Source organism: Humulus lupulus, chromosome 8 (assembly GCF_963169125.1).
Source record: "Humulus lupulus chromosome 8, drHumLupu1.1, whole genome shotgun sequence".
Lineage (NCBI taxonomy): Eukaryota > Viridiplantae > Streptophyta > Magnoliopsida > Rosales > Cannabaceae > Humulus > Humulus lupulus.
The window spans coordinates 170,749,920-170,822,008 of NC_084800.1; the positions used below are offsets into that span (position 1 = coordinate 170,749,920).

Below are 72,089 nucleotides of genomic sequence, written 5' to 3' on the forward strand. Positions count from 1 at the left end.
CCGATCTTGAGTAATTCTTCCAACTATATCTTGAGCTCCTTCAATTCCAATGGCATCATTTTGTATGGTCCCCGAGATACTTGTGTTGTCCCTGGCATAAGGTGTATCACGAACTCAATCTCCCTGTGCGGTGGTAACCCTGGAAATTCTTCTGGAAAGATGTCAAAGAATTCAGCGACTACTCCTATTTCTTCAGGCTTCCTCTCTATTAGTGTCATGGACCATGCTAACTAGGTGCCCTAAACGCCCATCCTGTAATATATCTCTTTAATTCATCGCTGAGATGATAGGAGTTGTGGGTTTCTTGCATGTGCCCCTGAACTCAAAAATTCCTCCACCTTTCATTGTAAAGACTACCTTCTTGCGCTTACAATTTCTAGACGCTCCATATTTTGAAAGAAAGACCATTCCCAAAATTACATCAAAATAAGATAATTCTAATACAATTAGATCTACAAACAATGCCCTCCCGTCTATTCATAAAGGTACCGCTATAACCCAGCTTCTAGAAATTGCAACCTAAGGTAAAATGGTTCCAAATACCACATTAAAAAATTCACAAGGTGCATTTGAAATATTTACAGTTTTACTGGCAATAAATGAATGAGATGCATCCAAATCAAATAATACTTTACATATGGAATTAGCCATAGGAATCTGACCTGTTACGACAGAATGCCTTGCTTCAACTTTTGTTTGAGTCATAGCAAAAACTTTTGTTAGAATATGCATGTCATCTTTCTTTGATTCTTCCTTGTTTCTAGCCTGTTCCCACAATGGACATTTTCATTTTATGAGCCCTTCCTTTCCACATCTGTAACATGCTCTGACCAAGCACCCACCAACGTGGCATATGGTACACTTTGGACACTCGGGAATGGTTCTACCAACACCTCCACCAAGACGGTGCTCGTTGTCAAGTTTTGGTTATTTATTGTGTTTGGACTGTCCAACTTGTTCATGCCCCATCTTCTCATTATCATTAGAGGTGGCTACCCCACTCTTCTTGGCATCTATTCTAGCAACATTGTCCTTCCAGTTTCCCTCTTCACTTTTTTCTGTACTAAGAGCCAATTCTAGTACCTCAACATATGTAAACCTCTCAAACCTCTCATAAAAATATTCATCTCCCGAGCTATCGACAGTTTCAAACCTCTCACAAAAAAATCTTCCTACATCTTGTTAGTAATTACTAGGTACTGAGTGAATTTCACCAACTGGTCAACTTCTACGCAGATTCTGTGACTGTGAGATTTCCCTGAAGAAGTTTTGTAAAATCATCCATCTTCACTACTAAGACTGCAGAGTTATAATACTTGTTGGTTAGAACTTGCTTAAACTCATTTCAGTCCATGGTTTGAGATTGTCGCACCACTTCCGACCATATACAGGAGTCTTTCCTCAACATATCAGAGGTAAAAACAACTTGTTCATTCCCTTGAACCCCCATCATGTGCAGTATCCTTTCCATGCCTCTGATCCAATCTTTTGCCTCCACTGGATCGATACTCCCCGCATATACACGTGGGTGTTCTTCTAGAGTCTTTTCAACACGGGTTCGATTCTCTCTCTGTAGTAGGGACCAACACTATGGCTAGTGGTTGTCTAATTATTGGCTCTGTTGTCCCTGCTAGTCGTGCAGCTTAATGCTTCAGGTAGTTTGTAATGCCCCAAATTTCCTAATAAGGTTTAGAACCTTGATTAGGAGGCTGGGAGGGCCATAACAGATTTATTATGTTATTAAATGATAATATGCATGTTTAGGTTTATTAAATATGCATGTGAACCCATTTTGGATTAATTGGGTGATTTTCATATTTTGCCCATTTCGGGCATATTTGGCAAATATGATATGTGTGTGGTGCTTCAATATTATTTAGTTATGCTAGGGTTACTCATCACAAGACGGTCCTAGGAGGTAAGCTAGTGGGAAAGTCCCAACGGGATTTTTCCTTGACTCGGAGAGAGTCAAGGGGGTATTTAGCACATTACCGGGTTATTAGGCAATGGGAATAAGTATTTGATGATAAATTGGGAGTTAGTAAGATCAAGGGGAAATTCTGGAGGTTTTGACTATTTTGTCCCTTGGGACATTTTTGGGACCCCGAGCGTTAGGATTTATTTGAGGCTACTTAAGCTTGAAGTAACCTTTTAAGAAATAAAAAGAATGTTAAGTAAGTTCTCTCTCCCTCAAAGTTTCATTTTTTTCTCTCGATCACATTTTTGAAAGAAACTTGAGTTTTAGGACTCGACTTTAAGCGAGGATCGAGGCATAGCGATCCTAGGGAAGATTAGAAGCTTATTAGCAGGAGGATTTAGTGGAAAACAACTTAATCGGAGGTTATCCAAGTTTTAAGTTTTTAAGCTTGAGTTGGATTTTGTGTTTTGATGAGTTTTTGAATGATTTGAGACTTGGATTTTATTGGTTTTCGCTAATGGTCATGTTTGGGAAGTTTGATTTTTGAGTTTGGAGATGTTGTGATAGGTTTTTGGAAGGTAGTAAAATGGAAAAATTGGAAGAAAAAAAATGGCCGGTTCATGGTTGGCCTACGGCCCTGTTTTTGGGCACCGCGACCTAGGCTTGATGAAGCATGTGGAGGTTTCTGTTTGGCCTGAGGATCGCGGTGCTTGATGCCACTTTTGGCCAAAATGAAGTTTTGATTATGGGAATTCAAACCTTAGACTTCAAGATTGTTCCTACTGCCTGGTTTAGTGACAATCGATGTCCGGGAGGTTAGGTCTTGGTTCGGGAACCTTTTATTTCTCATTTTGATGAGGTTTTGTATTATGGCTGTGACTAGGTTTTCACTAGAGTCTTGGAATCAGGATCGTGCTTGTGGCTTGTTTATTGGTAACTTGTGCTTGGACCAAAGGTAAGAAAACTACACCCCATATGTGACATGCATGGTTATTGTTGAGGCATCTCGAGTGTATAAATGTCATGCATGTGATGCATGAGAAACATGTGATTAGGGCATGCCATGAATGTTGAATATCAGATTGATCAGAGCATGAGTCTCTGTGTTTGTGAATGATCATAATTATCCTAGTAATTGTTAAGTAAGCATGTTGAATGCCCTACATTTGGATATTTGACATATGATATATGCTTGGTAGCAATGCTTACTTGTGCGTGGCACTGACTCATTAGTCAGAGTTCGCAATGGTGTCAGTATTAACTGTGAAGCTGTGACTCATTAGTCGATTTCGGCAGTAGTACTGAGCGCTGGTCACATGGTATTGACTCATAAGTCAAGAACGGTCTTAGCGTGTTGAACGCAAGCCGACAAAAATTAGATCTAATCGACATCTGCATTGAATGACTCAAATGAGCATTAATGCCAAACCGGCTTCAAGTTCGATGAAAAATAAAAGTGCTTGTCTAGCCAAAGGCTAGCCATTTAGAGCCAGGGCCAGCGAGCCCCAGTGACTGTTTAGTCACATGGCTATGTGTGTCGAGCCCCGTAGTGATTACCCATCAGTCACTCATTTGTTTAAGATAGTGACTTATCCATCAATCACTCATTTGTTTAAGTTAGTTTCTTACCCATCAGTCACTCATCTGTTTAAGCTATTGACTTACCCATCAGTCACTCATTCATTTAAACTAGTGACTTACCCACCAGTCACTCATCTGATTAGAGCCATTGCCAGAAAGACCAGGTGACTGTTTCGTCACATGGCTATGGGTATTAAGCCTCGTAGTGACTTGCTTGTCATTCACTCAGTATGGTTTAACAGAACCTCAAGGTGATTTTCACTCATCTGTTCAGGGCTATAAGCTCTGTATGATTATAATGATCACCATTTGCATGGCTGTGGGTGCTGAGACCCATGGTGACTTGCTTGTTAGTCACTCATTATGGTTAACGAAACCACCAATGTTAAATCACTCATCTGATTAGGATTGACTTGATAGTCATCCAATCAGGATGGCAGGATTTCTTATCCTAGATTCCCCAACATTATCTAAATTTATTTGCATACTTAAATAAATCTATATTTTCCAGGCATGCCAAATATAATTTGATATCATGATATGACTGTTCATGAGCATATCGAGTTTTCTTGCTAGGCTTCAGCTCACGGGTTCTATGTGGTGAGGGTAAAGGCAAAAGAAAGTTCGACCATCCTTGATTTGGAGAGCTTTGGTGACGATGTGTACATATGTGGCTGTTCGACCGCCACGGCCGAGGGTTGAAAGAGGAACTAGGGTTAAACCCTGTTTCGTCGCTTAGATCGGCTGGTTGTAAATATTTTCTTGTAATGAACCTTTCAATTATATTTTGGGATCCCAATGTATACAGTAAACGTTTTAGTGAAACATTATATCTTAACAAAAAAAAAATTAAACTTAAACCGATAATCATACTTAGTTACACGATTATGGCCAAATGACTCGGTTAGCGAGTTTAGCACTATTTAAAATGTGCATCGTAACGGTCCCTGGAGTTTAGGTCATTACAATTATGTATTAGAACGAGCCAAGGTTTATGGGTTCCTGAAGACAAGCTCGGATGTACACTGATCACTGAAGATAGCTTCACTCAGGGAATGGTAACTATTTTTGTAGTTATGTGCTTAACTGCTTAAATAGAATGTAAATGCTTTACCTGCACATTGTATTAGGGAGCATAAGATTTTGATAGAGCTTGGCTCTTGACTGTTTGATTACATGCTCCGTGAATATATATATATATATATATGAATGTGATCATATGATTACCTGCTCCATGAACATATATAATTGTGATATTTGCATGATGGAGCTGGAGGCATGTTGTGAATGTTGGAAAAGGAGGGATTATGATTGATGTATGAATTCCATAGGCATGTTTTTAGCATTACAGTGGGTTGTGATTGTAATGTGGTATGCTTGATCCGGTTCGGAAAGCTCTTGATATGCTCATCATGATTAATGGATCAAGTTATTGACTGCAGATTCAATCATCATGTTTATATCCAAGGCAGATAATGAGGCCTGGTGGTGGTTATACCGAGGCTGGGAGTTTCAGTCAAGGGTTGAGTTTGTTATCTGCCCCTTAGAATTTTCAACAAATGTTTACAGATTTGCAATCAAGATTGCAGAGACTAAGCAATCTATTGGGGAGCACCTCTTCCTTTGTTGGGCCAGGAGTGGCACCCGTTTTGGCTCAGCCTAGGGTTGAGAGTAGGTGGGAATTTCTCTCTGGAAGATTCCTTGAATATTACCCTCCAGTCTTTTAGGGAGGCCTAGATCCATTCAGAGCTGAGCAATGGATGAGCATGATCAGTTCCATTCTCGATAGTATGGGGCTGGTAGGTCACGATAGGGTGATCTGTGCTACATATGTATTGGGAGATGATGCCCAGACATGGTGGGAAGTAGTATCCCAGACACGAGATACAACTGTGATGGATTGGAAAGAATTTAGGCAGCTCTATCAATGAAAAGTATTACTGTGATGCAACCAAGACTGCTGAGATGAATGAGTTTCTGAATCTCGTTCAGGGAAAAGCATCAGTAACTGAGTATGTTAACAAATTTGATGGGTTGGCCAATTTTTCTTTTGATATGGTACTCACAAATGTAGCTCAGGAGGACAGGTTTATTCAAGGGTTGAATTCCATAATAGCTCAGGGCATTAGAGTTGCCCCAGTGCATGAAATCTCTACCTATGCTCAGGTGGTAGGGTAGGCTCTTACTGTTGAGAGCATAAGAAATGAGAAGGAGAGTGCGGGAGAGCACGGAGTTCACGCAGTGATGCCTCCATTTATTGGAGAAAGCAAGAAGGAAAGCTGGAAGACTTATCCAGTATGCACTCGGTGCAAAAGGCGTCATCTAGGAGAATGCCGAGCAAAGACATGTTTCTTATGTGACATGGTTGGGCATTTCAAGAAGGATTGCCCAAGGCTAAGAAAGGATGAGCAAAAGGGGATGGACAGCTCAACTCCAGCTCGAGTGGTCGTTCCGATGCAGTCAGGGACTGAGACTGAGACTAGTTCCTCAAGGGTGGCAAGTCAGCTTTCTAGTTCTGATTTTTGAGTTTTGGTGAATGGTTTTGTGCCATGCTGTTTCATTATTTGTTGCATCTAGAGAACCATAAAGTTGTTATGAAAATTGCATGGTTATGTTATGATGGGAAAGTGATATTGTATTGGTGACTTAAGAGATGAGTTGGATTACGATGAAAGGACCCATCAGTGGTTTTGATAAAGTTGGTTATGACTGGCTTGGTATGATCCTGATATGGATTTGTTAAGTAAGTATGGGGCAATGCTACACTGCAAGGAAAGGATAGTAGAACTTGGGCTTGAGAGCGGGAATCCTTGTGGCAGTTGGCACTGTTCATGGATTTGGTATGCTTATGACGTCTGTATTGAGAGCTAGGGTTTTATTGCAGGGAGATGCATAGAACTCCTAGCTAGTGTGGTGGATACCACTTAGATTATGCCAGTGGGATCAAGACAGAATGGATTAGTCTGTGGGTTTCTGGATGTACTTCCAGGGGACTTGCCAGGGTTTCCTTTATGTGAAAATATAGAATGGCGATTGGATTAGTGCCAGGAATGTTATAAAATTTAGGGCACTGTATGGTTCAACAGAGTTGTAAGAATTAAAGGTTCAGTTATTGAGTAAGATGGAATTCTCAAAAGTGGATCTTTGACCTAGTTAGTACCAGCTGAAGATCAGGGAAAAGGATAAACAAAAGATTGTTTGTATCAGGTAAGGGCACTGGGAGGCTGAGTTATGATTTGAGAGGGTAATTAACGTTGAGTTGTCTTGATGAATTAGATGGACAAAGCATTCAAATGATTATTTGAATGTGATTTGTGATCGTCTTGGACGATGGTATTGTGATGTATTTCTTACGGATATTTGCCAAGGTCAAGGGGCACCTCGGTAGGCAAGAGTTTCCTTGGTTGGGCAGAATATTATATGTGCGTTGGAAAAGAGTTTTGAGTCTTCTTACAAATCAGTCAGTTAGTAGATGGTTATGGCACTTCAGTGGCAGGGATAAGTGATTGCCTATGCAACATGTTGGTTAAAGGTTCTAACTAGAACTAGAGTAGAGTTTCTAGTGGGCCAGGTGGCCAGCTATATGCTTGAGATTACTATCTCAGAGAGGATCAAGTAGAAAAGACAATTAAGTGAACCACAGATAAGAAAATTGAGGAGAAAGTCTTAGCTGGATTAGCTAAGGGTTATACAGTGTCAGGTATGAATTTATTGAAGTGCAGGGATCTAACTTGGGATCCGATGGACACTGAGATTAATTGTGAGATTCTGGATGTGTTGAGTCTAGTTTTTATCATGTTTTGGTGATGTTTTAGTAGTCTTTTATTTCGTTTTTCTTTCATTTAGTGCGGGTTTATGCTTTGTTTGTCTGTCTTTGTGAATATCAGGAAGAATTGAGCACGTGGAAGAAAATGTCAAAGAAAGGGAAGAAATAACCAAGTTTTTCATCATATTTCGAGAAAGAATGGTTCTCAACATAATTTGGAAGTGTTGGTGAATTTTTGGGATGAAAACTTGAAAAATTGAGAAATCCCTTAAGAGCCACGGCATGAGCAAAGTAGAGCCGCGGCTAGGTGGGAAACAGAACCAATGTTTTTAAGGAAATCCTCGGGCCGGGACATGGCTAGAGAGGGTCGCGGCATAGATGGGCATTTTGCCCAGAACTCGTCGACGCGGGCCGCGGCATGGAGAGGATCTTTTGCCCAGGAAATTGGACACGGCCGCGGCATAGTGTATGTAGAGCCGCGGCCCGCCTCTTTAAAATTTGAGTCCTAGGTTTTAATATGGCGAAAAAGAGAAGAGAAAAGAGAGACGTACGGATTGTGGATTAATGCTGGTTTTGAAGGCTGAAGACCTTGAGTATTTTTACATGTTTTTCTTCTTCTTCCTGATGTTATCTTTAATTTTTGTTGTGATTAGCATTATGATTATGAACTAATTTTCTGTTTAGGATGTTTAATTGAATCACTTGAATCCCTGTTATGAACTAATGCAATTTCAATTTTCTTCTTCTTCAATCTTCTTCAATTCCATATAACCTGTTTTTATAGATTGATTATTGATTGGCCATCTATAGTCAAATACATATGTTTTTAAGTCAAAATCTGAGAAGTGAGATTTAAATCTGTTGTGGTTATATTGGACATAATTCTAATTTAGAACGAAAGTATCTGAATTAATTGTGTAACTGTTTATTAAGTTATCGAGATTAATGCTACCTGTGTGGTTCAATTTACCATAGAAATATAGGAAATTGTCACCTAGGTTGAGTTTATAATTCATAGTATGATTATAGGCTGCTGTATCAACTTGTTAATTGAATTAGGTAAAAAGAAGAAGAATTCACACTTTGCATTAGGGAATAATAGGGAGGATAGTTGATGAGATTAAATATCCTAATTGTTTCTTCAGTGATTAAATTAAAAGTTTTACTATTAGTTGTTATTCCATTTAATTTTCAATTATTGTTTCTGCACTTTATAGTTTCTTTTGCTGTGTTTACAAAAATCAAGAGTTTCAATTCATCAAATAGAACAAGAAATTAATTGACTGGTAATTGATAAAACAGTCCTTGAGGATGATACTTGGTTTTACCATTTTATTACGAATTGCGACTGTGTGCACTTGCATAGCAAAAATATCGCAATAAGTTTTTGGCGCCGTTGCTGGGGACTGAAAATAATTATCAATATCAGTCTAATTAATTTTTATTCTAATTTGATTTTAATTTCTCTTGTTTCTAATCTGTTTAGTTGCTTAATTTGTCTATCTCAGGTGAATTTTGGTATATGCGTGGCAGAAGAGGAAAAGACACACTTGTTCCTCTGAATCCTGAGATTGAAAAGTCTTGCAAGCAAATCAGAAAGATCAAGAGGGAGGCCCAGAAATCTGTGAAGATGGCACATAATGAAGGGGATGGCAGGAATGTTCTAATTCCTGGAATTGTACAAGGGGGTCAGGCTCAGAACAATGCTGAGAGGAGCCTGAGAGATTATGTGCTACCCACTCTGACGGGAGTACAAAATAGTATACGCCCACCAGCTATAGAGGCTAACAACTTTGAAATCAAGCCCGCTATTCTACAAATGGTGCAGTCCTTTGTGCAATTCAATGGGTTGCCTTCTAAAGATCCTCACACCCATTTGTCCAATTTTCTGGAGTTGTGTGGAACCTTTAGATATAATGGGGTGAGTGATGACGCAATCAAGCTTAGGCTTTTCCCATTTTTTCTGAGGGACAGAGCTAAAAGTTGGCTGAACTCGCTGCAGCCAAATTCTATTGTCACTTGGCAAGATCTAGCTCAGAAATTTTTGTCTAAATTCTTCCCTCCGTCCAAAGCTGCTAAATTGAGGGGAGAGATAAATAACTTTTGCCAGAATGACGGAGATTCCTTGTATGAAGCTTGGGAACGGTTTAAGGAACTCTTGAGAAGATGTCCTCATCACGGCATTGAACAGTGGATGCTAGTACAAAATTTTTACAATGGTTTATGTCCTACAACCAGAACCATTATTGATGCTGCAGCGGGTGGCACTTTTATGAGCAAGAGTGCAACTGGTGCTTATGAGCTGCTGGAGGACATGGCTACAAACAACCATCAGTGGTCTAAGGAAAGATCATCAGGAGTCAGAAAGGTGGCTGGGGTGCATGAGCTGGATGCAATCACTGCTCTAACAGCACAAGTCGCCTCCTTGACGAAACAGTTACAATAGAGCACTGTATCTGCGAATGCGATTCAGATGGCAGTGAGGTGTGAAATGTGTGGTGGTGCTCATTCTGTCGATCAGTGCCCTATCTGTATGAATAATAGCACCCCAATGGATCATGCTCAAGTTCAAGCGGTGGGAAACTTTCAAAGGCCACTCAATAATCCATTCTCCAATACTTACAATCCTGGGTGGCGAAATCATCCCAATTTTTCGTGGAAGAATAATCAAGGCCAACAACCTCAGTTTCAGGGCCAATTTCATAATAACATGCCTCAGCCACCTATGCATCAAGCTTCGTCATCACAATAGCCTAGGCCTCAACAATCAATGCCTCAACCTGAGAGGCCTAATGAACTGCAAGCTGCCTTGTTGACTCTCACTAATACTCAGACTCAATTTATGACTGAGACCAGATCCTCTATTCGAAACCTTGAGACACAAGTTGGGTAGTTGGCCAATATGCTCAATACAGACCCCAGGGAAATTTGCCCAATAATACTGAAGTCAACCCTAAGGAGCAAGTTCAGGCAATTACTCTGAGGAGTGGGAAGCAGATTCAGCAGCCTAGACCTCCACAGGCAGTGGTTCAGAATAAAGAGATGGGTGAACACTCTGATTCAGAAAGGGTTACTGAAGACCACCAGCTTCCAGAACAGAGTCTGCCAGTTGTTGTTGAGCAGCCAGTTCGAGTTCCATACCCTCAGAGGCTTAGAAAGACTACACTTGATAAACAGTTTTCTAAGTTTCTAAAGGTGTTTAAAAAGCTGCACATAAACATTCCTTTTACTGAGGCCTTGGAGCAGATGCCCAGCTATGTTAAATTCATGAAGGAGATTCTGTCAAAGAAAAGGAGGATGGAGGACTATGAGACTGTAGCACTCACTGAAGAGTGCAGTGCGATATTACAGAGAAAGCTACCCCAAAAGCTGAGAGATCCGGGGAGCTTCACCATACCGTGCACCATTGGAAAATTTGAATGCAAACATGCTTTATGTGATCTGGGGGCGAGTATCAACCTGATGCCCTTGTCTGTGTTTAGAAGACTTGGTTTGGGAGAGGCAAAACCAACTGTCACTTTACAGCTCGTAGATCGATCGTTGACACATCCACGAGGTATTATTGAGGATGTTCTTGTGAAGGTGGATAAGTTCATATTTCCAGCTGACTTTATCATTCTGGACATGGAGGAGGACACAGATGTCCCAATTATTCTCAGTAGGCCATTTCTAGCCACATGCCAAGCTCTTATTGATGTTCACAAAGGAGAGCTTAAGCTTAGAGTTCAAGGAGATGAGGTGGTCTTTAATGTCTTCAAGTCTATGAAGTATCCGGTGGCTAGTGACAGTTGCTTTAGTGTGGATGTGATAGTGAAGGCAGTCTCCAAGAGAAGGATGAGCAGTGATGCCTTAGAGGCAGTATTATTGGGTGATGAGGTCGATGATGATGATGATGCTGAGATCAGAGATTGTGTAAACTGGATCAACTCTTTCTTGCCATATTGGAAGATGTTTCAAGAACTAGCAGATGCGACTGATAAACTGCTAACATCCATTCAGCAGCCACCGCAGTTGGAATTAAAGGTCCTCCCAGATCATTTGCGATATGCTTATTTGGGAGACAATGAAACTTTACTTTTCATTGTGTCAGCTGACCTGTCAAAGATAGAATTCGAGAAACTGTTGAGGGTTCTAAGGGAGCATAAATTGACCATTGGGTGGACCTTGGTAGATATTAGAGGAATAAGCCCATCGTAAGTGAGGCATAAAATCTTATTGGAGGAGAATAGCAAGCCATCCATAGAGGCCCAGCGAAGACTCAATCCAACCATGAAGGAAGTAGTACTGGAGCAAATTCTTAAATGGTTGGATGTTGGGGTGATCTACCCAATTTCTGATAGCGCATGGGTGAATCCTGTGCAAGTGGTACCTAAAAAGGGTGGAATGACTGTGGTGAAAAATGAGAACAATGAACTCATTCCAACAAGAACTGTAACGGGGTGGCGGATTTGTATAGACTACCGCAAGCTCAATAAGGCAACAAGGAAGGATCATTTTCCTTTGCCTTTCCTTGATCAGATGCTTGACAGTTTGGCAGGCCATAGCTACTACTGTTTCTTGGATGGGTATTCTGGGTATCATCAGATCACTATTGCACCAGAGGATCAAGAGAAAACAACCTTTACATGTCCTTATGGCACATTTGCTTTCAGGAGAATGCCATTTGGACTATGCAATGCCCCTGCAACATTTCAACGATGCATGATGGCCATTTATTCAGACATGGTAGACCGATGTATTGAGATATTCATGGATGATTTTTCTGTTTTTGGATCATCATTTGACCTCTGTTTGGGTAACTTGGAGAACGTGCTGCGTCGTTTTGAGAAGGCAAATCTGGTGCTGAATTGGGAGAAATGCCATTTTATGGTGAAAGAGGGGATTGTTCTTGGCCATAAAATTTCGAGTGAGGGAATTGAGGTAGATAGAGCAAAAATTTCTACCATTGAAAAGCTGCCTCCACCAGTTTCAGTCAAAGGCGTTAGAAGTTTTCTTGGTCACGCTGGGTTCTATCGAAGATTCATAAAAGATTTATCTAAAGTGTCCAAGCCCCTCTCAAATCTGCTTATGAATGGAGATGTCTTTGATTTTAATGACGAATGTTTGAGGGCTTTCAATTTCTTGATAGAAAAGCTTATTTCTGCTCAATTTGTGATAGCTCCAAATTGGGAATTACCTTTTGAGTTGATGTGTGATGCCAGTGACTACGCAGTGGGGGCAGTTTTGGGACAGCGGATTGACAAGGTATTCAGGTCTATTTATTATGCTAGTCAGACTCTAAATGATGCTCAACTGAATTATGCTACTACAGAAAAAGAGTTGCTAGCTATTGTGTTTGCTTGTGACAAATTTAGACCGTATCTGATTGGTAACAAAGTGATTGTCTACATTGATCACTCTGCCATTAAATACTTGATGTCAAAGAAAGATGCCAAGCCCCGCCTGATTAGATGGATTCTTTTGCTTCAAGAATTTGACATGGAGATTCGTGACAAGAAGGGCAGCGAGAATGTGGTAGCTGATCATCTCTCTAAACTTGAGTTGGAGGAGACTGAAAATAAGAAAGCAGTGTAAATCAATGATCACTTTCCTGATGAGTAGTTGTTTGGGGTGAGTGAGACTTTAGCTGTCCCTTGGTTTGCTGACATAGTGAACTTCTTGGTTGCCAAGATTGTGCCTCCTAAAATGTCAAAGCAGCAATTAAAGAAATTCTTTTCTGAAGTGAAACACTACTATTGGGAGGAACCTATTCTCTATAGGCACTGTGTTGATCAGATTATCAGAAGGTGTGTTCCTGAAGAAGAGATGCAGTCCATTCTTAATCACTGTCATACTCAACAATGCGGAGGGCACTTTGGAGCATCAAGAACGGTGGCTAAGGTATTACAAAGTGGTTTCTATTGGCCTTCATTATTCAAGGATGCCAATGTTTTTATCAAGGCTTGTGATAGATGTCAGCGAACTGGTAATATCTCGAGGAGAAATGAAATGCCTTTACAGGGGATTCTTGAAGTGGAACTGTTTGATGTATGGGGCATCGATTTCATGGGGCCCTTTCCACCTTCTTACAACAATGAATATATTCTACTGGCAGTCGATTATGTATCTAAATGGGTGGAGGCTGCAGCAACAAGAGCCAATGACGGTAAAACTGTGCTTAATTTTCTTCATAAACATATTTTTACTAGATTTGGCACTCCCCGAGCTCTTATTAGTGATGAAGGGAAACACTTTGTGAATAAGCAACTTGATGCATTGCTGGCTCGTTATGGAGTATATCACCGAAAACCCTTGCCTTACCATCCTCAATCAAATGGGCAAGTTGAAGTTTCAAACAGAGAAATCAAAAGCATCCTTGAGAAGACCGTTGACAGTTCGAGGAAAGATTGGTCGAAAAAGTTAGATGATGCGATTTGGGCTTACAGAACTGCATTCAAAACACCAATAGGCATGTATCCTTACAGGTTGGTGTTTGGTAAAGCATGTCATCTACCAGTAGAATTGGAACATAGGGCATTCTGGGCTATGAAAAAGTTGAATTTTGATTGGAGTGCCGCTAGTGAACGAAGGCTATTGCAACTGAATGAACTTGACGAGTTCAGAAATGAGGCTTATGAGAACGCCAGGATTTATAAAGAGAGAACAAAGGCTTGGCATGACAAGAACTTAATCAGGAAAGAGTTCCAACCAGGGCAACAGGTACTTCTTTTTAATTCAAGACTGCCACTGTTTCCTGGCAAATTGAAGTCAAGATGGTCAGGGCCATTCACTGTTGTTCAAGTTTTTCCATATGGTTCTGTAGAAGTTCGGGGCAACTCAGGTGATTCCTTTAAAGTCAATGGTCAGAGATTGAAGCCCTACTTGGGTGGTAGTTTTTGATCAAGCGAAGTCTATCCTCCTTCTGAAGCCTCTCTGAAGAGGGGTTCAGCGTCCGGCTAAATGACGTTAACGACAGCGCTTGTAGGAGGCACCATATGTTTTACTTGTTATTTATTTTACTTTTGTATTTGTAGACAATGGATATTTGATTTATTTTTGGACTTTTAGAATCGTGAAAAACGTGAAAAATAAAAAAAAATTAAATATAAAAAAAATAGAAAATCCTTAAGGGTCGCGGCATAGCCATATGATGCCGCGGCATTGGGGGTTCCAGAGGCCCGCGAATTTTGAAGTCTAGGGGCGGGCCGCGGCATTGCAACCCAGTTTTCCCCAGAAAATGGAGACGGGCCGCGGCATAGGTACCATGATGCCGCGACATTCTAGGCTGGAAATTTGATGCGGGCTGCGGCAATGTCAAAGTAATGCCGTGGTCCGAGTCAGAAATTTGGGGTCAAAAGCCCTAAATTGGCCACATTCTCAGTCATTTTCACTTTCAGAATTTTCCCTCCTACTCAAACCTCCTTTTCTCTCTCAATTCTTAAGACTTCCATCAACCAAAGAGAAAAAAAGAAGAAGTTTTGTGCCATTCAAGTAAGTGTCTCATATCTATTCTAGTGTTTTTGATTGGAGAATAGATTACATTGTGGTCATGTGGATTGTCCTATGCTTTTCTTGTGAGACATTTAAGGGGTTTATCAATTTTTTTTCTGGGAATTAGTGGTTGGGCTGTTGATTTTGTTAATCAGAAAGTTTTGGGGGAGTGAAACAAAGGGGAAGTTGTACTCAAGTTCTTGAAAACCAATTTGGGGGTTTAGCTTGTTCTTGTTTTGAAAGACACAATGGGTCCTAAGAGAAATCCTCCGAGAGGTACCTCCTCAAAGAAAGCCTCCTCATCTCGCACTCAACCACCACCAACACCACCTCTCCCGGCTGATTATGACATGCAATTATTTGTCAATAAGGAAGTCGCTGACTTGTTTAAAAAGATTCATAAGAAATCTGTGGTAAGGGAAAGGGGATTTGAGCTTCATGAGGCAACCGTGGTACAAAACCCTGCCTATGATATCATCAGAGCTGAAATATTGCGACGTAATTGGGGTTTCTTTGGCAACTCTACCTATGTGGGACCAGCCAACTGCTCTTAGATGTATGAATTCTTTGCCAACTTCCCATATCTTGATGCAGAACATAACAATTTTATCAGGGGTAAATTGGTGCCTACAACATCTTATACATTTAACCAATTACTGGACCTCCCTTCATTGTCTGCACAAGAGGATGAACATTGGCAGTTGGCCCATTTTGATGAGCTAAACTATGATGTTGTGGCTGCAGTTCTGAGTGTGGAAGGTGCACGTTTCAACTATCATAATGGAAAGCCCAAAGAAATGAACAGGTGGCAGCTCAATCCAATTGTGAAGGCATGGATTTATTTTATGAGTTCACATTTATTGTCGACCTCTCATCTTTCTACTGTTGATAGAGAGCGCTGTTTGTTGGTTTGTTCTATGATGACCAAAATGAAGGTTGATGTGGGCCGAATAATTCGCTATAGCATTCGCAACATCAGCAGATTCAATACTACAGCTGGTGTTGCCCATGGTACTTTCCTCTCGACCTTATGCAACACTTATGAGGTGCCAGTCTACCCAAGCGATCTAGTCCCAAGGCCAATGGGGGCAATCAATCAGACTATGTTTACGGCATTCCCTTCGGCCTCTCTTACGCCACCTGCCTCTAGCCAGCAAAATAAGCGTAGCCGGGCTGATGAACCAGTGGACATTGATCCAGCTGAGGAGGAGGAAGCAGATGCAGCAGGTCCCAGTAACCCACCTTTGAATTTGGCAATTGGTGGACCTATTGATGAGCACACGCAGCGCACGCATGATCGATTGGATTACCTTATTCAGCAAAATCAATACTTAATCCAATCGCATCATGCGCAAAATCAGCATTATAATGACTTCCTGGTGCAACAAAATGAGTATGGGCGGAGGAGTTGAATGCTTTAGTAACGAGGTGGACTATGAGCTCTGCTGATGAGAATTACTTCACTCCCCCGCCACAGTACTCTCCATACCAGTGCCCGCCTCCACCACCTCCTCCGCCATACTGATGTGGCGACAGGTAAGTTCTCTTCCCTTGTTCTTTTCCTTATCACATTGAGGACAATGTGCATCTTAAGTTTGGGGGGGAGGTTATTTTGTTTCATTTTTGTTTTGTGCGTTGTTTAGTTTAGTTTTAGTCTGTTGTGTTATTTTCTGTGTTGTTTAGTGTAACTGTTAAACCATCATTCGTGTATGTTGTTGCTTTGTCTTTGCTCGTGAAAAGGAAATTGAATTCAACTATGTGCTTGGTTCAATTGTTTTAGAGTTTAATTTAAAAGTTTTGTGGGAAATTTTTAATATGTTTTGAAAATGCAACATTTTGGATTTTATTATATGAGTTTGACTAGGGTTGGTGGAATAACAATTTGAATTTGATAGAACTTGCATTATTTGGCCTTTGAGGCGAAATCCTTGATGACATGTGTTTAGAAAAGTGATTTAAGCAATTTTATTGGATCGATTGTGCCTTTCAAGCAAGCTCTCAGGAGACAAAGACCCAAAATCTTAAACCAATAAATCTTAAATCACATGGTAAAACTAACATGCTATACAATTTCCAACCAACATACAAGACAATGAGTATCTATCCTAATAACCACCAATTTAGTGCCAAATATTCAATACTGTCGACTTCCCCAAATATCAGATTTATCCAGATAATGAGATTTCAGGCAACATTGCACCCATGGTGGATATCTAGCATCTTCCTCCACTTGCTTTCCATCATCATTTGTAGCCACTCCAAGCAATGCATTTCGCTTCTTCGTCAGTACATCAATGGCAGGTTGATCACCAAAAAACTTGTTCTGCCACAAGTTGAAAATAATACAATCAATTGAAGATAACAATGGTAAGGGTGTAAAATAAGAGTAATGCAGGTGACATTTTACATAATAATAATAAAATTTCACAACCAGCCATATGACTTCAAATGACAGGTTCTATTTCGAAAAGGAAATATATATATATATGCAACATTATGTGGTGCAAGATTTTGGTATGAAACATGTGTCCCTAGCAAATTCCAGAAAATAAATAAATAAAATAACATAGAATGCAGTGTGACAAAGAGAAGAATTAGTTTTTTTAATGGCAAAATCATTTTTCAATGCACTAGAAGTTCCAAATTTTATTTTGTCAGTCTGCTGGAGGAGATCATAATGCAGTTAAACATGATAACATGAATTAGAAATACAGAATAACCTTACACAGGAGTCAGGAAATACCAAAAAGCCATTCAGAGAGGTTCCCATTTGGACAAAGCTCATAAATAAGAAAGCCATCATCTTTCCTTACACAGTAACCAAGCAAAGCTACAAAGTTCGGGTGTCTTATATGTGCTGAGCTAGTAAGTTCCCTGAAAAATGTTTCAACATCTTCATCATTAATGATGTGCTTAATTGCTACAGGTTGCTTATTTGACAGTATCCCTTTGTAGACCTTTCCTGATTTAAAAATAACACTTGTTAGGATTGCTATGGTGGATGGTCCAAAAAACAGCTTATATAAGGTGATATGGACAGTATCCCTTTGTAGACCTTTCCTGATTTAAAAATAACACTTTTTTTGTGTTATACTACACTTTGGTATAACACATTTTTTGTGTTATACTACACTTTAGTATAACACATGTGTTATATTAGCTTAGAGAAACATAATCTTTTTTTACTTACACAAAACTAGGAAAACAAATATGAAAGTTGAAGCCAAATAAGGTAACATAAATAGATTTGTATTAATTACTCAAATGTAATTACAATATTTAGTCTACTAGTCTAGGCTTAAGAAATCATATTACAACATAATTTATGCCCAATTTAGATTCCTTTATCACTAAATAAAAAACAAGAAATGTATACAAAAATTAGTGAAATACATTCTTCCATTCTAAAGGCCTCAACTACAAATGTTGTCAAGAATTGCTCCAAAGAAATCATCTCAATATACCTGCACATTGTAAAAAAAAAAGTCCTTTTATTATTAAGAACAAAAGTTCTTGCCACCACAACAACAAACTTACAGTCTTTTCTGAAATGATACATTGAAAACTTCAAAAGAAGATAATGGAAAACTAAGATAAATACTTATCTATTTTAGTTCAATAAAATAAGAGAGCTATCAAGAAAGAGCTAGGGAATTTTCAGATGAACAATAAAATAAGAGAGAATCAGTAGAGAATTGCTCTATGGTGATGAGTCTGATGACTCAAAACAGTCAGTTGGGACTGTAGATACTATACTGCTATATATAAACTATCATATTTAATGATATTCTTTTATTCTTATATATAATTATATATATAAATAACTATCATAACTGGTTTCTCTGCCAAATCTAGCTAGCTCATGTTTAGAAATCATTTACATAAGAAACTATACATGACCCTGAAATTTTCATAGTATTAAAACAAAAGTGACCTTCCAATTTGAAATTCAAGTTATAAATGCTAACCCAAATGCTGAAAAACAAAATCATATTTACAAATAAAATGAAGAGAAATAGATCAATGGTGCTGAGAGAAACATGTATTTTGGTGATTCAAGCTTATAGACAAAATAATGATGGCCACATACCAGTAGTATATACAGTAGAAGAAGCCAATACAACATGCCAACTCATATATACATATATTGCAAGGGAACAATACTGTGGAATCAGTAATAGAAGAAATTGAAGAAACAACATGAAAGAAGAACTTCGAAAGATCATCAGAAAATCAACAAAAAAATGCAATACTTTATGTGCTGTCATTTCAGTTTAAGCACAGGGGCACTATCACGGTTGATACTATCAGATGATTCATTTTGGTGTTATGTGCTATCATTTCAGTATAATCAGTTAGTAATGCCACTGATTCAGAGACTGCAGTATAGTCTAAGGAAAAGTATAATACATCAATAACTTTTTAAATAAAGTAGTTGAAAATAATAAATAGCTTCTGTTGACGGTGAAATCTCGTCAACGAAATTAGATCGGAAAACTCAAAGGTAAGTCAGGTGATGTTTATATAAGAACTGAGAATAAACTTTAAGGAAAAATAAACACAGATAAATGATGGAGCAAGTCTTGGTATATTTCTCAATAGCCTCTGCTTACAATGAATTTTCCAACCCCCTCTCATGTGGGAGAGGGGTCCTTTTTATAGTAGGCTCTGATGGCCTGGGATACATGGTGGTCCAGGAGACCAAATGGTACATAAGTACTCTGTTAGGAGAGTGGTTTCAGAAGCTGAGGTCTTGCATCCAGTACAGGGGCAGGCGTCAGGAGGATGTCTCCACTACCTGTCCGTACCCATGTCAGTGGAGTGGGGACAGACATAGTGGCGCAGGTGGTTGTGGTGTCGACTCTAACTCCTGGCCGTAGACGTACGGGCCATAACTCTTATTCCAGCATTCCCACGCCCCCACTGGTACGGGTGTCCGTACTTCAACATACAGGGTCTTAAGGGTCGTACCCATTACTAGATTGTACATGAATGTTCCATTCGACTCGTACCCGGATCTCTAAGCATTTAGGTCTTCAAGGCATAGGGAATGGGACACTTGGTGCATGCAGTGGTCGTGACGTGCGGCGAGGCTCTCGGGTCCTTGGCATGGAATGCCTGTAGCACCCCGAGGTCACTCATGAGCATGGGTGATGGGCATGTGGCCTCAGCAGATGTCTGAGGGTGCAAGGCGAGACGCCTTCCTCGCGAGCCCCTTGTGGACACGGTTCCCTTGGCGTGTCGTCCCACTCGTGTGGCCACCTGGTGGCATGGCTCCCATGCCACTCAGACTTTGAAGTCCATGGCATGGCTCCTATTCCTTCGCGAGACCTCCTTGGAAGGCCTGTTGATGGCGTGGCGTGCGTAGGATGCGGGTCCTCGCATGGTGCTAGGCACGCGCGGGACACGTGGCCTCGCCAGGTGCTGGCGCGTGTGAGGGGGTGGCCTCGCCTGGTGCTGGCGCGCGCGAAGGGGTAGCCTCGCTTGATGCTGGCGCGCGCGAGGGGGTGGCCTCGTCTGGTGCTGGGTGCGCTCGAGGCAGGGGGCCTCGCCTGGTGCTGGCGCGCGCGAGGGGGTGGTCTCGCCTGCTGCTGGCGCGCGCGAAGGGGTGGCCTCGCCTGCTGCTGGCGCGCGCGAGGGGCTGGCCTCGCCTGGTGCTGGGCGCGCGCGAGGCAGGGGTCCTCGCCTGGTGCTGGCGCGCGCGACGGGGTGGCCTCGCCTATTGCTGGGCGTGCGCGAGGCAGGGGGCCTCGCCTGGTGCTAGCACGCACGAGGGGGTGGCCTCGCCTGGTGCTGGCGCGCGCGAAGGGGTGGCCTCGCCTGATGCTGGCGCGCGCGAGGGGGTGGCCTCGCCTGGTGCTGGTGCGCGCGAGGGGGTGGCCTCGCCTGGTGCTGGGCGCGCGCGAGGCAGGGGGCCTCGCCTGGTGCTGGCGTGCGCGAGGGGGTGGCCTCGCCTGGTACTGGGCGCGCGCGAGGCAGGGGGCCTCGCCTGGTCCTGGCGCATGCGAGGGGGTGGCCTCGCCTGGTGCTGGCGCGCGCCAAGGGGTGGCCTCGCCTGATGCTGGCGCGCGCGAGGGAGTGGCCTCGCCTGGTGCTGGTGCGCACGAGGGGGTGGCCTCGCCTGATGCTGGTGCGTGCAAGGCCATCAAGGCTGCCACACGAGAGGCAACAGTGGCTCGGGGTCATCCCAACCCATCCATATTTTTGGGCGTTTATGGGGCCTAAGCATACACTTTGAGTCCTTTATGGGCATGGAATATTGAGCATCCACAAAGGCCACACTTCATGGCTCACTAAGTGACGCTTCCCTTTGGACAATCTCTCAGTTTCACAAGACTTATAGGTCTGAGCCTGATAATGTGACTAAGTGACCTTTAGCCTTGTATTTTCACCATGTACTAGGGATTTTTTTTCTTGGTGGATTTTTGGCATCCACAGCTTCTGTAACATATAACCCCCCTGTGGAGCCTTCCAAAGCAAGAGTATCAATACAGTGCCGGATAGAATCACATATGTTTGCCAAAACCCAAGAAGCAGTTATTCGCACCTGAAACAACAAACGTACAGGAAAATATTACTCCCTTATGAACAAATTAGAGAGCCGGGTTATTATAAAAACTGAAAGTAAAAGAGAAATACCAATATTGAGGGGTCGCGGGTATTAATCTCCACTGCGTGGAAACAATTTGTTCAGGATCTCTACACTATACCATTTAAGTTTCTAGTAATTCTTCTGTCTATATTTCGAGCTCAAAGAAACATGAAAGCATGAAAAAAATTTAAAATCACCACTGGAAAACTTTAGGAAAACATGAAATGACACCAATGGCTCAACAAGAAGCTGATCTAACTGAAGGCACCTTGTTTTGTTTGGCTGCATTAATCTGCAAAGTCTCTTAGTTATAATGCATAAAATTGTCTGCAAATAATTAATTTCCAAGAGAAACAAGTCAAATACACATAATCAATGCTTACCGCAGCAGAAAGAATGAAATCATGTTTCTCCTTCACAAGAGAGAAGAATACAGAGGAAGTTATGCCCGCAAAACATGTTACTAATGCAGCTCTCACCTTGCAGAACACATAGAGGTGGTTTAGAAGTAACTACAGACACTTAAAAGTCCAAGCTAAATTAATAAACCGAAACTTCAGGGGCTTATAATCAATCTTTAAAAATCCTACCTAAATTAATAAAACTAAACTTCTATCAATTCTTGATAATTAATATTACAAGGGTTGTTAAACAAATTAACACTTTGGAGAGAAAGAAAAAAGAATGATAATGAATTGTCTTTTCTTAGTTACTTTATACTTAATGATATCAGGTCAATGTTAATCAACCATTGCAGAAGCATGTCGCAGAATCAATGGAAAATGCTTGAGCAGATACTACTCAGATCTTCTATTCGCTTCTATTTTATCTTTCATAAACTGTATAACTAACTAACAAAAACACATACCCTAATACACACTCATGCCCTCACTTCACACGAGATAAATAACTACAATTCTAACAGGAAAATGTATTCAGAATTATATAATATCTATTGTAAAAAATAGCTAATTCCACCATTGAAAACCTGATACATCCACACAGGCATACAAATAGTAAATCCAAGATTCCAAATACAGAGTACTTCAAGCAATGCCTAGATTACAAGAGAATAATTTCTGACAACCATAAAGCATTGTATTTCCAAACTAACTAATAGGTTACCTGGAGAGCCTCTAAGCATACTGTGTGATTGTTTACTTTTTCCAAGTAATGAGACCTTATTAACAAAATAAAGACAAACAAAGCAATAACAAATTAAGACAAAGCTATTACTAACAGACTTTTGGATTATCAACACTAATACAATCTAATCTAAAGGAAAATTTTGTTAATTTAAGAGATGAACTCTATCTCTAAACAGAGAGATACACCACAAAATGTAAGAAACCTATCATAACTTAAAAAACTTTCAAAAAGATCACTCATGCAACTAAGAAGTTTATGCTCAGTCTAATATAAATTAAAATACTAAATAAGAGGAACACCTCATGTAGTTAATGACCATTAAACAAATAAGCTCCAAAGCTTTTTCAGAAGTTCAATAATGGTATCATGAATCAATATGCTTTGATTTACAGCAAAAATGAATTTAATACCTATAACCGCTCAGTCAATATTGGGCTAACAATTCAGAGAAAGCAGGATGACTTTTAAGCTGCAAATGGAATTAAAAAACACAGAGATATTATGCTACCTAAAATTTATGAAAAACTAAAAGAAAGTGAACAAGTTCCAGTTAAGATTTTAGTTAAAATGAGCCCTCAAAGAGCTCAATACTTCCAAATTAATTTAGGACAACATGCCTGAACTATTTATCTAAACTAACTATACCAATTTTAAAAGGGAAGCAGCAAACCTTTTTAGACATGGTGCTCATCTTCGGAAGTATTGATACAGATAAACTTCCAGTATCACCAGCAGCTAATTTCTCAATCAAATGCACCATGACTAAACTGGCAGAAACCTGCATATATTTACAATATAAATTAACTTAAAATGCCAATAATCAATAATCACATCAAAGAAGCCATCTAAAACTATATGATCTGCAAACATTTTGTTAGGCATCAGATATTGAATAGAGCTATATAGGATTAGTGTGTTGACTTGTAAATTTACTCAAGTTCTATTGGTTGGCTAGTAAGTGTTATTGTTAGTCTATAAATAGTATAAGAGAATACTTGGAAGGGATATATAGAAGAATTTGGTTACTGTTTAAAGTTTAGAATTTCTACTCTGGGAGTTTTTGCTAGGTTTTCTCAAATTAACCTAGAGTTTGTGCAAGATTTGGTTCTTTTCAGTACAATTTGTATATTCTTAGAATAAAGCTTACAGAATCTTTCAAATAAGCAACCTAGACAGTGTATTAATTAAAATATATTAAATGAGAAACAATGGGTTAGTTGTTCAAATAAAAAACTTAATGATACGGAAAGAAAATGCATTAACTCGAACACGCTAAAACAACGAACGTATGGTGTTGACTTTAAAATGACTAACTAAAATTCACCCCAAACTTCTAGCAAGAAAGAGCCATATATAAGTTTATACCCAAAAGTAGAAAAAAAAAATCCAATATGGATTAGCGCTAGACTTGAACGCTGAAAATGGAGACAGCTAACCTCATTTTGGCATGTTGAAGTTAATATGTTAGATACTGATACAAGGCAGTACTTATAAACTGGAGCAACTGGATCCAAGGCTTTTTTACTTGCCTGAGAAACAAAAACAGGGCAGTACTCATATATTTCAGTTGAGGAAACAAAACTAAGTAGACTAGCAAAAACAGAGGACAAATACAATTTTAAATTAGCAGGGCTTATAGAAAAAGTTTTATTGTTATATTAGCACTGCATTTAAGACTTCCATTGAATGAGATGTTACTTACACTGCCATTTATCATAACATGAAGTTTCTGCTCTGTGCTAGAAGTTCTAAATTGTTCCAGTTCCAACCCAGTTCATATATCTATTCATACAACAGAAGAATCCTTTAGACATTATCCTGTCTAAATCAAACTATGACACAATTAGTAAATCAAAATTCTAGTTATGTTGCTCACAATCAAGAGATGTGATGAAACTTTTAGGTAAAATCACCTATTCAATGATCTCACTACCCAATATTATAACCTTTCCAATAACAGTTTTACACAGATGGATAAGAAAGGAAGAAACATTGCTGCTTTTTATATTTTTATAAAGCAAACCTTTTCTTTTACTTGGAAAACTTGGAAATATCTTAAGAGTAATTAATTTTGTATGAAAATAAACAAAATGCATACCATTGGCACCAAAAATAAGGCAGCATCTGCAACACGAGAAGTTATTACTACATTAGGTTGGTGCTTTTCCAAACATTCAACAATGGGAGCTGCTCCAAGATATGTGCTAATACCCTTCATCAATCACACTAAAAAGGTAAGGTCCAACATCTCAAAAGACCACATAAATTTGACAATACTATAAATTGCTAATGGGTCACAATCTTAATTTACAACAAATAGATATTTCATGAGAGGACACAGTTTTGGGCACAAAAGAAGCATAGCACGAAGGAATGCAACAGCTACATTACAGGGCTATTTTCTATTCTTATAAGAAAGGAGAGGACAAAAATACTAGTTACAAAGACCTCTTACCAATTAGAAATAATATGAGCATCCTATGCAAACATAAGTGCTAAAGTCCAAAGATAAGAAAATTAAGAACCTCATTTCTGAAAGCCTGGCCAATTTGAGCAGCAGCAAAAGGAAGCTTGTTCCCATTGTAATAGTACAAGTCTTTGAAGTTAACAAATATGCCCTGTGCAGTTTTTGGCCGCATGAACCTACAGCAGAGGAGATTTAATTACATATCATTACTAACCAAACAGGAGTCTTAATAAAAAAGAATTGCTAAGAATAAGTAGTACCAAAATGTAACGTGCTTACCCAGGGCTCAAGCCAGATGGGCCTATTGATGTTTGGAACATAAGATTGAATGGATATGGATCAGAAAGTGGATTCTTAGTGTCTGGAGTTGTAATGCCATACTCCTTAAGTTTGGCACCCAGCTCTTCAGCTGAAAGATCATCCTAAATAGCAAGTATGCGCTTCAATTCTGCAGCCTCCTTGGCAGTTATGGAAATGTCTTTTTGAAGCTTTTCACTGCAGAAGTCCTTGAGCAAGTGATCGGCATGATAGCAAGTCCCAGTTTTCTCATCTTTAACCATAAGGTCAGTAAATTTATCAACATAGGGAAGAAAAAATCAATTTACTCTAGCATATAAAAATAGATTTTGCCACTGTAAGAACATTTTAGAAAAGTAAATTACAAATAAAAGAATTTTAACAAGAAATCATAACTAAATCTATTTTAATAGTATTGTAAAGTATTAGAAATAAATTGTAAACTAAAACTTTCCAATCTAAGATACAAATTCCAGAGAACACATCAAAAGAATAAAGATATAATACAATTTTACAAAGAGAAACAAAATACAATATTTACAACAAAGGTTTGAATAAAAAAAAGTACTGAAAAGAATGAAATCCATTCCCAGAAAAGTATCAATGAGAGTAGACGTTAAACAACAATGTGGTACTCAATCCAACAAGTTCCTCAAGAAAACAACAATGTTGAAGCCACCTTGTAGCAAAACTTGCTAAAAATTCAATCACATCATTCAGAAGGTTAAACCATTACCACTACAACCACTGCCATTAACATTCACCTAAACCACCATAAATGCACTTCCAACAGATAATTTATTCTATCCTTTAGAGAACAACAATAATAATAAGAGTAATGATACGTTGACACAAAATATGCAGCAAATGGCCTTTGGAGGCTTATAATGAATGTTGATAATGGTGGGAGCAGAAAGATAAAACCAAACCGGAGACTCGTGTGTAAAACTATCATCATCAGGCCAAAAAAAAAAGTTCATAATCTAAGAAGCAAAGATGGGCCAAAATATATATCGACAAAATCAAATCCAATGTAAACAAGAATGCACTGCAAACAGGTTCAAGTTACTTGATACAAAAGCATCAAAGGCATTGTCAAGTAGTGTTCAAAAACATGCATTATAAAACAGATTAATAATAAAGGTAATCTTTAAATAATTCTTCCTCTAATCTATTAACAGGTGATAAAGAAAATAAAGCATTATAAAACAGAGAATAACAAACTTAGATATTCAAAAGCCCTCAGATCTCATGTAATGACCCACTACTCTAGACTAATTGGACCATTATCGAAACTATACATAAAACTTACATTTTTACAAAAATACCATAATTTATTGAGTAACTTGAAAAATAAGAGTTATTTACAAAGAAACAGAATACTAAGAAGGATTATGGGATCCCATTGTTTTTAAAACAAAACATGATTTAAAATAAAAGACATTACATAATAATGCGGAAAATACACATAAAAACCATAAAAACATAAAAGGAGACTATATCCTCGAATCGAATAACGCTCGGCCCCTTGACTCCATTCATCATCGATACACATCCTCCAAGCGTCACGAATCTTTCCGCCTCTAAACTTATTTTCCTGCACATAAACAGAAAGGAGTGAGCCTAATGCCCAGTAAGGAAAATCTAACACAAAGTCACATACATAATTTCATAAGAAAACATAAAGACTTAACATAATACATATAACATACACTTATTATAATGGCCATTATTACTTGGGGTCCCATAGACTAAACAAGCATATGCCCATGGGATTAGTGGGGTCCTACTCACTAAGTAGGTCATATGCCCATAACCCATTTGGGGTCTTGTTAGTCATATGGGTCATATGCCCAAGCCTACAAACATACACATATATCATAACACTTTTAATAACATAAAACATATAGATAACATAATCACATAACATGTTGATTCTAGCCTATTTCCTTACCAAAGTTACCGAGATTATGGACTGAGTTGGGATTGTTGGAACACTCCTAAAACCATAAGAAAGAGTAAGTCTAAAGGAAGGAGATGAAATGAAAGAGATGGAAAGACTAAACCATAGAAAACATACTTACCGACTTATATGCTTAAAAGCTTGGATTCCCTAACCAAAAGAAGAATAAGGTTAGGGGACTGAGTAGAAGGTTTTGAGAAAGGAAATAAAAATACAGAAAAGAACTAGAGTTTTGGGTTTACCTCAAAGATTGGAAGATCAATCTAACCTTCACCGAAATACTATAGAACTCACTTCCCAAAGTGTTTGATAAGCTTATGATGTTTAAGCTTATAGTTTTTCCCCAAACCAAGTGTTTACACTCTCACACTCACTTAACACTAGCAGCCTCTGAACTTAGAGCAAATGGTGAATAATGGCTGGGTACTAGGTCCTATTTATAGAGTTTGGGAATGAAAATATCTTGATTTTACTTGAATAAAAATAATGGCTTTTTAGGTGAAAATCATTTGAATAATCCTTCAGCAGAGGCTGAAGACTCGTTCAGAAGATGCTGGACTGTTGAAGGAGTTTGAATGGCTGAAAGGAAAAGAATTCAAAAGTATTTGAATTCATGCTGGTGGAGGCGATATATCGCCCCCTATAGGCGATATATCGCCTGGACCTTTGTTCCCGAGGCGACCGTGCATCGATTCGTGTTTTCCGTATCTACGTGCTGCGATATATCGGCATACGCTGAATATTTAAACACGAATTTACACATTTTTAGCTGAGTTTGAATGGAGTAAACAGCCTTGACTAAGCCCTCAACGTGCTCAAAGCTGCTGACTGACCCTATACATTCAAACTTTTACCCTTATTTAATTTAATCCTAAAAAATACTTAATCCTTAATTACCATTCAAAACATGTGCTTAAAATCCTATTGGTTGATGTCTAAACCTTATAATATAATAATATAATCCTTAATATCAGTCACATCAATCAAACCTTAGGTTATACTTAATATTCTTAAACTATAGGTTAAACTTAGAAAATCTATAAGTACTACTATGAGTGTCCAAATAACTCCCGGTCTGAACCAAAAATCCAAAGTAACAATGATAACACTAAACATACTATAATACTACTAAACAATTAGCTAAGTAAAGTTCTTGGACTCTACAATTCTCCCCTACTAAAAAGAATTTCGTCCTCGAAATTTACTTACCAAATAACTCCGGATACCGGCTCTACATGTCCTCTTCCAACTCCCACGTTGCCTCGCGTTCAGAACTATTGCTCCATAGGACTTTGACTATAGGAAAGCTCTTGGACCGCAACTGCTTCATCCCTCTATCTAGGATGCTAATCGGTCGTTCCTCATAACTTAAGTCTTTCTGGAGCGCGATGTTATCGTACTTGAGGACGTGAGATGGGTCTGACACATACTTGCGTAACATCGAGATGTGGAAGACGTTGTGACTATCGGCTAGTGCTGGCGGTAGGGCTAGTCTATACGCAACTGGTCCCACTTTGTCCAATATCTCAAAAGGACCTAAGAATCGGGGACTGAGCTTTCCTTTCTTCCCGAACCACTTGACACCCTTCATAGGAGATATCTTCAGGAAGACTTGATCTCCAACTTGGAACTCCACATCGCGTCGCTTGGTATCTGCATAGCTTTTCTGTCGGCTTTGAGCATCAAGCATACGCTGTCTAATAAGCGTTACTGCTTCTTGAGCTTGCCTAACAGCTTCGGGCCCTAGAAGCTGCCTTTCTCCTACCTTGTCCCAGTGCAACGGTGATCGGCACCTTCTTCCATATAGCAACTCATAAGGTGCCATGTCGATCGTTGACTGGTAGCTGTTGTTGTACGAGAACTCGATCAGCGGTAAGTACTTGTTCCACGATCCTCCGAAGTCAAGTACACATGCGCGTAGCATATCCTCTAAAATCTGAATCGTACGCTCTGACTGCCCATCTGTCTGAGGATGGAAAGCTGTACTAAGACTTAACTTAGTACCCATGGCTTGCTGTAAGCTTCTCCAAAATCTTGACGTAAACACTGATCCTCTATCTGATACTATCGTCTTGGGGATTCCATGCAATCGTACAATCTCTTGGATGTAGATGTCTGCATATTGGTCTGCCGTATAAGAAGTCTTAACAGGCAGAAAATGAGCCGACTTGGTTAGTCTATCTATGACTATCCAAGCAGAACCATGCTGCTTATTTGTCTTTGGCAGACCCGTCACGAAGTTCATGGTTATGTCGTCCCACTTCCATTCTGGTACGCTAAGCGGTTGCAATAAACCTGCAGGCTGTTGATGCTCCGCTTTCACTTAGATACATACTCCGCTATGTCCTTCTTCATCCCTGGCCACCAATAGACTGCCTTGATGTCATGAGTCATTTTGGTAGACCCTGGATGAACCGAGTATGGGGTGTTGTGCGCTTCTTCTAGGATCGTCTTCTTAATACTTTGATCGTCTGGCACGCATACCCGATCCTTATATCTCAATAAACCTTGACTGGACATTGAGAAATCCGTAGTCTTGCCTTCTCTGACTGCATCCATGTGTGTTGCTAGTGTGCTATCATCATGTCTCTGACCATTCCGTATGTCTTCTAGCAGATTCGATTGGATAGACAAGTTAGCCAGCTTGCCTACAACCACTTCTATTCCGGCACTGATAAGCTCCTGCTGTAGTGGCTTTTCTATTCCGGATAAGGCTGCTAAGTTCCCATAACTTTTTCGGCTAAGTGCATCGGCAACTACGTTTGCCTTCCCCGGGTGGTATAGGATTTCGCAGTCATAATCCTTTACTAACTCTAACCACCTGCGCTGCCTCATGTTAAGCTCCTTCTGAGTAAAGAAGTATTTTAAACTTTTGTGGTCCGTATAAATCTCGCACCGTTCTCCGTAAAGATAATGGCGCCAGATTTTTAACGCAAAGACCACCGCTGCCAACTCCATATCGTGAGTTGGATAGCGTTGTTCATACTCCTTTAACTGACGTGAGGCGTAGGCTATCACCTTGTCATTTTTCATCAGTACGCATCCCAGTCCTAACTTTGATGCATCACAGTAGACAACGAACTTGTCGTTGGGTGTTGGGACACTAAGTACTGGAGTTGAGCAAAGCTTATCCTTAAGCAACTGGAAGCTTTCCTCACACTTATCATTCCATTTAAACTTTTGTTGCTTCCGGGTCAAGTTGGTGAGTGGAGTGGCTATTTTAGAAAAGCCCTCTACAAACTTTCTATAGTAACATGCTAGCCCTAAGAAGCTTCTTACTTCCGACGCGTTCTTTGGTCTAGACCAATCCTTCACGGCCTCTACCTTCGATGGATCTACTGCAACTCCGTCTTTCGATATGATGTGCCCGAGGAACGCCACTTGTGAGAGCCAAAACTCGCATTTCTTGAACTTCGCGTAGAGTTGGTGCTCCTTCAATCGCGTCAAAATCATCCTCAAGTGTTCCTCGTGCTCCCCTTCATCCTTGGAGTAAATTAAAATGTCATCGATGAACACAACGACGAATTTATCCAAGTAGTCTTTGAAGACCCTATTCATTAAGTCCATAAATGCGGCTAGCGCGTTAGTAAGACCAAAAGACATAACCAAGAACTCGTAATGTCCATAACGAGTCCTAAAGGCTGTCTTAGGGATATCTTCTCCCTTTACCTTGAGCTGATGATACCCGGACCGTAAATCGATCTTAGAAAATATAGTCGCGCCTCGGAGTTGATCAAACAAATCATCGATCCGAGGTAGCGGGTATTTGTTCTTAATTGTTACTTTATTCAGCTCACGGTAGTCTATGCACATGCGCATACTTCCGTCCTTCTTCTTCACGAATAGTACCGGAGCTCCCCATGGTGAATGGCTTGGCCTAATGAAACCCAAGTCTAGGAGTTCTTGTAGCTGTGTCTTTAACTCCTTGAGTTCCGTAGGTGCCATCCGGTATGGTGCCTTAGAGATAGGCTCGGTGCCCGGTACTAATTCTATCGTGAAGTCTATTTCTCTAGTTGGCGGCAATCCTGGCAAGTCATCGGGAAATACTTCTGGAAATTCTTGTATGACTCGAACATCTCCAACTTTGAGTGATGTCTCCTTCTCCACATTCGTGATGTTGGCTAAGAATGCTTGACATCCTTTCTCCATCATTCTTTGAGCTTTGAGAGATGATACTAACGGTGTGCGTAGTCCTGAAGCTTGTCCCATGAAGCACAGTTTCTGGCCGTCAGGAGTATCGAATGTCACCTTCTTACGTCTGCAGTCGATCGTTGCGCCATGCCGTGCTAGCCAATCCATGCCTAGTATGACGTCGAAGTCTTTGATCACCAGCTCTATCAGGTCTCCTTCTAGTTCCTTGTCCTCAATCTTGATCGGTATGCCTCGTACAATTCGTGATGATAGAACTACTTTGCCCGAAGGCAACTCAGTTACAAACCTAGTTCTAAATCTTTCACTAGGTTTGTCTAGTTTTTCTATCATTCCTAACGAGATATACGAGTATACTGCTACCAATCAAGCGATACTAGAACATATACTATCGAGGATAGGATCTGACCTGTAAATCCTTGTTACTAGCATGGGTTCCTCCTTGGGTCAAGGCAAAGACCTTGGTCTGGAACCATTGTTTAATCCTTCTTCTCCTCACTAACATTAATCTGAATCCTTTCTACTTCTATTGCCGTTTCTAGAACATTGGCATAGGTAGTGGTTCCTAGGTTTGCTAACTTAACCCCTAATTCCATCTTTGGTCTAAGTCCTCTGACGAACTTGGTCAACCTTGTAAAGTCGGTTGGGACCAACTCTGGTGCAAACTTGACTAGTCTGTTGAACTGACGAGCATATTCTTCTATCATTAGCGATGACTGCCGAGGTGTAATAATTCTTGTGGAACAGCTCCACAAATCTTGTCCATATCATGGTGGTGACATCGTTAGTCTGCTGAACTAAGTCCCACCATATTCTGGCATCCTTCCTGAGTAATGACGAGACGCAGGATATGCAGTCCGTATTACTGAGGTTCATGTGGGCTAGGATCGGCTCCACATTCCTTAGCCATTCTTCTGCTTCAAAGGGGTCCGTAGTCCCTTCGAAGTTTGGAGCGTGCTGCTTGCGGAACCTCTCGTACACTGGCTCCATATGCTGTACAGGATAAGGAGCGTAGTTCGTCATAGGCCATCCCGCATACGGACCAACTTGTTGGGGTGCTGGGGCCATTGGCTGTGGCTGCGGCTGCGGCTGCGGCTGTGGCGGAGGCTGAGGCTGAGTCTGCGCCTGTTGATGTTGTTGTTGCAAGAGTTCCTCGACTTGTTGTCGCCGTCTAGTGATTTCCGCGGTGTTGTCAGCTGTCGGTGTCGGCGCGTTGCGGCTAGTAGTTGCACGCACTCCTCTTCTCCGAACTGGTCGTTGGAACAACGTTGGAGGCATTCCCGTTGGTGCGAGCAGATCTTCGGAGAGACATCGTAGCAGAGTTCTAACAGTTAAAAGAAACATGTTAGAACTTTTCCTAATAGGCTCTAAGGCAAAAGCTTATTCTAAACAAACATTTCTCGGACCTATTTATTATGACTTCTTATGAAAAATTATATAGGTCTATATTATTATTAGAGTGAGTTTCTAAACTTAGAAAAACAAGTCATCTTTATTTTCTAAGTGTGTTTCTAATCATCCTATATGACTTAATTCTCAGGCTCGAAACTTATCTTTGTTCCAAAGTTAACCATATTGAGGGAGGGCTGGGATCAGTAAAATCGTTCCCACTACTAAGGCCCCCTAACTCTCAACAAGGAAACCAGGTTCATTGATTCGTATCCACCCTCACCGAACTCAGTCATTATTCATTTTATTTAGTATTTATTATGATTGTGAAAAAAATTCAAACTCACACATGATATTCAAATAGCATGTTTATTCATTTGGAAAAATAATTTCACTTATTACAATCAAAAAATAAAGAAACAAAAACAAACAATGAAAAACTAGCTATTCTAAAAATCGGGATCTTCTACATCCGATCCTTCATCTAGCATATCATTATCTATCTCCTTATAATCATCATTGTCTTGAGCCTCAAAATTTCCTCGGGGAAGATTCAAGAAGATCCTATGTTGTTGCTCATTAGTGAATTGAAACTCTAAATCATAGGTGAACTTAAGTATGAGAGAATAATATCTTAGGGCTGCTTGTAAGTCATCATCATTATTTATATTCTCCCATATTTCTTCTAAAGTTAAAATTGCTGAAGGAAAATCTTTTAAAAGCCTAATTACTAGGACATATTGTTCTGCAGCTCTCATCATAATTTGCCTAGATTCTTGAAGGTGACCTATCTCTGTGTGGAACAAGATCAATCTTCGAGTGATCTTTTCTAGTGTTCCTACGGTGTTTCTTGGCTCCCTTATTCTCTTTAAGGCCTTAATGGCTCGGATATCTTGGTAGGTTAAAGCTCCATTCATTTTTAACTGAAACATAAACACTAAAGTTGTTAGCTATACACATAGACAAAGTAACTTGTAACTTGTAACTTAAACACTTACTTGGCGGTCCGATTCGGAGCTTTGAGCGTGTGTATCGAGGAGAACTTCATGCGAAGGAACCGTTTGCTTTGATACCAACTGTAATGACCCACTACTCTAGACTAATTGGAACATTATCGAAACTATACATAAAACTTACATTTTTACAAAAATACCATAATTTATTGAGTAACTTGAAAAATAAGAGTTATTTACAAAGAAACAGAATACTAAGAAGGATTATGGGATCCCATTGTTTTTAAAACAAAACATGATTTAAAATAAAAGACATTACATAATAATGCGGAAAATACACATAAAAACCATAAAAACATAAAAGGAGACTATATCCTCGAATCGAATAACGCTCGGCCCCTTGACTCCATTCATCATCGATACACATCCTCCAAGCGTCACGAATCTTTCCGCCTCTAAACTTATTTTCCTGCACATAAACAGAAAGGAGTGAGCCTAATGCCCAGTAAGGAAAATCTAACACAAAGTCACATACATAATTTCATAAGAAAACATAAAGACTTAACATAATACATATAACATACACTTATTATAATGGCCATTATTACTTGGGGTCCCATAGACTAAACAAGCATATGCCCATGGGATTAGTGGGGTCCTACTCACTAAGTAGGTCATATGCCCATAACCCATTTGGGGTCTTGTTAGTCATATGGGTCATATGCCCAAGCCTACAAACATACACATATATCATAACACTTTTAATAACATAAAACATATAGATAACATAATCACATAACATGTTGATTCTAGCCTATTTCCTTACCAAAGTTACCGAGATTATGGACTGAGTTGGGATTGTTGGAACACTCCTAAAACCATAAGAAAGAGTAAGTCTAAAGGAAGGAGATGAAATGAAAGAGATGGAAAGACTAAACCATAGAAAACATACTTACCGACTTATATGCTTAAAAGCTTGGATTCCCTAACCAAAAGAAGAATAAGGTTAGGGGACTGAGTAGAAGGTTTTGAGAAAGGAAATAAAAATACAGAAAAGAACTAGAGTTTTGGGTTTACCTCAAAGATTGCAAGATCAATCTAACCTTCACCGAAATACTATAGAACTCACTTCCCAAAGTGTTTGATAAGCTTATGATGTTTAAGCTTATAGTTTTTCCCCAAACCAAGTGTTTACACTCTCACACTCACTTAACACTAGCAGCCTCTGAACTTAGAGCAAATGGTGAATAATGGCTGGGTACTAGGTCCTATTTATAGAGTTTGGGAATGAAAATATCTTGATTTTACTTGAATAAAAATAATGGCTTTTTAGGTGAAAATCATTTGAATAATCCTTCAGCAGAGGCTGAAGACTCGTTCAGAAGATGCTGGACTGTTGAAGGAGTTTGAATGGCTGAAAGGAAAAGAATTCAAAAGTATTTGAATTCATGCTGGTGGAGGCGATATATCGCCCCCTATAGGCGATATATCGCCTGGACCTTTGTTCCCGAGGCGACCGTGCATCGATTCGTGTTTTCCGTATCTACGTGCTGCGATATATCGGCATACGCTGAATATTTAAACACGAATTTACACATTTTTAGCTGAGTTTGAATGGAGTAAACAGCCTTGACTAAGCCCTCAACGTGCTCAAAGCTGCTGACTGACCCTATACATTCAAACTTTTACCCTTATTTAATTTAATCCTCAAAAATACTTAATCCTTAATTACCATTCAAAACATGTGCTTAAAATCCTATTGGTTGATGTCTAAACCTTATAATATAATAATATAATCCTTAATATCAGTCACATCAATCAAACCTTAGGTTATACTTAATATTCTTAAACTATAGGTTAAACTTAGAAAATCTATAAGTACTACTATGAGTGTCCAAATAACTCCCGGCCTGAACCAAAAATCCAAAGTAACAATGATAACACTAAACATACTATAATACTACTAAACAATTAGCTAAGTAAAGTTCTTGGACTCTACATCTCATAAGCTAATATGGTCATTAATAGTGTACATGAGAATTTTCATTATAAGCCTTAAGAGCACTCACAATAGATTTTGTAAAATAGACTTTTTCTGGTGAAAAAGTAGAGAGAGAGAGAGAGAGATCAATATATATGTATGTATGTATGTATAGAGAGAGAGAGAGAGAGAGAGAGACAAGGCTTATAATGCAAAACCATGAAACTGCTTCTGAAAATTAGATCTTCCATCACAGGGCAAATAAGCATGTAAAGAAAGTGAAAACTAACAAAAAAAAATGACAATATCTTCATATTATTACATAAGGCAATAAAATATATATTTTGTAGCTGTAAAAAGAGACCATTTTAATATATAAATGCCCTCAGAGATTAATGCTAGAAATTTCATGAACATTGAAAATTCATTAAGAACCAATCACATCTTCAAGGTTTAAACACCACCACTTCAACCATCACCTTTGGCATTCACCACCACCAACAGCAAACACAGATCATCATCACCACAGCCAACATGAGAAAATAGTAATAAATAAATAAATAAAATAAAATAATGGATCATGGTGAGTACCAAAGATGGTGAGAGCAGAAAAGATGGAGGCTCAAAATGAAATCAATGCACATATCAATACAAAAATAAAAGTTTTCATCATCAGGCACAAAATAATCTAGAAACAAACTAAAGACCATGTATCTACAGATGTACATACAAGGCCTTGAAACAATATGAAAATAGGCATTTGCTACTAGATATAAGGAATCCTTATAGCAGAATAAAAAATGAAAATTACTAATAGAAGGTCATTTTGCAAAGTGACATTAAAAAATGTTATTTTGCCAAACCGCCTTGAATATTATTATATTTTAGTGTGAAACCCCCCAAAAATGGAATACTTACCTGCCAAAAGACAAAGTTTGTACTGATCGTTTGAGAGACAGCTTCATTAGCCCATGTATCTTGATTAAGCTTCAAAATATAATAAAAGTAAGAAATGAACAACAAAATCTATGTTAAATGAACACCAATTTCAGTAAATTTAGAAAAGTCCAATGAAACACGCTACCTACCATATGTGAGCTGAACTCCTTAGTAGACTGCAAGTTTACCAAGAGCCATTTGTCCTGAGAAGAGGCAGTTCCCTTTGCCTGCAGTAGCACAAACAAAGTTTTACGTGAAGAAACATAACATAAACACTTGACATTCTTATCCTCAAAAACTAACAACAGCACCATTTCCAGTCGGATTTGAATAATATCGTTTATAAGAAAAAGAAAATTACAGTAAAACTAAAAAAACCATTAAAAAAAATAAATGGATAAAGAGTACTAGGAATTCTCCAAATGCATAAAAGTCCCAGTAACTCGTGGCTGATGAAGGCAATACTGTTAAAACAAATTTCAATTATAAACCCAAAGAGAAGCCCAAAACTAAACTCTAGCATACAAAACTATTATTAAGAGTCAGACCAGTCTTTAAATATTCTCATATACCTTTCAACCATAGAACCTTAAGAGAAATGCAAAGATCTCACTTCCTCAAAACAACTAGCTTAATTTATGCCTCAATCACTCGTATAAAACACAAGTCTCGTAATAAGATAAGGATTGCACATTGAAAGGATAACCCATGATATACTATCTCCATCCATTCAACAAACTGTAACTCAAGTTCAGGACTTCAAAGAAAGCTAAATAATACAATACATACTTTCTTTATTGAAAATCTAAGACCTATATTTTCTTCATTTGTTAATAAAACAAGAGGATAATTCATTTGTACAAAAAGGCTCTCCCGTTTATATTTGGATAAAAGATATTTCTAGCATGTATAAATATCATCATATCAGTACAGTATTATTTTCAACTAAACACTTGTTTGAGATGGAATTAAAAAGGACAAGGACTGGGATACAAATGAAGTTGAGTCTCCACATTCTTTTAAATACCAAAAATTTCAAAAGGCAAAAAAGCTAATTGCAGGCACTAGTGAAAGGCATAAAAATCCTACCTACTCACTGACTACTACACACCATCATGCAAAGCCCTATTAATATTTTTGTATTGACCCTTATTCATTTTATATATCTTTATGTAATATGCTGTTGTTATCCCCATTTCCTGCATGGGCTCGGGGCTTTCGTCCTGGCCCACTATCAGGGGCCAGGTCAGCACGCGGGCCCGGCCCAAGGCCTCTTGGTATGTAGAGTGCCCAAGGGGAAGGGTATGGACCGGGGATTCATGTTTGGGACCATTGGAGGGGTCTGGAATGTCCCTCCAGGTCCATCCCCCGCGACGATAGTCCGGGCAGCGTACAGGGCGTTCGAATAGCTGCGGCCTGCGCGTCCCGATCCCGGACCCCTGGCACTGTCCGGGCCAAGGGTAAACGAAGCGGGACAAAGGTAAATGGACCTGGATCACCTCACCCCCGGTTGAAGAGGCCAGGCGTCCAGGATCCTGACGCCGCCTCGTTCCACGTGGGCATTGTCCCCCACTTTTCACCTACAGAAAAGGCCACCTCGGGATTGCACGCCGATGTATCAAGACTGCGCAGCCAAGTACTCTGACTGGTCTTGTCTCCTGAATCTGACTCGTGACTCGAGGTGATCAGACCAAAAGCGTCGTTTTGTCGGGCGAGACGTAGTTCTAAGGTCAACCTATTGGGCCTTAGCTGGTTTGGACTCCATGTATTTTGTATCTTTTTGTATTGGGCCTCCGCTAGAAAGGCCACTTATATCCATTTCCCCGATGGGCCTGGGTCGGATTTGGCCCAGATCCGGTATTCCCATACGTCTATAAATATAAGCTACAGAACACTGTAAAAGGGGTCTCCTTTCACGAAAAAGACAGGAACTCTGTCAAAATATAGAGAGAAAACTCCATTGTCAAAAGCTCTCTTAGCTCTAATACAAATGACTCGTGGACTAAGGCTCATTAACGCCCCAACCACGTAAAAATTATGTTTGCATTTTCGAAATCCTTTCTTTTTAAGCTCTCTTATCTTTCATAATTATAGTTGCCGAAAAACTCGGTTAACAGCTGCAACCATTAAAGATTGCAGAGAACAACACTATCGTAACAGATTTAAAGGCTCAGGCACCCAAATAAATTCACATTATGATTAGGACCAACAACAGTTTTCCAAAGATAGTAAAAAAGGAAATCATCAAAATCATCTGTCAACAAACAGTCAAAGTACCACAACTTTTCTGCAAATTAAGGTTAGTAAGAGTACTGAGACTATTCCAGTACAACTTACTGTATCCTTAGTGTCATTCAACTAGTCAACTGTCAAAAACATTTGAATCCAACTATCCAATTTCTACACATTGCACTCTATGAAGCAATAAAACCAACAAAAATAACCAATTGCCTTTTCAAATGATCCCTGAAATATTATATGAAAGGGAGGTCGATATAAGGAGGCCAGATTATCCCGAGCATTATCTGCTCCTGATGCAACACCTTGCTCTGATTCCCAAACCCCAGGGCGTTTCATTTCTTCATCAAAATTACGAAAAGCAATTAATGAGTTTGATTCAGAGGATGGATTTCTCATTCTTGATGCCCTAAATCAAAAGGACATATTCCATAAGTAAAAGTGATTTGCAGTTAGAAATTAAAGTTGTGCATAAAATGAGCATTGCCGATAACTAGGCACATCTACAAGTGGTTGAGGTTACTGAAGGCACCAGACAAAGGTACAGAAATAACTAATGTACAATGCATATCCAATTAAAAGACTCGCCAAACTCTAAAAATTAGCAGATATAATTTGACATGAAACACCAGTCCAAGTCATTTACAAAAGCTTATGTGTAGTATCTCAATTATGAAACACAAAATCAAAAGAAAAAAACAAATCCCTACTAAAACATGAGATAACATAGAAGGCAGTAAATGAACAAAGGTTAAAGTATATATCTAAACACCACAAATTAGTGACTGGACCAATTTCCATCCGCCCGAGATAATTAAAAGTGCTACAGTGTTCAGTTAATGGATAAAAAGAATAAAGACACAGTTCTTGCCAACAATAGATTCCTTAAAATTTCAACAAAGCCTCATGTACAACTAAAATTCATATGCAATTGCATCTCCAGTAGATAGCATTTCCTAAAATCCAAAACGCCAATCAAGCAACTATACAATGGATGACAAATGTAAACAAAATAGTAATAACAATAGACTTAAGCAATTAAACACACACACACACACACACCAAAGAATAAACATAATAAACACTATTTTAGTTCAACTGAAAGAAGAGCTTCTGATATTTGCTATGAAATAATAAATCAAAAGGGGAATAGATAAAAATTATACCCGTACATTAAGGCATCATCATAAAGGGCTTCCCTGATAACAGGTTAAGGAGGGCGTACTTCATCTCCAACAATCGGTGCCAAATTCCTTTCGGCTTCACTGAGTCGAATCATTCTAAACCAGCATAAACAATAATGTAGAACGAGACACATAAAACAAAGAAAAATAAATACATAAAGAAATCGATGCATCTGGCATACCGAGCAGTCTGTTCGGCCAAAGCTTTAATATTTTCTGTAGGCGGAAATTGAGAAGACGATCCTCCCACTACAGTTCCGCCTTCACTGCCTATATAAAAAAGCTGAATAGCCTCCTCAAGCTTCCAACTTGTGGCCTGTTCTCCCAACAAAATTCCGTAAATTATCTCCAAAAGCCCAATTCTCAATCAAAATCTCCCAATTTCAACACAACCAAAATTAAATAAACCAGAAGACCAATGGAGGAAAGTACAAATTGAGAAAGAGAGACAGAGAAACCTGCAAGAACTGCCTGACAGTCTCGGCAGTTTGTCCAACGGCAATCTCCAAGAACGATGAGACCACAATATCTTGAGATTTACTTTGGCTCCATTTTTTTTTCTTCGTCAAGGCTCCAGTAGGAGGTTCGGTCCGAGAGAGGCAATGGTTCGGTCCGAGAGAGGAGGAGGAGGAGGTGATAAGTATAGCAGGAAGATAAAGGAGATAAGGAAAATATGGTGGAAAATGAGAGAGAGAGAGAGAGAGAGAAAGAGATGAAGACTGGTTCGGTCCGAGCTAGAAAGAGATGGTTCGGTCCAAGCTAGGGAAAATGAGACAAAGAGAAAGAGATGGTTGACAGAGAGAAAGAGATGAAGACTTCGGTCTGAGATAGGGAAAATGAGAAAGAGATGAAGACTGAGACAGAGAGAGAAAGAGATGAAGACTTCGGTCCGAGATAGGGAAAATGAGAAGGAAAATTTGCCTCTTTTTTTTTCACTTGCCGCTTTTTGTTTTAACTTGTCGCGTGTGACTTTACTCATTAACTTTATATATACAATAACTCTTTTTAAATAGTATTATAATGATGTGTTATGGTAATGGGTGTTAGGTGTAGTGCAATCAGAATCCATACACCTACATCCATAAAGCAAAGTTTTTATTTCAATTTCCATTTCCATACAGAGTATTTGCACAATTATCCAGTCAAAGAGGAATTATCACCTTTTCTAATGCTATTCTTCTTACTATGCTTTATGTCTTCCCTTTCTTTTATTATGCAAAAACCACAGACCAGCTGAAAAAAAACAATTTGAAAACAATACTTTTGTGTAAAATTTCAAGAGAAACATACCAGAGTTGAGTGTTTGTCCCCCAAGGCATGTGAAAATGGGTCTAATATATCCAACATCTTCAATCCTGCTACCAATAATTGACACCAAAACCGCGAACCTACACATTTCATTTTCAATGTTAACAGGCTCATGTTTTGCAGATGGTGAATCCATTCCCCTAATGTCTTCCCAGCTCTTCACACAAAAATCACAAGAACTCTCCCAGGTTCCTTTAGAACTTGTAAGTTCACAGTTTTCATTTAAACTTCTAACTCTATCTCCCAATTTATTGGTAACATTATCAAGAGAGTAGTCAGAACAACCACCATTCCCACTAACTAGCTTCTCAATCCCACAACCAGAGATGTTTCCGCGAAACCTTGTAAGTAAAACGAGACAACTTCCTTGCTCAGTGGAATTCAGAAATAATTTTCCAGTTTGATTTGCTCTTTGGCCTAATACATAAAGGTACTCACTAAATAACTGGGTTGTACTTTAAGTAATGTAGTAAATTACAGTCCTAGGATAGTAACTGTCATAGTGTAACGCCCTAGATAACCAAGACCGTTACACTGTGTGTTTAAAATCGTGCGGGACTTGCTAATCAAGTCATTTAAACGAAATGTGAATTCAATGTCATCAACAAGTTAGGAATAAAAGATTTTGGTAATAAACAGGCTATTTTCATTTAAAATGACAGTTTAATACATGAAAACTCAAAACAGGGTTTAGACGACTTAGTTACAACAAACTCCAAGAGTTACAAACAATTTTAGCCACTCTAATGGCAAAATATACATTTTAGGTTTCCGTTCCTGTACAATTTTTCGACCGTGGCGGCCGAGCAGCTGACAATGTACACCCCGCCCCCATAGCTCTCCAACTCATGGTTGACTCAGCCTACCCTTGCCTTTACCTGCACCACATAGCACCCGTGAGCCGAGGCCCAGCAAGAAAGAATAATATCATGGCAAGATCAACATCAATAATTAAATATTCCACAATGCATAACCAGGAATTCAGCAATTCATGACATTTATCCAATCAGTGATAACACTCAGCAAGTTAACAGTTTGTCATCCAGACAGTCAACCAACTATATTCATAACACAATATTCACGTTCATAACCAATACATTATCATATCAATCAAATAACATTCAGGGTTGGTGCCCTTAGTCGCACCCTCTATTTAACACACTGTCTCCAGCTCACTTGAGCCGCCCCCAGTGTAATACTCACTGACTCCGGCCAGCTTAACCGAGCTCAGTGATAAATAAGTTGCCTCAGCTACCAGTGGCCGAGCCGCGCCCTGTGCGCAAATATTGATTCCGACACTCTTAGGCCGGTTACTGCATGTCCCATGGCATAATAATGCCATCTCATGACATGATATACAAGTGTAGGGAGCTCTTAGCCCCGTCGTGTCCACATGGTTAAACACATTCACATAACAATGCATACAAACATAGGGAACACTTAGTCCCAACTTAGCCACATAATCAGGTGCAGCTTTCTTACCTTTGGCTTTCAAACGAGCTAGCTACAAGCGATGCTCCTTGAGCGTGATCCCTGAGCCCTAGCTTAGCACCTAGTCACAACCAAGATAAAGGATACCATTAACAATCTTAAATGAGCTTCTAAACCAAGTTCTGGTCCTCGGAACATTGAACTTCACCAAATATGGTAAAAGACTCAACCCCGAGCATCCTAGGTTAAATTCCCAAGCCTAAAATCTCAAAATCCCAAAATCCCTTAAGCGTCGCGGCATGGGCCATCCATGCCGCGGCATGGCCCCTGACAGAACCCTCCATGGGCACAAAAACAGGTAAGGGCCTCGGCATTGCTTGGACCATGCCGCGGCCCGCCCTCCTTCCTCAGCATGCGACAACCTCGAAGGGCCGCGGCTCACCAAGAACCATGCCGCAGCCCGACCCTTCGAACCCAGAAAAAACCACCATTTTCAATCTCTAAACCTCACCTAAAGCCATCCTAAAGCCCCCAACTCAAAACCAATTAATAACAACAACATTAGAATGATTTAAACAGCATAACCCAACCAAAAATCCAGCCTAAGACTCACCAATATCCCACTTCCAATTTCTGAAATTTCAAACCCACAGAACTCAAAACCAGCCATGTAAACTCTCAAATTCAACCATCAAACTACAAATTAATCCTTACCTCAGCTGTAGAATCATTTCTAGCATCCAACCAGCCTCAAGCCCTTCAACTCCTCAGGTTCATATCCCTTTGTTCCATCCAAAACTCAAACTTAAAAACTATCTCATTAAAACTCAGAAATTCACATCAAAAAACTTTAAAACTTACCTCATTTGACTGTCTTAACTCTGCTAGTTCTTCAAGCTTCACCAAAGTCCCTAGCCCTAAGCTCCATCCTGAGCTTGCTCTAGAATTCCAGCTCCAAAACCCACAAGGAATGGTGAAGAGATGACCCAGCCGAATGAGAAAGAGTGAGATAACTCTAAGTGTTCTGTTTTTCTTTCTTTCCTTCTTCTTTTCTTTTCCTTAAGTTTCTAAGTTTATCTACAACCTCCACTAACATCATAAAGCAGAATATAGCCTAACCTTAAATAAGCCAAATGACCACCTTGCCCTCCCATTAATAACTAAACCTTAAACATTCTAAGGGCATTTTAGTCATTGCTCCCAATTCCCACTAATTCCTCAAGTGTCTTAAATATTTACCACTTAATTCCCGTCATCTAATTAGTCACCAATTATATTTCTCAATACCAAATCATCTCCAATACATTCTCCAAATTCCCATTTATACCCCTAGGCTCACCCCGAGCCGGGTATAAATCCCCGCCATGACTTTTTCGCTAATCTGCTCACTAGGATCGTCTCAAATCACAGATCACAGATATATCCACATAATAATGTGGTCTCAACATTAGCCTACCAATATACACACAAGTACACAATTACGCTTTCAATGAGCCAAATTACCAAAATACCCTCACAGCAGAGTATATAGCCCCATGCATGCCTTTATCATCATATAATAATATGACCCACATAATCATGCATATAATCATATAATAGCACCGTAAATCAATTATGGCCCTCCCGGCCTCCTAATCAAGGTCCTAAACCTTACTAGGAAATTTGGGTCGTTACAACTATCCCCTCCTTACAGAAATTTTGTCCTCGAAATTTTATCTGTGCTGCCCGGAATATAGATTCTGCATAACTGACTCCAGCTACTTTGGTCATTCCTTGACCTTACCATTCTGGAACGTTACTTTAACCCAAGGTACAATCCTGTTCCTCAAAACCTTTTTCTTTCTATCCCATAACTGAACTGGTCGCTCCACACGGAACAACTCCACCTTATCTGCAGATTTCTATCAATCAATGCATGAGTTTTTTCTTTCCAACCCATGTCCTTAACATGGAGTACAGATACACCGCGCACGGCCAATAGTGCCCAAAACTGTTATCAACTTAAAAGCTATATCACTGATCCTTTCTTGGATCCAAACAGTTTTAATACCCTGGGGTTCAACTAGCTCTTCACCCCTTTATCTCTAGTGATATCCTAAGGAAGATACCATCTTCCACTTGGAACTCCATACTCCTGTTTCCCAATTCAGTAAAACTTTTCCATTTACTTTGAAAAGTGAGTTTCCACGCTCTAACCTTCTAATAATTCCAATGATCCCCTGAACTACCTCCGGTTCCGAATACAACATCCTACTTACCTCAATCCAACAATTGGATGATATGCAGCCCTTATTATGCTCCATCTTAACAAGTGTTCTTCCAATAACTGGACAACTCCCTTTTTCTCTGCTTTACCATTAGTCTAAAAATAATAAAACTCATCAGATTCCAATTATCTGTTCATTATCCTCCTTAATCCTCCCAAGACCTGAGGGCAAAAGAAAGTCCTCATTCAATGACACTAACCCCAAATTCCATGGAGGCTTACCATCCATCTTGCTTAGAGTTCTGAATATCGATCAGCTGTATAGATTATCCCTACCAATTAAAGCATGTTCTCCTCAGACGTTGGTCCATAACGACCCAAATTTTAAAGTGTGTATGCATATGTATACAAATTAAAAAAAATAAGGCTTGCTCTCTAATAAAAAATCAGTTCTATTCATGCTAGACTCAAGAATTACATGCTATAAAGTCTATTGTTTACTTGGTAAATTATTTTATTTTGAAAAATAGACTAATCATAAACTAAGCAAAGTGATAGAAGTCAAAGATAAATTAAAGCATAGTATTTACATCAAGTAATATTTTATAGAAATTGTTCTTTTGTGCTGTTCAGATCAGAAAGCTAATAGCCCAAAAGATAGCATTGTGTTAAACCATCAAAAAACACAGAAGAGAAACAATAAGCTAAGAGATGAACGAAGAGAAAATTCCACTGCCAAACAGAGTATCCGCTATCGCTGAATTCCAAGACCACTAACAATAGAGGTACAAAACTAAAAATTAGCTTATAGGAAAAAAAAAACAAAAATAGAATAGAGCTTCTTCTATTTTTGTAAGCAATTAGTAGATTGAAGCAAACAAGGTTCAAAAATATATCCCCACTTTTTAATTATCTTTCATTCCAATACAAAATAGCAAATTAAACTCATAGACACGCTTCAACCATTATCAAATATAACCATTAGAAATATGTAAGCAATCCAATTCACCAACATGCATTACAGTAGTCATTATGTATAGTAAGTACGCATATGATACCATTAATATGTTTACCAGAAAATCTCTAGTATGCTTTAAAATAAGTTCTACAAGAAAATAATATAATATCAAGATCCTTAAAAGAAACTAGAAGGCAACACAGAGACAGATGAAGTGAACCAGCAACAAATTTTCAGTAGTCCATATAATATATTCAAGAATTTCATTCTCTGCATTTCATGAAATCACCACAAGCATTTAAATTAAAATGTATAAAAATTCAATGGGTAGGACATTAAAAAATCTTTAGGTACAAGAAAACTCGATAAATAATTAACACAGAAAAAAGACCTTACCTTCAGCACATAGTGAGCAATTTCCTTCACTGTCTTATAGTCACCTTTAGACATATAACTTGCAGTCAAAGCCTACAAGTAAACAACTCATAAATCAACAGAAACAAATCATGTGTAGACGCTGACTATGCAGAGAGAAATTTCAACAGATTTAAAACTAAAGTATCCCTCTATTATTGTCAAGTATGAACAAAAAAAAAAACAATAATAATAATAAGCAGAACTTTGCCAAAACTAGTGGTCCAAAACAAGGGCAACTTTAGTAGGATCAAAACATTATATCAAGCAATATAAGTCAAAGAAAGAGATAATACATGTGCAGATGCACCCAGGGCATCAACTAGAAGAAAAATAGCCAACCATACTTGTATGCATATCTGATGAGCAGCCATTGTAGCTGGGCCTTGACGAGCAGCCATTGATGTCCCGAAAGTCATGGTAGTTAGAACAGCAAGAGTTCTTCCAAGAAGAAAACCACCTATAACATCCCAAAATATATGAAAGAATTAAATAAAAATATAACACCTTAGTTATAACAGGCAAAGAAAAAGGTCAACATGTCTAAAACAGAGAAACAGGTAATATTTTTGCTAAAGAAAAGTAAACTAAAAAACAGTTAATACTATATATCAACTGACTGGTTATGCTTCAATCAAATTGTAAGACAAAAAAGCATCTTCATACAAAAGAGGGAAGTTCAATAACATAAGGATTATTTTTATTTTTTAATATTTTAAGAAAAAAATGAAAAACAAAACCAAATTTACCAGATTTTATGTATCCTCCAAATTGTAATGATCCCATCTTTGGAGGCAGTAGTATTGCTCTCTTATTTAGAAACCATAGCATTAAGAAGGAGACAACATATCTGAAATATAAACATTCGAGCAAGATCTTATGTCAAGGGATTATCACAGCAAAAACTAAAGAAAATTTGCAATGATAGTCAAAGAACACGTACTGAGACACAACTGTGCAAATTGCTGCACCAGTTGCACCCATTTGGAAAGAATACATAAGTATGGGAAACAAAATCACAGCTAAAAGATTCCCAATACCTGCATACATAGCACCACATGAACTGACATGAAGAGTGGTTCGACTTTGAAGAAATGGAAAAGAACACAAGGACAACAAATTGAAGACATAATATATGATTTTCAATAGTTCTGTCAAATTGAATGGTTTATGAAATCTAAAATACAAATTACACTAAGTAAAATGAAGCAGCTACTTGATGAAATTTCTGTAATGATTTGCAGAAATTACAAGCAAGCAATTCAAATATACCTGAACAAAAATTAGCTTAGAGAAGTGGGACTTTCCTTCAGCTACTCTTTGATACCCTAAAATTCAAATTCAAATAAAAAAAAACTTACATTAGAACCAAGGTCGGGTCTAATGAGGTAGAATAAATGAGATTAAATCAGACAGTAAACTGAAATGAAAATTGAATTGAATCGAAATAGGAGATGAAACTCACTAGATTCAACGACCATGCGATAGGAGAAATCGAAACCATTCGTTCCAGTAGGCCTTCCATATGTGGATTTTCTTTGCTGCATCTTTTCTTCTTTTTCTCGGCTATGGACAATGGGCTTTAGCTTAAAAAACTTGCAAAATTTTGGACAAATCCCTAAATTATTATTATTATTAAGAAATTTTAAATTACTTCACTATGATCATATAACACAGTTCAAGGAAACGAGGGATAGCGATGAATCATAAACAAAATGTCGTAAGGAAAATGAAAAGAACCTTTCATATTCTCCTCAACGGCGTAAGCTTGGTGGTGGCTCGCGAATGGAAGTCGCACTGGGTCGAAGGCACGCAGAGGTGGGCTAGCACCTGGGGTCACTTGGTTCGGGGGTTGGGTTCACTGGTGCCTGAGATTTGGAGCTTGGCTCGGAGAAAAACGGGTGTGAGGATGGTGGTTAGGTGGTCGGAGCTGAGGATGATGGTGGTTACGGGAGTGCGGCTAGGGCGAAGGGAAGAGAGAGACGAGAAGGAGAAGGGGAAAAAAGGTATCAAATAAAACAAATTTTGATATATTTAATGGGACCGTGTGAATTTTTTTTGGGGTGGTGAAAAATGAGGCGCCAAAAATTAAGTCCCACCTACACCTATATACTTATTTACCTATTATAATACTTTTTAAAAGTATTAAATTTTTGTGTTATGGAAATGGGTTTTTGTTGTAGTGTCATCACAGCCACCTTATATTCCTTCACTGCCACAGCCACAGCCGTCACCCTCACTGCCACAGCCACAGCCACAGCCGCCGTCCTCATAGCCAAATCAAAATGTTGAAGATGAGGACAATTTAAATATTAATCTTAATGATTTTATTTAGTTACTAGTTTATGTATTTGGACTGAATTAATATTGTATTTATTTCTAATGACAATAGCGATATTTGCTAGGTTGATAAATATTAAAACTATTCACATTAATTTTAATGTTAGTTATGTTTAAAATAATTAAATGCTTATTTTGTTAAATTTTATTATGAATTATTTTTAAAAATAATTAAATTTAATAAATATTAATTTATTTCAAATAAATTATAAAATATATTATAAAAAAAATATTAGCGGCGGACCCCGCGACTAATAATAATGAATCTGGCATATGTATCAACGGCGGGCTCTGCCGCTAATAATCATTATTAGCGACAAATAATTTGATGCGGGGCATTAGCGGCAGATGTTGCCCTTATTAACGGCGGAGTCCCCCGCCGCTAATGTGTTCAGTTCTTGTAGTGTATTTTAATATATTGGATATATTAAATATAGGATATCAGTTTTTCAGAACGTAACTTTTCAGGGATAGAAAAATATCTTGAAGTCTTGCTGAGAGAAAGAGAACAGTGATACAAGCATAGGTCACTGTTCTTCACAAACTTAGGTCCAAACTTTATCAGATCTCATGTGTTGAGAATATATGATAAATAGATTTTGCCTATTATTTTGTATAGCCAGCCCACACTCGTTCTTTGTGTGCTGAGAAAATACCAGTTGCTGGTACTGCAATGTTTCAAGTGATGTCTAAACTGAAAAGACTGAAACAGGTGTTAGTGAGTATAAATAGAAAGGGTTTTTCTGATATACAACAGACATAATTTAAGGCAAGTCTTTTATTGAAGGAGCTTCAGGAAAAATTGCAGAAGGACCCGCTCAATGACTGGCTGATTAATCAAGAACAAATGGCTAGAGAAAATTATCTTCATTATCATAAAGCTTACATGCTGTTCTTAGCTCAAAATGCTAAAGCAGTTTGGATGGTTAATGGAGATGAAATTACTCATATTTTTCATGCTTCTCTTAAGGCTACGAGGATACAGAATAGGATTATGTCCATCAAGACTGAGGCAGGAACTTGGGTAGATTCTCCATCTGATATAAAAAAAGCCTTTTTGGATTATTATCAAGGATTGTTGGGGACAGTTATGATGCACAGGAAACAGGTGTCTCGGTCAATCATGAATTTAGGACCAGTGCTAAATGCAGCTCTTATTCAGGCTCTCACAACAACTTTTTCAACTCAGGAGGTTAAGGATGTAATGTTCTCAATACCAAGATTGAAAGCCCCAGGCCCAGATGGATATAGCAGCTACTTTTATCAAGACAATTGGAATATGGTGGGTTCGGAGGTTAGTGCAGCTGTACTATCATTCCTCAATTCGGGTAAATTTCTTAGGGAGATTAATAATGTTATCCAAAAACTGGCATGGATGACGTGGCAAGAGATTCTCGGACACGTGGCTGACACTTGGAGGAACTCTGCTAGGATATCGACCAGAAGACAAATTATAAGCAGTAGGCAGCCTAGTTTTACCTGCGACCAGTCTGGTCGCGGGTTCCGCATGCTACATGATGTTTCTATAAAGATCTTTGTAGATCCCGAAATTGACTCCCACAATCTCTTGAGTATCTGATTATTTAGGAGAGAATATCTGTAACAAATTCATGTAACCCCCCTTGAGCCTATAAATAGAGAAAGATAGCTCAAGGAAGGGACTTTTGGCTTTCGAATTATTTGAGACTAGAGAGATTCTATTTGAGATATTGTCTTGTTCTTCAGAGGTTGATGAAACTCATTGAACCCTAGTTCTTTGATCACTCCCTTTGATTTTATATCAATAACAATCTAAGTGGACGTAGGTTATTACCAGATCCTGGGGCCGAACCACTATAAAATCTTGCGTTCATATTATTTTCGTCATAACGTTTATTTCAACATATCCTTCCACGTCAAGCGTATTTTGACTCCGTGTCAGTTGACCAAAATCTGGGTCAACATTCTGGTGCTTTCATTGAGAGCTTGATATATCAACGTTGAGAAAACCAATGGCGAAAACTACAAGGAAAACTGGACAGGCGGCCGCCGCTGCACCATCAAACCCGCCTCCTCCTCCTCCTGCAAGCGTGGCTGAGGATGAGCCACATTTGGACTTTGAGGAGGAAGAAATGGATGATGCGACGCTAAAAAGCACTCTGGGGGCGTTTCACGAAGAACTGGCCAATCTGAGAGCCAGCCAAGAAAGTGTTGCCGAAATCATGGCGCGGCAGCAACAAGAAATTGAACGGCAGCGCATGGAGTTAAGCGAGAGGCAGGCGGAGATGGACCGTCACCAGAGCGAAGCCATGGCAGCCCTCGAGGCAGCCTTACAATTGGCTAGGAATTAGGCTGCACCTACCTCGCAGCCTGATCAGCCTACGAATGGACCGACACAAAGGGGTCCTAATCGTAGCCCACCTATCCAACCCTCGAGTCCGCAAAGGCCCGAACAGCCTCAGGTGCCCCATGACGATGTCCCACTGGACCCTGAGGCACAGCCTCCATCCCAAGATGGTCGCGGCGATCCCCTGCATCAGAGGCAGAATAGGACTGGGCATCAGCCTCGCAGTCCTAGATGCCATAGGGGCGACGAGCCAAACCTTCCGAACAGAGGACAGCATCCTCCTGGTAACAGGAGGAACTCAGAGTTAGGCTCTGCGGTCTGAGGTCCCCCACGGCATGATAATGCACGGGGACCTAACGACCAACGCAGGCCACCCTCTAACGCTCGGGACGTTTCAGCCCAGGAGGGAAATTGAGGGAACAGTCGATCCCGTCATAGCCAATCGCGATTCAGAGATGGAAATGGTTATGATGAAGCCGATTCTGGCAGAGGAAATGCTGGTCGAAGGAATGAAGAAAGAGGTGAAAACAGGAATCAGCCACCTCAGGATGACCAACCTGGCAGACGGGACGCTGGGGGGCAACCTAGGCAAAATAACGTCTTCAACCAGCTCGGAGCTAGCGAGCAGCGGAGAAGAGATGAGGATTTGACAGATGTACTCAATGATCGCCGTGAGCGACATGGCGAGAACATCCCCCCAACAACAAAGGCCACATCGATTCCTATCGTTGTGCAGGCCCAGATAGATGCCCTCAACTAGGCGGTGAAACAGCTGGTCGGGGGAAGAACATCTTACATCGACCACGACAGGAGGAAAGGCACTCCTTTCGTCCAGAGAATAGCTATGGCAGAGACTCCTAGCAAGTTTAAAAGGCCTACGCTTCCGAACATTGATGGGTACGGTGACCCAGTATCCCACGTCAATAAGTTTGAGATACAAATGGACATTCAGAAAGTGTCCGAAGATGCTCGGTGCAGGATCTTCCCTGCAACACTTTCTGATGCCGCACAGGAGTGGTTTTTCAAGTTCACTCCTGCGAGCATAGTTTCCTGGGAGATGTTCGTAAAGGATTTTTACGGACAGTTCTACGCAGGTCGAGTGCATCTGACCGAGGCAAACCAACTAGTTGAAATACGCCAGCAGGATGGAGAACCACTGAAGGACTACATCCAGCGCTTTATGCGAGCAGCAGTTGGAGCGAAAATGGTGGGGGATGAAGGCAAAATGATGGCCATAACCGCAGGGGTTAGGCGTCGCACCCCTCCCTGGAAAAGCCTCCAAAAAGATGGGGTCAGGACTACCCAGGAATTCTTGGACCGGGCTGATCGTTACATCAAGCTCGAAGATGCCATTGCCGTTGATGGAAAGCATCCAGGCAAGGATAAGAAGGCTGCCCAGCCCGCCAAAGCCGCCAATGGGTCTAAACCTAATGGAAACGGCAAGAGCAACGGGAACGGTAACGGCAATGGCAAGAATGGTGGAAAACGGCCACACAATGAGCCTTCCACCTCCGACAATAAACGAGCCAAGGGTAACCGTTATGAACCTCGGTTCACTAACTACAGTGCCCTAGTTGAGTCTCGGGGAGAGGTTTATAAGGCCACGAGTTCCAGTGTGCCTTATAAGAAGCCTGCCCCTATTCGGAAGGATATTTCGAAAAGAGACACTACCAAGTTCTGTCGTTATCATAACGACTACGGACATGACACAAATGAATGCAACCAGTTGAAAGATGAGATCGAGTTCCTTATTAGACAAGGATACTTGAGAAGATATGTACGGGCCTCGGGAAATTCAGAACGAGAAGCTCCAGGTGGCAACGAGCAAGCGCCCACACACCAATGCTCGCCACCTTTGCAGCCTACCCCCATGACTGGCACATTGTTAACCATTTGTGGAGGCCCGCACCTCGTGGGAAACAGCAGAAAGGCCAGGGAACAATACGCTCGGACTCTGCGCCACGACCAGGACATCGGGATGATGACTGTGGAGGACCACGCGCCAAAAAAGGCTCGATCAGAAGAGGGCGAGATAACCTTCTCTGATAGCGATGCCCAACATGTCCGGTTCCCACATTATGATCTGCTGGTCGTGGATATCCAAATGACCAACATGATGGTGAAGAGGGTGCTGGTCGATATAGGAAGTTCGGTGAATATCCTGTATAAGTCTTCGCTGGAACGCATGAAGTTGTCCGTTAAGGACCTAGAGCCCTGCAACCAGACAATATACGACTTCTCTGGTGAGGGACTTGCCCCCGCAGGATCAATCAGACTACCAATGACGACAGGTACAGCGCCTGCTACCAGGACATTACTTGCTACTTTTATAGTAGTTGATTGTCCTTTGGCATACAATGCCATCATTGGGAGACCTATACTGGTTGATCTACGGGTCATCACCTCTATGTGGCACTTGGCTATGAAATTCCTGACAGACGCGGGGGTAGGACGCGTGTTGGGAAACCAGAGGGAAGCCAGAGAGTGCTACAATGCCTCAGTCACAAAGGCGAAAAAGGGAACATCAAAGAGCACTTTCTCAGATAGGTTGCACATGGCAATTGATCCACATGCCCAATCCAGTGATGAAGTCAGCAAATAGGGTGTTGCCCAAAGTGATGATAAAGATCTAGATCCTCGCTTTGGGGATTTTGAAGAGAACGCTGGACCCGTCGAGGACCTGGAAGAGGTCCAACTCGATGAAAAAGACTCGACCAGAGTCGTGAAGGTCGGGAAAAACCTAGAACAAACCATGAAGCAGGTACTGGTGGAATTTTTGTGGAAGAACCAGGAAGTCTTTGCCTGGTCGCACAAAGACATGGCTGGGATAGACCCTGCAGTTATCAGCCATGTCCTGAACATAGACAAGACTTTTCCACCCGTGCAACAAAAAAGAAGGCTGCTCGATAAGGATCGATTGAGAGCCTTAAAAGAAGAAGTTGAAAGGTTAAAGGAGAATGGGTTCATCAGGGTGGCGTTTTATCCATCGTGGGTCTCCAATCCAGTGTTGGTTCCTAAGCCTAACGGAAAATGGCGAACCTGCGTGGACTTTACAGACCTCAATAAAGCCTGCCCAAAGGATTGCTTCCCACTCCCAAGAATCGACCAGTTGGTCGATGCCACTGCAGGACACGAGATCCTCTCCTTCATGGATGCATATTCGGGCTACAATCAGATTAGCATGCATCCCCCTGACGAGGATCACACCAGCTTTCGGACCGATACGGGCTTATACTGTTATAAAGTAATGCTCTTCGGACTGAAAAATGCAGGTGGGACTTACCAGCGGTTAGTTAAACACATGTTTAGAGATTTGATCGGAGTAAACATGGAGGTATACGTGGACAACATGCTGGTAAAGTCTAAAAAGGCAGAAGGACATGTGAAGGATTTACAAGAATGTTTTGATGTATTGAACAAGTACCAGATGAAACTAAATCCTCTCAAATGTTCCTTCGAAGTTGGATCAGGGAAGTTTTTGGGGTTCATTGTAAATTGAAGAGGAAACGAGGCCAACCCCGACAAGATAAAAGCCCTGATCGACATGAAATCGCCAAAAAAGATCAAGGATGTACAAAGTTTAACCGGGAGGATTGCAGCCCTAAGTAGATTTATTTCGAAATCAACAGACAAATGCATCCCTTTTTTCAATCTACTTAGGGGCAATAAGAAATTTGAATGGACAGGAGACTGTGAGCAAGCTTTCCAGGCCTTGAAAACCCATATGGCACAGCCTCCCATTTTATCAAAGCCAATCGAAGGAGAAACTATGCCCATTTACCTGGCGATCACTGAAGTTACTGCTAGTGCGGTACTAGTACGCGAGGAAGAAGGCGTACAAAAAGCGGTTTACTATGTAAGCAAGAGGCTGATTGGGGCAGAACTGAGATATCCACCCATCGAAAGGTTAGCATATTGCTTAATCCTGGCCTCAAGGAAGCTGCGCCCTTACTTCCAAGCCCATCCTATCACAGTCTTAACCGACCAGCCCCTTCGGCAAGTCCTCCAAAAACCAGAGGCGGCTGGGCGTTTATTAAAATGGGCAGCCGAACTAGGGCAGTTTGACATTACATATTCACCGCGAGCAGAAATGAAAGGGCAAGTCTTGGCCGATCTTATTGCAGAGTTCACGGAACTCCCAGATAGCGAGTAGTGCAAAAAGCCTAGTGCACCTGAACCTCAAGATGAAGTTCCTTCGTGGAAATTATTCACGGATGGGTCATCCAACGAATCTCACGCAAGAGCAGGTGTGATATTGATAACGCCAGAAGGGCATCGATTTCACTGCGCCATTAGGTTCGACTTCACCGTGTCAAATAATGAAGCCGAATATGAATCACTCCTCGCTAGGTTGAGAATGGTGAAAGACATGAGCATAAAGACGCTTGATATTTACAGTGATTCACAGCTAGTAGTGAATCAAGTTCTTGGGGAATATCAGGCACGAGGCCTAAAGATGGTGGCCTACTTGAATAAAACCAAAGACCTGCTAGCCCAGTTCACGAAGTATACCCTCTAGCAAATACCGCGGGATCAAAATTCGAATGCAGATGCCTTAGCCAAACTTGCAAGCGCGAAAGATGCTGATACTTTGAACATTGTGCCAGTAGAAAGGTTGAGTGAGCCAAGCATATGAGCAATAGAAGCAAGTATGGAAATTCGAATGGGAGATACATGGATGGCGCCTTACTTGGAGTATCTGACAAATGGTGCACTACTAACAGATAGAAACAAGGCCAGAACCCTACAAAGGCAGGCTGCTAGATACATACTGGTCGATGGTGTTATGTACCGAAGAGGATACTCCATGCCACTACTCAGGTGCATTACACCAGAAAAAGCTAAGGAGAAAATGAAAGAGGTACATGAAGGCTTCTGCGGGGATCACACTGGGGGGCAAAGTTTGGCAAAAAAGATTCTAAGGAAGGCTACTACTGGCCGACTATGAACGAAGATTCGATGGAGTTTGTACGAAAATGCGATAAATGTAAAAGGTTCTCCAAAATTCCACGAGCAGCCCCAAACGAGTTGAAACAGATGCAGAGTCCATGGCCTTTTGCAGTATGGGGGATAGACTTGATTGGATCCTTGCCAACGGGAAAGGGCGGAGTAAAGTACGCAGTTGTGGCAGTCGACTACTTCACCAAATGGGCCAAAGCTGAACCACTCGCTACCATAACGACCAAGAAAGTTCTTGAATTTGTCATCAAGAACATTGTTTGCCACTATGGTTTGCCTCGGAAGATTTTTTCAGACAACGGAACCCAATTTGACAGTGACTTATTCATCGACTTCTGCGAAAAACACGGGATTATCAAAAGCTTTTCTTCAGTTGCGCATCCATAAGCGAACGGGAAGGTCGAAGCAGTAAATAAAACGCTTAAGGACACCCTGAAGAAAAGGCTTGAAGACTCCAAGGGAGCATGGCCAGAACAACTGCCTGAAGTCCTCTGGTCGTATAGAACTTCTCACCGAACAGCGATAGGTCATACCCCATTTTCCTTAGCCTATGGATATGAGGCCATGTTACCTGTTGAGTTAGATCCCCCCTCGCATTACATACGACCAGGACCGGAACGGCCAACTAATGATGGAGTCCCTAGACTCAATTGATGAAATACGAGAAAAAGCCCAACTCTGAGTTGCTGCGTACCAGCAAAAGGTCGCCTGGTACTTTAACTCGAAAGTAAAAGAAAGGAAATTCAACGTCGGTGACTTGGTGCTACGACGAGTTTTCTTGAACACCCGTGACCCCACTGCTGGAGTACTGGGACCCAATTGGGAAGGACCTTACTAGATTGAAGAAGTCCTTCACCCTGGCACCTACAAACTTGCACGCCTAAACGGAGATCTCGTTCCACGCTCTTGGAATGGAGAAAACCTACGCAAGTATTATCAGTGAACAGTCCTTTTTAAAGGACTGGCTTGTAATAAATTTTACTTTTTAGAAGTTTTGAAAAAAGGGTTAGCCACGTTGTATGGCTAATCGCTTATAAATGTAAGATCATTTTTTAGGATCACTCGTAAAGACATGTTTAGTCCATTTTTAATACGAGATTATAAGGGACTGTGTGCAGCCAGTCATTCTTGCCAACCTTTGTGAATTTATATTTACAAGTATTTGTTCATTACGTGTGTTGTTTTGCTGTATTATAAGTATTACATTTCCTACCGAGCAGAAATGTTCGAACAGGTCGTGGTCAAGGCAAGTGACCAAGGACCTAAAGCTCCTCGATCACTTGGGGAGCATATAAGGTACATCAATAGCAAAGCATACCAAAAGGTATGTAAACACATGAAAAAAATAAGTGAAAGCATGCTAAGGTACTTAGAGTATTTTTCAAAATTTATATTTTGTTAAATCAAACCAAAGTACTATGCTAAGTTCGGTCATACGAACAGATGTTATAGTAAATGAAAAATTATAACATTATAATGCAGCCTTTTACACCGCAAGCATCACCGCTTGGATGTAATTGTTCAAATAAAAGGAAAGTTTGCCGCCCATGCAGCAAATTTAAGAAGGAAAAAATAGTCTTTACATCACGACCCGTGGGTCGTGTAATTAAAGAAAGAAAAAAATAATAAAAAGTTCAAGAAGCATTAGGAGCAGGAGGGTCTTTGTCAACATTTTTGTTGGTCGTATCCTCAACAGCTCCTCCTTCCTCTGTGTCAGCGATGCTTGGGGAAGCAGGGATCCTTGCTCTTTCCTCTTCTTCAGCCAATCGACCAGTGTAGCGGGCCAGCTCAACATTCCTGGCATTTTCTGGAAGGTAGTCAAAGTTGGCACCCTGGTTGTGTTTCCAGAAATCATAAAAACACCGAAACGTCGCATTCTTGTACCTTTCCAGATCTTTGGCATTGGTAAGTTTCAGCTGCTCTATTTGGCTCTCAAGAACAGCTATGGCCTTGTCCTTTGCAAGAAGCTCCTCTTTGAGTCTCTTGCCTTCGCGATATTGGACTCGGCTGGAATCCTGGTATTCATCCCTCTACTTCTTCATGGCTGCCTTGGAAGCCTCAGCCTCTGCCAGCTTTGCCACCGCAGCATCCTTCTGCTGGGTGACCACCTCCAGCTCCCCCACATGCCTGGCTTCTGCAGCCTGAAGCTCCTCAGCGGCTTTCACCTGGTACCTCTCGATGGCTTTTGCCCGAGCCTGGTCGATGGTAGCTTGGGCGCGGGTACGAGCAGCAGTTGCAGTCAGCAAGGCCTGTGGACAAAGGACTAAGTTAAAATCTATTGCAATTTCGTTTAGGGCCTGTGGCAAGGAAGAAAAAATGAAAGCCAAAGAGATAAGAAATGCTTACACTGGCAATTTCGTTTAGGGCCCTGTTCAGAATTCGGTCGACCCCCATATTTTCTGCCTCAGCCATCACGTCCTTGCAGCAGTCATACCTCACGATGTGTGCAAGGCGGTCCTTGGCTGCTCGCAAGGTGCGGTTAGAAAGTTTGGCCCCTGGAGCTTCGGCCGGCTGGGATTTTTCTTTAGCGGCTGCAGGTGGAGGATTCGTCGTAGCAGACGGGGTTTCCTTCTCAACAGGAACCGAAGGCTGGGCAGAAGCTTGCTCAGTTGGCACTTCCTTGGCAGGATCTTCTGTTCGACCCTTCTTGGCAGGAGGTCCTTGGCTTGATTCGCCGTTGTGCCTCCTGGACGTCTTTCGCCGAACCAAAGGGACTTCTACCTCCTCCTCAGTCTGGTACAAATCAAAGACGTTGGGAGCGGCCATATCTGCGTACAAATAAACATATGCAAATGATAAGATAAAGGCGGATAGAAACTCTTGATAAAACAGAAAAGAGGTCACAAAGTTTAATACCCGAGCTACAACTACTGGTCGCTATACTATTGACTCTATTAGTCACACACTCACTATCTGGCACGAAGAATTCTGGCCCTAGATTTGGAGTATACGTAAAGTTGCCCTCCCCGTCAAACAAGTGATAGGGAATTGGCAAGCTATTTAAAAGGGAAATAACTGTACCGTTTTCATCGGAGGATTCACCCAAGTCCACAACAGACTCTGTTGGCTTTTGTTTCCCCTTGCCTTGGGGTGCAGAAGGCCTTTCTGCGGAAGGATTGCCCGTGGGTTCCCTGATTGTAACCCCCGTCGGCCTCCTTTAAGGAGGGGACGCTGGGGGTTGCTGTTCGGGATCCCCCTCGGCCATGGTATCTACTACCATAGGTCCTCTTGTTTCATGGCGAGGAGCCAGGAGGCCGGATAGCCTCAGATTTTCATCAGTGACTAGGGACTCGACGCATTTTTCTGCGTCTGTCATACTGGCCAATGCGGTGGACCTCAACACCATGTCTGGTGTTGGGGTCGGACGTAGCCATGGTCCTGAAAAGGAAAAATGTACTTTAAGAAAAATTCGCTGATGAAAAGTATCTACTAGTAAAAACAGCACTTACCCCCTCGAGTGAAGGCCAGATTGTTGGTGGTCATGTCCGGCGTGAGGAAGTACTCCAAACTGTTCTGCCCCACATTGGATATGTGTGTGGTGTCACTCAGGAACGTCCGGCTCATCTCTTGGTGACAGAGATGGAAGAAGCCCGTCCCATACTGTTGAGGGTTAGACTTGAGGTCAAAAAGGAAATTGACCTCATGGGGGGTAGGTTCTGGCCATTTTTTAAGTTTGTACAGGATATATAGTGCGGCTAGCATTCTATATCCATTCGGAGTAATTTGAAAGGGGGCGACACCAAAATAGTTGGCCACCCCCTGATAAAAAGGATGTAGAGGGAGGATAGCCCCCGCACTATATACACCTCCGGGAAGGTTAGCCCTTTGGTCTGCAGCTGGAATTTTGAGATTAACCCTTGTGAGAGGATACTTCCTGCGGTAGTTGGCAAGCATCCGAGGAGTCACTTGGCTGGTCGGGGAGAGATACCACTCGACATCAGGAAGGTTTTGATGACGAGGGCGGGCCCTGACTTGGATACTAGGGTCTGGGCCGGCATTTTCTCGACCACTGGTCGAAGGAACCCTAGCCTGAAAATCAGGCTGGGCAGGAGAGTTTGGGCTGTCTTTGGAGTCAGGTCTTTTCTTGTCTAAAGACTTAGAACGAGCCATTTGAGGAGGTGATGGACGAGGTCTAGAAGAAGATCGTGAAAATGGGATTTCGTGAACTCGGTCGGTTGGTTGTTCTTCGCCTACGAGCAGCTGGGCAAGAAGATCGTCGTCGATGGGCCGTTCACCTCCCCACAAATCTGGCATTAAAGTCTGCAAACAGAATAATGGGGAGGTGAGGATAGAGAATTTTTAGAATAACGCTGGTCGAGTATAAAAGTTAAGCTTTTATACAGCAACATTCTAACAAAAGGTTAAAATTTTCCACGCGAACAGTTTGAAAAACGGATCAAAAGGTGAAAGTAAAAAGTTTTTGTGAAAACTTTTTCAACTCCTATTAGGGCGGGAAAAAACCTATTTTTTTCAACTGGCATAAAAATCAAACTTTTACTTCGGTTTTACGTCCTAAAAATTATGATCTCGACTATCAAACTAACTCGTAACTTTTTTCACCCACAAGACATTCTACTGACAAGCATCTCAACCAAGAAATAGATGAACTCAACAGTCAACATACAGAAACATGCATTACAAAAATATAAAACATAAAGGTTCCAAGACTTACCAGGAAGAAGGTCGTGGAGGTTGGTAAGAGTTTTCGGAGATCAGGGAATTCTCGGCCTGAGTCTTGAAAACGCAGAAGGATGGTCTCCAGAAGAAAATGGAAGCTCTGGTTTTAGGGTTTCTTGAAAGAGTAATGGCGCGCGTAAAAAGAAAAGGAGAACTTCAGAGATGCTATATATATATTTTTCTGTGGCATTAAAAGGGAGTAATCATCAACTTCCCCTTTTTCGAAGTATGGGGAAACGAGATAGCCGTCGAAATATTACTGGGGAAGCGAAAAGCCGTGATTAGACAAGAGAAGGTGTCTTTTTCCAAGAACACACGGAGGGTTCTGACAGGTATGGCGGGGTCACCGAAGGGTCGTTTCCTCAAAAGTTTATTTATTGCTCGTAATAAATAAACTTGGGGGGCAAATGTTATCCAAAAACTGGCATGGATGACGTGGCAAGAGATTCCCAGACACGTGGCTGACACTTGGAGGAACTCTGCTAGGATATCGACCAGAAGACAAATTATAAGCAGTAGGCAGCCTAGTCTTACCTGCGACCAGTCTGGTCGCGGGTTCCGCATGCTACATGATGTTTCTATAAAGATCTTTGTAGATCCTGAAATTGACTCCCACAATCTCCTGAGTATCCGATTATTTAGGAGAGAATATCTTTAACAAATTCATGTAACCCCCCTTGAGCCTATAAATAGAGAAAGATAGCTCTAGGAAGGGACTTCTGGCTTTCGAATTATTTGAGACTAGAGAGATTCTGTTTGAGATATTGTCTTGTTCTTCAGAGGTTGGTGAAACTCATTGAACCCTAGTTCTTTGATCACTCCCTTTGATCTTATATCAATAACAATCTAAGTGGATGTAGGTTATTACCAGATTCTGGGGCCAAACCACTATAAAATCTTGCGTTCATATTATTTTCGTCATTACGTTTATTTCAACATATCCTTCCACGTCAAGTGTATTTTGACTCCATGTTAGTTGACCAAAATCTGGGTCAACAAATAACACGACCATTACACTCATTCCTAAGCATATTTGCCCAGATACTGTTTGTGATTTCAGACTCATTGCATGTTGTAATGTTATATATAAAACAACACCCAAGATGATATGTTCAAGACTTCAGCAAGTTTTACCTGAATTAATAGCAGAAAATCAAGGGGGGTTTGTAGATATATAGCATATAACATTATGATATGTCAAGATTTAGTTTGGCATTATGGGAGGCAAAGTTGCAGACCAAGTTGTATGATCAAATTGGATTTGAGGAAAGCATATGACACTATAGAATGGGACTTTATTGAAGAGATGCTCACTGCTTTTCAGTTTCCTCATAAATTTATACAGCTCATCATGATTTGTGTTCGAACACCAAGGTTTTCATTGATGATCAATGGCTCACTACATGGCTATTTTGCGGCTAAAAGATGATTGAGACAAGAAGATCCTATGTCTCCCTTGTTATTTGTACTTGGTATGGAATATCTATCCAGGATTATGCTTAAAGTTAGCTCTTCTCCAGGCTATAAATTCCATGATAGATGTGCTAGTTTGAAGCTGAATCATCTATGTTTTGCTGATGACATATTATTATTCAGTCATGGAGAATTCATCTCTATCCTTTGGATGCTTAGGGGGCTCAAGTTATTCTCCTAGACCTCGAGACTCTTTCCAAATAAGACTAAATCTGCAATATATTGTAGTGGTATGTCTGAATCTGAGATTGACAGAGTGGTGACTATCTCTGGTTTCACTCGCTGTTCATTTCCATTCAGGTATCTTGCACTACAAGAAAAAATAGTATTCATAACACTTAAAAACTGCTAACAGGGACTATTGATAGCACTTTTGAAAATGCTAACATAGCCCCTGTTATTAAAAGTCCAGTATTTTCTATAACAATTTTTGAATGTTATGTTCGGTGTTATCTTAAACTATTCAATAACACATTTTTAGGTGCTATAATATTCAAATAATAACATTTAGATAGAGTTTTTGGTTATAAATTTGAAGTTTAATCTTGTACTTTTTTCATAACACTTTTCAACTGTTACATTTGATTGTTTTGATAAGATTTTTAGTTTGTTATATTATATAAACCATAACGATTTTTTACGCTTATAATATGTTTTTAAATCATAACATATAGTAATAAAATTTTAAATTTTATTTTGATAAGTATACTTATATGGTTTTTTTTTTTAATTAAAAGATTTTCATTATTGTATTTTGATAAAAAAAATTCAAAATTAATCATAAAATGTAATTCTCAATAGATTGATAAACCATAAGTATTACATTAAACAATAACTAATTCAAACCATGAATGTGTCTACTTCATGAGATCTTAGTTCTAACTTAAGTTTGAATGCATAACATAATAAAGTTTTATAATCTTGAACAACTTTTACTTCAAAAATAAAAAATAGAAACATTACAAGATACACAAAAGTAAACCATGCGTGAAACTTGCTCCATCCTTCAATTCATCATCCTTTGTGCACTTGCTCCATATCTCTTTTCAACAACCTTATCCATTTCCAAATTTAGTCTAAAGCTCTTCCTCTTTTCATTGAGGAGTTTAACTAATTTTCCTGTAGGTATGTATTTTGGCTTCTTTCCTTTTGTAGATGGAGGTGACATATCTTGTACTTGGCAAACTCTTTGACTAGTTTCTGATCAACCGTTTCTATAATTAGTACGAATTTTGATGAGTTACAAAAATCATATATAACAACATATTATCAATTATCTTAAAAAAAAACTTATAATAAAAGTCAGAAAGAAAGAAATAAACAGTCATTCTTGGCATCAAAGAAATAAAAATTCAAAGTGTCATACTAATAGTAAAAGAGCGGATAAGCATCTCATGGTCCATTTTTGCCACTTTTATCCTCATATTATTTTATAATTACTTTTTCCACTCCATAAAAATATAGAATTTTTACATTACATACGACTGTTTTAGTAGCCACTGCCATCAAAAAATAAATAAATAAAAGACATATGTTGACTAAGAGAATATATATATGTGAGGTAGCTTTACATATCCTATGTACTTCTTTGTAGAATTTTTGGTTCCTATAAGTGTATATCTGACAAGTATAGAATGCCAAATTGCTATACTCCTCTTGAAGAGTTTCTTTATACTTTTAGAGGACCCTGGCATTTCTCAGTTTCTTTAGTGTAATGGTGTGATTTTAACCCATAAGTAGATCACTAGTATTACATCACAATAGCTGTCATAGAAAACTCTTGCTTGGAGAACCTAGAAGCAACATGATTCTTCACTGTACAATATTTGCATATTCAGGTGAGGGTTAAGATAGAAATAGAAGAAAGACTTGGATTTTGGGACAATTGTGAAATTGAGGAAGTACTTTTAAAGGACAACTTTAAATTCTAAGATTTTAGCTGTTTACTTTCTACATGAATGTTTCTACATGAATGGAACTCACTATGTCTATTGGAAAGGATCATTCTACTCTATCTCAGAGCTGGTGTTTTGCACAAAACCAGCAATGAGACAGTCAATCATATATTTATTCATTGCCTTTTTCTGAAAGATTGTGGATAAATGTAAAACTATTTATAGTTGGAGGCTTTTTGGATTACTTTACAGTACTCTGTAAATTTGTTAAGTTTCAATTTTTAGGAGTGGGTAACGAAAATAGAAAGTAGATGTGGGATTCTTCTGTGATGGCTATTTGTTGGTCATTGTGCTTAGAAAGGGACAAGATAAATTTTTTAATATTGAAAAAGAGATTGATATTATTTGGGCTAAAGTAGGCATCTCAGTGATTTGTTTAAAAAGAATTCAGGAATCGTATTTTTGGTTTTTCAAGAGATTGAGCATTTTTTGTTATTTGGATTTCAGTGGACTTTTCATCTCCTTTATATTTTGTCTTTGAAAATAGTAGGGTCTAGTTCTTATTAAACAAAATAAAATAATGTATAAATAATATGTTTTCTAAAGTCTATGGTTTAGCTCATTTCATTTTGTCAAACTTTCTGATTATGTTCATTGTGTTTCTCTCACACATAGATTATGATTAGAAGGCTGAAGATGCTGTTGATTATGAAGGACCAGAGATTCAAGCGGCCACTGAGGAGGACTATCTTTTGCCCAAAAAGGCATACATTTGTATATCAAACACCTTTAGGAATGTGCTATAAATGTAAAGTATTTGTATTTGTGGGTATATGTTTTCAACACAAAGTCCATATATGCATGTATCCAGCAATATGTATTTGAGGAATGAACATGCCTACCTAGGACACAAACACAACATTTATTGATCAACGAAATAGTTGTAGAATGAGGGAGATCATACATTGCTTTTACGATGGTATACATTTCTATATTGGAGCAACAAGCAAAGTATGTGGATGCTTTGGAAATTCTCACTGGGAATTTAGGATCTCTGTTAATGATTAAAGTTGATAAACTACGTATACAGGTACTTTAGAAGATTTATTTGCACTGTTTGATGTTTTTGGCTTGTCACCTACTCATGAACTCGTGAATATTGGTTATTACATTACATCTTATGAAGCATATTACATTAAATCTTTCATGTTTACAGAGGTTTAAGAAAATGGATAATTAATATAGGGTAATAATATTGATCCTCTAATCTTTTATAGGTGTATACAAAAGGGATACTAATCTTTTGAAGTTTATTAGATATACATCAAATAACTAACAGAAAATCAGAAAACATTCCAACCATATTTATTAATCAACCATCAATCATTATCAATTCAAAATATTCAAACACACAAGTTTTCTTCCTTATCTCGCCGCAGCACACAAATTTCTCAAAACCTACTTCAATAATACACACAAGTTCTCAACCTTCCGTTATCACCGCAGCACACAATAATAATAATCTCATAACCTACTTCACTATGGATGAATATCTAAGATATTCAAACTCCTCTAACATTTGCAAAGTATTTTAACAAAAATAAAAGATAACATACCTCTTGCAAACTGCTGCAAATAAAGTTCCCTCCAATTTGAAATCCAATGAAGCCACTAAAATGAAAGCAAAATTGCATACCAATTAATAAACTATCAACATCATTCGAACTTTAATTAGGAGTCATCATTAAAAAAAATTACAACTCTTACAACCAAGAAACTATCCAAACCCACTATAGAGTCCTTGGAAACTAGAGCTCACAAAATAAAAAGAACAACAAAAATCTTAAATACAACGACAAGAGGCAGCAAAAACAGCAGAAAAACTAATAGCAAAATCCAACAATAATGCAACAGTTTGAAATAAAACCAACAAGAAAAAGAAAAGCAGACACAACACACATAGAAAGAACAAAAAACCAAAAACAGTTTGTATTCCAATTTAAAAGGATGAAAAAAATCAGATTTTTTATTAATACAAATAAGGGAAATGATAAATCCATGAAAGTTTGTTCTATCTTGAGCATTTTCTCTACAATAATGAATACCTTGAAAGTGAAAAAATAGCCAAATGAACCAAACCTAGCTGAGATGAAAATATGAGATCCCTTTATAAATGCCTCAGTTCCCCAAAAGGTAACAAAAATAAAAACAGGGTCAAGAAAAATAATAAGAAATCAAAACAGTTATTATGCATAGGTTAAGCACACCATATCACATAAAAAAGCTGATGAAACTGAATTATGATTATAAGAAAACAGAGCTTAAACAAGGCAATGTAACAAGACAGAGCACAAAAATTATTGATTCAAATCAAATTAGATTACTGCTCAAATAAAAAAATAAATACTCAAACCACAATATCAATAGCCTACTCATTTTTATTCTGAAACACACCATATCACATATTATTATTATCATATTTGCAATGATAAAACTAATGAAACGAAATCAATGATTCAGTAATAAACAAAACAGAAAGAGAAATTGAAGGAAAGATGATAAGTAGAGTGAGAATTAGGGTTATAATTGGGAAAAATATGAGTGGAGATCGCAAAAGTGAAGATTCGAAGTACATACCCATGCCGATGAGAGCTTGAGATTGCGAGAGTGATCGCCAGAAATCGAAGAGAGTGACAGGAGAAATGGACGAGAGACACAGAGATGGAGAGAGAGAGAGACAAAATGGAATGTTAGTATTATATTTTTTTGACAAATATATCAAGGTTATTACTAAATAATAAATGTATATTAATATGAGTTAGTTATGTTTTTTAAAACATGCTATTATTTAATGTAATTAAATGGAAAAATTCTTGTAGTGGCTCTTTCCGCTGTGGTTCCAGGTCTAAAGAAGGTACTTACTGCTAGTTTTATGCCAATTAATTCAGCATGATATGACTATATAATCCTATAAGTTTCTTTTTATGGGATCTCAATACTACATTGTATATATGTAAAGCCATTAATATTTCTCAAATTTGTAAATGATGGTAAACTCTTAACAGATGGACAGGACTTCTGTTCTGGGAGATGCCATCAATTATGTAAAACATCTGAAAGAACGAGTAAAGACACTAGAGGAACAACAAGAAATGAAAACCGAAAACCATAAACCAGTCATTTTGATGAAGAAATCTCTGCTATGTACTGTTGAAGATTCTTTGTCTGATAATGACATGGTTATGCAGCCACTGCCTGAAATTGAGGCCAGAGTTTCCAACAAGGATGTTTTGATAAGAATCTATTTTAAAAATAATAAGAAAAAAGTAATCATTCCTTTTAAATCGAAGTCAATAATATTAAGTGAACTGATCTAAAAGCATGTTGCTTCATGCATTTTAATTTCTCATTAAGACCTGGCTAAAAGCAATCAATACAAAATATTATATAACCACTATGTCAAAAAGCCATCAATTGAATATTTATATTAGATGAAATTAACGCATAAATGATCAACTCTTAATATACCTTAATGTAGCAACAAGGAAGGGGTGGCCCTACACGGCCCACTGCTGTGTCATCTGCCTCAGAAAAAGCAGCTCCAGCAAAAGTTTCTGTCAAGCCATATCCTTGGCCAATAGGAGCCCTATTTAAGCATAATCAACCAAAAAAGAAAAGTATGCAATAATAAGCAATAGATACACATGAAATGAAAAATAACACGACCCATTGCAAGAATTTCACAGTGCATAGTTAGTCTAGCATGGAACTAAATATGGAAGTATTAGCATCTAAATGAATTTGGACGAGTGATTGTGTGCATATAAGTATGACATATAACTTCACATGTGGACACACTAATCTAGTAGAGTTTGCAATCCAATAATTTAACCTTTTAATCGTATTAAATAACAAGGTTAAACCTCAAATTCAATTATTGTAAATCTCAAGAATATGAAATAATTACCCCATGCAGATATTGATGAAGCGTTGAGAATCCACAGATAAAGGAGCTCCACCACAGAGCATAAATCTAATATCTCCTCCAAGTACAGAGCGTATTTTCTTAAAGATGATTAAATCCCATAGCATTTTTTCTAGTCCCCAAGCCCCAAACCAGCTTCCTTCTACAAATCTGTTAATCAAGCTTTATGGCTGAGATGGGAAGTTAGGAAGACTGAATTATTTGTAGAACAAATTTTGTGATGCTATAGGCTCTGACCACGAAATGAACTTATAAAGAACTTACAAGACAAAGTCACAAAAAGTAAACTTGGATGCTCTCAAGCAGTCAGTTGGATGCACAATATCAAGCCTCACAATATAATTCAAGATATATATATGTATATATACATGTATATAAGAGGCATTTACAAGAATTTGAACCTCACACCACTCACACAAGCAGTCACTTACAACTTGAGTTAGCCTCAAGTGGCATATATATATATATATAAGGAATAGTTTTCCCTTAGTCCCAGATAGGGGTTAGCCAAGGTAGAAACATCACAGTAAAAACAAAGCAAGTTTTCTCATTTCAGAAAGAATAGGAAATTAAGTGCCAAGGATTACACTGCATATGTAAATTGCTAAAAAAACGTATGTACTAGTTTATGGGATATATTTTTTTATCCAACAGTTGGTAAAGAGGAAGTAAAGGGAAAAGGAGACATAAAGAGTAAAATGGGCAGTTTGGTTGGAGAGAAAAGAGTGAAAGAGACAAGAAAAGTGAGACCTGCAATTTTTCTTTCTCCAGAAAAAGGGTGAGAACTTTTTGAAACAAGTGTAATACAATATTTCTATTTTGCCCTACATACTACAGTTACCCACATACCCCTCTATTACCTATATTCTATTATTTTACCACTTTACCCCTCATTCTAGTTGCTTCTTAGGATGCAGTTTTATACATAAACCATTTAATGAAATGACTAGTGAACAATATAAGAACTCCCCACATGATTTCTATATACTCAACAGAATAAAATTCTACACACTTCCGTCAAAAAGTGTATTTTAGTAACAATGCATGCACAACATTTCTAGTCCCTTGATATGAAGAACCATATCTCATATCATATCTATACATGTATAGTGTATGTGAGAAAAGAGACATATTCTCTGTTTTTGTTTCCAATGCATTAAGCTCTGTTAAAAGGGACTTTGGAAGAGCTACTAAGTTTTGTTTCCAATGCATTAAGCTCTGTTAAAAGAGCATTGAAGCTCCAATCAGGTTCAGGGTCGGCAGCAATTCCCTCAACAGTTTGGGGACAACGAAGTTCCAACTTAACAGCTCCCCTAAACAAATCCAAATTGATCCCACAGATCAGAAACAACCCATGATATCAACAGCCATTTGCTTATACGATTTAAAAATCATAATTTTCAGTCAAAAAGAAAAGTGTCAAATTCGTATCTCTATTCCTAGATGATAATCAAACTATGAATTCCAATAAAAAAAAACTGCATTCTCTCTTTATAAATGTAACTGAATTACAGAAGAAAATTTAACCAAAATATGAACGATAGAAAGAATCAAGCTTGAAACTTACATTGCGTAAAACTTCAATTCGAAAAGCTTCGGTTCCCCCAAATAATAGGGTTTCCGCAATCCACTGTATAGTACCTCCCCTCGTTCGTGGATCAAAACGCAATCACCAACACCGAGTTAGGGTTTTTGGTTTTTGACCGTTGGCAGCAATACCACACTGGACGAAAGAGGTTGTTCAGTGATGGCCAAGCAAACTGTTTTAGTCCCTTCTTGGATTAAAAAGAAAAGAGAGAGAGTACTCACCATGAGACAAGAGCAAAAGCTGGGCCTAGCCTCGCACTGAGAGAGAGCCTCCTTTGCTGGCTTGCGGACGATTTTGTCGCCACTCAATGAATTGGTCAAGAACGAGTATATCGCTGGGAGGTCCGATTTCGATAGCGTCATTACAAGCGAGCTTTCGAATCAGTGATTATCTGATATTAAATTGCAATCTTAAATTAAAAAAATACCTCACATAGACAAACGAGGTTAGAGTGCTCTTGCCTGGGTTTTTGCTTCCAGCAGGAGAAATGCCGTGAAGGAGAAGGAGCAGCAAGACTTGCATGAGGGAGAAGGGGGAGACTGAGCAGCAAAAATTGCGTGAGGGAGAAGGAGCATCAAGAATCGTACAGATCGTGGTGATCCAGCGGCTGAATGGATTAGAGACATAGTGTGAGAGAGAGTAAGAGAAGGAAAGATAGTGGAGTCTGAAAGAGAGGGGCAGAGGAGGCAAATGGGTTAGACAAAATTTTCATTAGGCGCTTCTTTCTTTTTTAATTGGCGCCTAAATTGGCTATGAAAAAAAATTAAACGTGTATTAATAACGTTTTTTAATAAGTGCTATTTTTTACTATAATATATACTCAAAATTGTTGTAGTGTTGGCATCCCTATATGTTCCAAACGCATATCTACTGCTGAGTGTGGGATCATTCTTGAAAAAATGGTAGCTAGGATTAAACAGTGGAGTTCTAGGAATCTATCATACATTGCTAGAGCCACATTGATTAATTCTGTTTTACAGTCAATCGATTCTTATTGGTCTCAAATAATGGTGCTGCCAAAACAGCTATTGAAGGATATAGAAGCCATTTGCAGAGCTTTTCTTTGGAAGGGAGTGGCAGAGTCCCAAGGTTCAGGCTTGGTTGCTTGGTCCTCTATTTGCACTCCAAAAGCTGCGGGAGGTTTAGGCTTCAGGAAACTTTCAGAATGGAATGTTGCTGCAATAAGGAAATATGTATGGGCAATAGCTTCTAAAAAGGATAATCTGTGGGTCAAATGGATACATAGCATCTACTTGAAAAATATGGACTGGTGGGCATACACAGTGCAACAAAATTGCAGCTGGTATTGGAAGAAGATTGTTGAAATTAAGGATCTCTTTAGAGCTAAATTGGATAAATCAACGCTTATGGCAGTGCAATATAGTATTCAAGCTGGTTATGATATACTATATGACCAACATATCAAGGTACAATGGAGTAAATTTGTATGGGAGAGATGTAGTATCCCGAAACACAGATATATCCTCTGGTTAGTACTGCATCAGAAGTTGAGAACTAAAGAGCATCTCAGAAAATACCTTCCTGCGGTGGACACAGTATGCTTGCTGTGTGGTGATCACAAGGAAGAAATTACTTACCTATTCTTCCAATGTACTTACAGTAAAATCTGTCTTGTGAAGATGAAGGAGTGGATTGGCTGCCGAGCACAAGCAGAGCATTATCAAGCACTATTGCAATGGATTTCCAAAGCAAAACTCAGGAAAGGATTTTTCATAGCTGCTATTACTGCACTAGTATACCATATATGGAGGGTCTGAAATGATGTTTTGTGGTCATCTAAGATTTGGCATGTAAATCATATTATAGAGGTCATTAAAAGAGAGTTAAAATTGAGATTTACTGTATCAATGTACAAGGGAAAACAAAATAGGGATAAAGAATGGATTCAAAAATTGTCAATTTAGATACATGGATTGTAAGTCAAAAATAGGGGTAGAAGAAGACCTGTAAGTGTACATGACTTGGTTTTGAGCAATACAATGATTTTTATTTACCAAAAAAAAAAAACATTTTGGAAGATCTTGGTGTGAGATCTCAAGGATTTTGCCATACAAAAAGATAGCAGCAAGGAAGCACCTGAGGTAATTTTCTATTCATGTATTTGATTCAATATATACATATATATATATATGCACGTGAAGAAGTAGATCTAGAACTCTTGTGGGATTAAATTAACAATTTTGATTGTTGTTCCGCTGCTTATAATCTCTGATTTGATCTATAAAAACCAACATGGAATGTGTGGAATCAAGTTGTCAAAGCATGACAAAGGAGAAAAGGTGGATCCAACTGTCTACAAAAGTCTTGTTGGAAATTTGCGCTACCTAACATGTATGAGGTTGGATATTCTCTATGTTGTTGGAATCATTAGTCGCTATATGGAAGCTCCTACAACAACTCATTTCAAATTACAAAGAGCATATTTTGGTACATCAAAGGTACAACAACCTATGGCTTGTTTTATTCATCTTC

At 39.4% G+C, this 72,089-nt stretch overlaps 1 protein-coding gene, 1 non-coding gene and 1 pseudogene across 2 annotated transcripts; 1 reads left to right on the top strand and 2 right to left on the bottom strand.

The window, feature by feature from the left end:
* Positions 1-9,342: 9,342 nt before the first annotated feature.
* LOC133798881 (small nucleolar RNA R71) lies at positions 9,343-9,449 on the bottom strand. Its single transcript, XR_009876097.1, has one exon. It is a non-coding gene; the product is annotated as a small nucleolar RNA R71 (small nucleolar RNA).
* A 26,606-nt stretch (positions 9,450-36,055) lies between these two features.
* On the bottom strand, positions 36,056-40,127 carry LOC133794683 (plant UBX domain-containing protein 7-like). The gene is made up of 5 exons (XM_062232040.1): positions 40,019-40,127; positions 39,066-39,261; positions 36,764-36,841; positions 36,594-36,662; positions 36,056-36,154 (listed from the first exon to the last, which is right to left on the bottom strand). The coding sequence occupies exons 1-5, from the start codon at positions 40,024-40,026 to the stop codon at positions 36,122-36,124; spliced, it is 384 nt and encodes a 127-aa protein (XP_062088024.1). The 5' UTR covers positions 40,027-40,127; the 3' UTR covers positions 36,056-36,121.
* Positions 40,128-71,849: 31,722 nt separating this feature from the next.
* LOC133796254 (uncharacterized) overlaps positions 71,850-72,089 on the top strand; it is a 765-nt pseudogene continuing 525 nt past the window's right edge.

Bases quoted from the DNA above. Each gene is read 5' to 3' on its own strand.
- LOC133794683 (XM_062232040.1), bottom strand. The intron at 36,842-39,065 runs GCAATTGGTTAT...GTGCTACTGCAG, and splicing joins TTCAGGGATCATTTGAAAAG to GCAAAGGGAACTGCCTCTTC. The intron at 36,663-36,763 runs GTAGGTAGCGTG...TATATTTTGAAG, and splicing joins AGGAGTTCAGCTCACATATG to CTTAATCAAGATACATGGGC.